General features: G+C 42.8%; 2 pseudogenes; one reads left to right on the forward strand and one right to left on the reverse strand.

The window, feature by feature from the left end:
- Positions 1–11,175: 11,175 nt before the first annotated feature.
- On the reverse strand, positions 11,176–14,012 carry LOC120059774 (annotated as a pseudogene).
- Positions 14,013–19,062: 5,050 nt separating this feature from the next.
- LOC120059775 lies at positions 19,063–27,527 on the forward strand (annotated as a pseudogene).
- Positions 27,528–72,089: the final 44,562 nt, after the last annotated feature.

Consider the following 72,089-nt stretch of genomic DNA (forward strand, 5'->3'; position numbering starts at 1 on the left):
AGAAGAATGGGTGAAACTCTCCAAATACAGGTGTGCCAAGCTTGTAGTGTCATACTCAAGAAGACTCAAAGCTGTAATTGCTGCTAAAGGTGCTTCAACAAAGTACTGAGTGAATGGTCTGAAAGCTTATATTTCATTTCTTTTTTTTTATATACATTTGCAAAAAAAAGTTTAAACCTGTTTTTGCTTTGTTGTTATGGGGTATTGTGTGTAGATTGATGAGGGGGAAAAAAACAATTTAATCCATTTTAGAATAAGGCTGTAATGTAACAAAATGTAGAAAAATACTTTCCGAATGCCCTTTAGGAGGACCTGTTTCTCTGTTAACCTCTCAACACAGATTAGCCGCAGGTGCGGACTTCCTTTTAAATAGTTTGGAGAAAATATCCTTTCTATTTTATTCAGCAATGTTCAATTGTATTCTTCATACTATAAAATATAAAAAAAACAATGCCACGGAATTCTAAGCAAATCTTGTCTGCTAAATTAATTAGTGTAGCCCACAGCCATATGGAATAGCCATATCAGGGCCTAACATATGGACATCTCAGAGTATGCTATTCTGTTCTTCTGAAATGTTCTCCTTATCATGTTTCTTTAGACCGGTCTAAAATAAATAAGTGATTCATTGTGATGGTATAAGCTATATTAAATGGATTTACTAGACTTTAAAAAATGTAGATGCGTGGAAGCCAGGAGATGCTAAATGTGTTAATTATCAAGGACATCTCCAGAGTGTGGTGTGGTCAGCCCAACGCATCCCCGGGGGCACACTGCCTGCCCTCCAGGAGATTTACAGCACTCAGTGTCAAAGGAAGGCCAAGAAGATCATTTAGGACCTCAGCCACAGTCTGTTCACTCTACTTCCATCTAGCAGACAGACGGTATAGGTGCATCAGAACCAGGACCGACTGAGAAACAGCTTCTATCACCAGGGCATCAGAATGTTGAACAGCCATCACTAGCCAGCTACCTTTACAGTACTCAGACCTGCACCGTGATACTAATGCCCCATGTACTGTATATAGAGTCATTGTCCACCTCATATTCTGTTTATATACTGTTGTTTACTCACTGTGTATACAGTGGGGCAAAAAAGTATTTAGTCAGCCACCAATTGTGCAAGTTCTCCCACTTAAAAAGATGAGAGAGGCCTGTAATTTTCATCATAGGTACACTTCAACTATGACAGACAAAATGAGGAAAAAAAATCCAGAAAATCACAATGTAGGATTTTTTATGAATTTATTTGCAAATTATGGTGGAAAATAAGTATTTGGTCACCTACAAACAAGCAAGATTTCTGGCTCTCACAGACCTGTAACTTCTTCTTTAAGAGGCTCCTCTGTCCTCCACTCGTTACCTGTATTAATGGCACCTGTTTGAACTTGTTATCAGTATAAAAGACACCTGTCCACAACCTCAAACAGTCACACTCCAAACTCCACTATGGCCAAGACCAAAGAGCTGTCAAAGGACACCAGAAACAAAATTGTAGACCTGCACCAGGCTGGGAAGACTGAATCTGCAATAGGTAAGCAGCTTGGTTTGAAGAAATCAACTGTGGGAGCAATTATTAGGAAATGGAAGACATACAAGACCATTGATAATCTCCCTCGATCTGGGGCTCCACGCAAGATCTCACCCCGTGGGGTCAAAATGATCACAAGAACGGTGAGCAAAAATCCCAGAACCACAATGGGGGACCTAGTGAATGACCTGCAGAGAGCTGGGACGAAAGTAACAACGTCTACCATCAGCAGGGGCATTGAAGATGATACGTGGCTGGGTCTTTCAGCATGACAATGATCCCAAACACTCCGCCCGGGCAACGAAGGAGTGGCTTCGTAAGAAGCATTTCAAGGTCCTGGAGTGGCCTAGCCAGTCTCCAGATCTCAACCCCATAGAAGATCTTTGGAGGGAGTTGAAAGTCCGTGTTGCCCAGCAACAGCCCCAAAACATCACTGCTCTAGAGGAGATCTGCATGGAGGAATGGGCCAAAATACCAGCAACAGTGTGTGAAAACCTTGTGAAGACTTACAGAAAACATTTGACCTCTGTCATTGCCAACAAAGGGTATATAACAAAGTATTGAGATAAACTTTTGTTATTGACCAAATACTTATTTTCCACCATAATTTGCAAATAAATTCATAAAAAATCCTACAATGTGATTTTCCGGATTTTTTTTCTCATTTTGTCTGTCATAGTTGAAGTGTACCTATGATGAAAATTACAGGCCTCTCTCATCTTTTTAAGTGGGAGAACTTGCACAATTGGTGGCTGACTAAATACTTTTTTGCCCCACTGTATATATTCTACCTTACCTGCCACCCTAGACTCACTTCAATTTGCTGACAGCCCCAATGATCCACACCCTCAGACAATGTGGTGAAGAAGTCACAACAGAGCCTCTTTAACCTCAGGAGGCTGAAGAATTTTGGCTTGTCACCTAAAACCCTCACAAACTTTGACATATGCACAATTGAAAGTATCCTGTCGGGCTGTATCACCGCCTGGTACAGCAACTGCACCGCCCGCAACCGCAAGGCTCTCCAGAGGGTGGTGCGGTCTGCCCAAAACATTACCGGGGGCAAGCTACCTGCCCTCCAGGACACCTACAGCACCCGGTATCACAGGAAGGCCAAAAAGATTATCAAGGACATCACTGCCTGTTCACCCCGCTATCATCCAGAAGGCGAGGTCAGTACAGGTGCATCAAAGCTGGGACTGAGAGACTGAAAAACAGCTTCTATCTCAAGGCCATCAGACTGTTAAACAGCCATCACTAGCACATTAGAGGCTGCTGCCTATAGGCATAGATTAGAAATCACTGGCCACTTTAAAGAATGGAACACTAGTCACTTTAATAATGTTTACATATCTGGTATTACTCATCTCATATGTATATACTGAATTCTATACTATTCTATGGTATCTTAGTCACTTAATAATGTTTACATATCTTTCATTACTAATTTCATATGTATATACTGTATTCTACACTATTCTACTGTATATTAGTCCGTTCTGCTCTGACATCGCTCGTTCATATGTACTATATAGTCTTAATTCATTCCTACTTAGATTTGTGTGTATTGGGTGTATGTTGTGTAATTTGTTAGATATTACTTGTTAGATATTACTGCACTGTCGGAGCTAAAAGCACAAGAATTTCGCTACACCCGCAATAACATCTGCTAATCACGTGTATGTGACCAATAAAAATTGATTTGATTTTGATTTGATATACTGTATTCTCGACATAGCTCATCGTAATATACAGTGGGGAGAACAAGTATTTGATACACTGCTGATTTTGCAGGTTTTCCTACTTACAAAGCATGTAGAAGTCTGTAATTTTTATCATAGGTACACTTCAACTGTGAGAGACGGAATCTAAAAGAAAAATCCAGAAAATCACATTGTATGATTTTTAAGTAATTAATTTGCATTTTATTGCATGACATAAGTATTTGATCACCTACCAACCAGTAAAAATTCCGGCTCTCACAGACCTGTTAGTTTTTCTTCAAGAAGCCCTCCTGTTCTCCACTCATTACCTGTATTAACTGCACCTGTTTGGTATACTCAGTGTATCTACTTTGGATTGTTATTTCTTGTTTACATTTAAAAAAAAATATTTGTGTATTTATATTGTATTTGCAAGACATTCTACTGCACCGCTGGAGTTAGTAAAATAAGCATTTCGCTGCACCTGTTGTAACACCTGCAAATCTGTGTACGTGACCAACAAACATTGATTTGGTTCGTACAGTACATTTAGTGGAAAAACAGTGGGCTTGCTTTGTAAGTCATACATAACCCAGCATAAAGGCTATTGAATTTCAAGGACCTTCCAAAAATCACAAACCGTATCCTTGGAAAAGGATTACGCTGACGTTATGTCACTATTCAATCAGGCTAAAAGCACTCTAGATCTTTTAAACACATACTTTAGGCACAATGTCAATGAGTTGCTGTGTAACAGTGACTGGTCAGAGCCAATATATCAGCAGTTTTCCCCTGATGCTCTCCTGTCCTCATTCAGTACAGCTTCTACGGAGACATCATTATGAAAAGTTTTTAACTGATTGCTGATTGTTCAGGCAAATAACATGAAATAGGGGTGTGGATATTCCCTTCTCAAGAACAGAACAATACAAAAACAGAACGATACACAGTAGGTCTCTAGTGTTCTGAATGAGATCTGTGCCTTATCTTCTCCCTGTGTTCAGGGAGTGTTTACTCATTAAACAGAGAGACAGCCAAAACTGAAATCAATCCTTCTAGAGACCACCTGCTGCTGGAAAGAGAGAGAGAGGGAGGGATGGACAGCAGAGGAGAGAAAGATGAAGGGAGATGGAGAGAGAGAGATCCAAGGTGAATATCCGAAGGGAGCCCCAGAACAATAGAGGCTTGTTATAGCTGAGTGGGTATTGACTATAGTCAGCATACCTGAGACACCTTGGTGATATACATGGGACCTCCTCACAGTCTCTGACTGAGAGAGGTACACTACATGACCAAAAGTATGTGGACACCTGGTTGTTGAACATCTCATTCCAAAATAATGTGCATTAATATGGAGTTGGTCCCCCCTTTGCTGTCCACTCTTCTGGGAAGGCTTTCCACTAGATTGGAACATTGCTGCGGGGAATTGCTTCAATTCAGCCACAACAGCATTAGTGAGGTCGGGCCCTGATGTTGAGTGATTAGCCCTTGCTGGCAGTCAGCATTCCAATTCATCCCAAAGGTGTTCGATGGAGTTGAGTTCAGGGCTCTGTGCAGGCCAGTCAAGTTCTTCCACCATTTCTGTATGGACCTCGCTTTGTGCACAGGGGCATTGTCATGCTGAAACAGGAAAGGGCTTTCCTCAAACTGTTGCCACAAAGTTGGAAGCACAGAATCGTCTAGAATGTCATTGCATTCTGTAGTGTTGAGATTTCACTTCACCAGAACTAAGGGGCCTAGCCCGAACCATGAAAAACAGCCCTAGAACATAATTTTTCCTCCACTAAACTTTACAGTTGGCACTGTGCATTGGGGCAGGTAGTGTTCTCCTGGCATCCGCCAAACCCAGATTCATCCATTGGACTGTCAGATGGTGAAGCGTGATTCATCACTCCAGAGTTCAATGGTGGTGAGCTTTACACCACTCCAGTCGACGCTTGGCATTGTGCATGGTGATCTTAGGCTTGTGTGCGGCTGCTCGGCCATGGCAATCAATTTCATGAAGCTCCAGACAGTTATTGTGCTGACATCGAGGCAAGTGGAAACATAACCAACCCTGTTACAATTCCAGAGTGCTGCTAGTGAGTGCTGCTACCGAGGACAGACGATTTTTACGTGCTACACGCTTCAGCACTCGGCGGTCCTGTTCTGTGAGCTTGTGCGACCTACCACTTCACAGTTGAGCCATTGTTGCTCCTAGATGTTTCCACTTCACAATAACAGCACTTACAGTTGACCGGGCCAGCTCTAGCGAGGCAGAAATTTGATTAACTGACTTGTTGGAAAGGTGGCATCCCATGATGATGCCACATTGAAAGTCACTGAGCTCTTCAGTAAGGCCATTTTACTGCAAATGTGTGTCTATGGAGATTGCATGGTTGTGTGCTCGATTTTATACACAGGTGTGGCTGAAATAGCCGATTCCACTAATTTGAAGGAGTGTCCACATACTTTGTTAAGAACATGTGGGCTATGTCATGCATGTGAGATTTCCTATTCTTCTTCTTCTTAACACAGTGGTGATTCTATTTAACACTCAGGACACAAAGTGCACCAGGGGTCTAATCAAGTCCTCCACTTTTGATTGGGTTCCCTGCTAGTAATGACAGGGCAATCATCCAATCATCTGTACCTACGCCAGATTGTCATCGGCAACCTTCTTGTCACCATTGTGATCTAATGACACCAGACATACGCACTAGCCCTTTCTGTAATCCATCTGACACCAGAGTGCTACAGTGGGCCTAATGTAACTCAGCATGAGGGTGGAAGGAGATAGGAGAATGTTATTGGAATATAATATGGAAATGTTACGTGTAGCATGACCATCAGGCACAGTTTTATAAGGGTGTGTGTGTGTGGCTTTGTCTTCCAAATCTGTATTGAAACCAATGGAAGGGATAGCACCCAAACTAAGCTTCTCGCCACGTCCTGTTCCCATTCTCAGACTCAATCAGTATCCATTTCTACATGGGAAACCAGACCAGCCCTAACCATACAATAGTAATGCAGATATACAGCAAATTCTTCAGGACAGTGGAGAGATCAAATCTCTGTACAGCTATTGGCTGTTTGCAGAAAGATAACCCAGCCTGCGCCTTTGCCATTTCCCTGTGACATTTTTCAATGTGCTACAGACTATCATGCTGCTGGCCTCCATTGCATGGCAGGGCTGTGACCTGTGGCGGAAGGGAGGAGAGCTTACCGCCACTGCCCAGTCCATGGAGGTTTGGAAATGAGATGGTGTTGACGTTTAAGTGGCTGATTGTGGATGGCAGCTCTCGTCACAAACAGTAGGTTTCTCTATCGTTTCATCACCACCACTATAATAGCACACAGTGTTGGTTTGTAGGCTGTATTCACATGGTTTAAAAATACAACTGACTTTATTGGTCTTTGGGGAATGTCAGTTGTTTTCTTTAGAGATAGGCCTGACTGTTTATCTTTGGAGTGAGGAGAGGACAACCACATTCAACATCCCATCACCTGGACGGTGCCCAGCGCACGCACGCGCACACACAGTCCCCAGCTCTAACAGGGCTTAGACACACGCAGATACATAAACACACCCACACAAACACGCGTACACACGCACGCACACACGCGCACACACACAGTCCCCAGCTCTAACAGGGCTTAGACACACGCAGATACATACACACACCCACACAAACACGCGTACACACACACGCACACACACACTCCCCAGTTCTAACAGGGCCTAAACACACTTCCCAAATTTGGTTATTATCCTCACCTGCTTTCCACTTGAATGAGCAGGATGAAGACATCCTGTTCATGGGTTATTTTTGTAATGCAAAGTCCCCAACTCTGTCCGTGCAGACAGAAATATGATTTAATATGGGCTCACGTGGTCATTGCTTTTCATCGCTTTCTTTTCTTCTTGCTGTAAAACTGGTGCTGGCATCCACCTCCGAGAACACTGAGATGATCATGTTTCTCATTTTCCCATGCAATCAGGAATGCTCAACTGTCAAGAATGTTTCCTGGATAATGTATATATTTTTTATTGTGGTGTGTGGTAAATGACTATAACGTTAACAGTCAAGCAACTAGCATGTGTGAGACTGAACAGGATTCGATTGTCTAACATGGGTGCTGGGAACCATGAGTGTCAGTGGTGGCATGACTGACCACACACTGTGGGCATCTGTCAATCAAAATACCACATAAGAGAAATGTGAATGCATGTCACATGTCCACCATGTGGATAGGAAGCATGGTAGAGATCATACTGTTTGGAATTCTGTGTTGAGCGCATGGACACCCACTCTAGTCTTTGGACAAGTGCACTCAGAGTGGAGACTGCTCAGTCGTAGCAGTTGTTGTAGGAGGCCCCTTGTTTGTTTTTCTCTCTCCCACAACCCCAATGATGTGTCAAGCTGGCAGACTTTTCACCAATTGTATCGGATTGTGTAAGTCTGCTCTTTTCCTTAAAATCCTCCCACCTTTTGGAAATGAACAAAACTGATCATCTACATGACATGTGAGAATTCAAGACTTGCTTTTGTTGCAGGCTATAAAGTGAAAGCAGTTTTGTGCCATATACTGTATGTTATAGTATGCAAATCACATGGGCAGATGACTATAACGTTAAATGTAGGTAGTTAATTTGCACTTGATCTTGATAAATCAATATAGTGTGGAAACAAGCCATAACACAGTATCTACTGTTACAGAACAAAGATTTTATTAACATGTCCCTCTCTCTCCCGTCCGTCACTGCGGCAGAGCGCGGGTTACATTTGCATAACGAGTGGTGATGGGGTCAGGACTAAATGGGGAGTGCTTGAAAGAGCACAGGGGGGTGGAGGAAGGGGTACGGAAGAAAGAGGGGAGAGGGGGATACAACACAAATCCACATGTCCGACAGAATGTCAAAGGTAACAAGAGGAAAGGCAGGGCTCTGAGTTATCCGCTGTGTCAGTGTATGTATGTATGTGCCTGTGTGTGTGTCCTTCAGTGCAAACATACTGCATTCATGTCGCTAGTGAGTTTTCACTACAGCTCTGTAACTGCAATGAAAATTACTGTTCATCTGATATGTAGGCTACTACAGTTTGGGTTGTGGTTGTGAATACGGGCCCAGATTATCCTACACCTAATCCTAAATGAAACCTTTACGGGGATGAAATTAGCCCCCCTATACGTGGGTTAAAATTAGACAATCTCTATATCAGACTCCGTGTTTATGTTGTGCCCTGTTACTCGACCATGCCTCAGGGTATGGTAACCTAGCTTAAAGCAAACAAATCTTCTCACAACTGTCTCCTGTGCACTGTTTGGAACTGCACACATGAACAACCCTTCTCAAAGTTACAAAAACATCTTCTGAAACATTTGTTACACTAATCTTATCAGGTCAAATGAGGTAGACATTAGTATATCAGATTAGGGTAGGTAACAACATCTCCACCCCGCTAATCCTCAACACTGGGGCCCCACAAGGGTGCGTTCTGAGCCCTCTCCTGTACTCCCTGTTCACCCACGACTGCGTGGCCATGCACGCCTCCAATCATCAAGTTTGCAGACGACACTACAGTGGTAGGCTTGATTACCAACAACGACGAGACGGCCTACAGGGAGGAGGTGAGGGCTCTCGGAGTGTGGTGTCAGGAAAATAACCTCACACTCAACGTCAACAAAACAAAGGAGATGATCGTGGACTTCACGAAACAGCAGAGGGAGCACCCCCCTATCCACATCGACGGGACAGTAGTGGAGAGGGTAGTAAGTTTTAAGTTCCTCGGTGTACACATCACTGACAAACTGAATTGGTCCACCCACACAGACGGCGTGGTGAAGAAGGCGCAGCAGCGCCTCTTCAACCTCAGGAGGCTGAAGAAATTCGGCTTGTCACCAAAAGCACTCACAAACTTTTACAGATGCACAATCGAGAGCATCCTGTCGGGCTGTACCAACCCCTGGTACGGCAACTGCTCCGCCCACAACCGTAAAGCTCTCCAGAGGGTAGTGAGGTCTGCACAACGCATCACCGGGGGCAAACTACCTGCCCTCCAGGACACCTACACCACCCGATGTCACAGGAAGGCCATAAAGATGATCAAGGACAACAACCACCCGAGCCACTGCCTGTTCACCCCGCTATCATCCAGAAGGCGAGGTCAGTACAGGTGCATCAAAGCAGGGACCGAGAGACTGAAAAACAGCTTCTATCTCAAGGCCATCAGACTGTTAAACAACATACTGACTCAACTCCAGCCACTTTAATAATGGAAAAATTGATGAAAAATGTTTCACTAGCCACTTTAAACAATGCCACTTCATATAATGTTTACATACCCTACATTACTCATCTCATATGTATATACTGTACTCTATACCATCTACTGCATCTTGCCATGTTGATGTAATACATGTATCACTAGCCACTTTAAACAATGCCACTTTATGTTTACATACCCTACATTACTCATCTCATATGTATATACTGTACTCGATACCATCTACTGCATCTTGCCTATGCCGTTCTGTACCATCACTCATTCATATATTTTTATGTACATATTCTTCATTCCTTTACACTTGAGTGTATAAGGTAGTTGTTGTGAAATTGTTAGGTTAGATTACTCGTTGGTTTTTACTGCATTGTCGGAACTAGAAGCACAAGCATTTCGCTACACTCGCATTAACATCTGCTAACCATGTGTATGTGACAAATAACATTTGATATGATTTAATATGGCCTGGGAAAGTTTACCTAGCGGAACTGTTTATGGAAAGTTAGGACCAAAAATCAGCTCCAGCATTTCTAACACACCGGCCCATTTTATGTTTTTTCCAAGGCACCCCCACTATTAACCAGATAATTGTAATTTTGCACAAAAAACCCGAGTTAAACAGCATAAGCTCATTTGTATTAATGGCCATTATGACCAGACAGATGTGTAAACATGTCCCTAATGCAACACATGAAAGGGTTCTCTCTGTACAAATCAAAAATTACTTGTGTTTATCTTCAGACATGGGAGCAGGTTTATTTGGACCAAACAACATCTCTTAGCCAAGGCCAACTTCCAAATTTCATGGTCACGTTACACCTGAAATATAGCAGATGTATTACTTTATGTAATGAATGGATTTCCCTCAGCTCAGAGGAGGCTGCATGTCCAATGTTATAGACTAATGGGATGTGAGATTTTCTCCACCCCGCAAGGTCTGATCAAGCCCCCCATTTTTTATGGGGCAGTGAAAAATGTGCAGTATTATAGCTAATCTCATGCTCTTTTACACATTTTGCCATGAGGCGGAGAGAAAATGTTGCCGTTTTAGAGCTCAGGGATTCGTGAAAGATGGGACAATCTCAACTTAACATTAACAAAATTTGAAATATATATTTTGAGACTAAAGTATCATAAATTGCAACTAACTGGATTTATGTCAACTCCATCAGACACCATAAAAGGCATTTAACAATTTATTGACCAACTGTTTAAAAGGCTTTGGCTTGTTTAATTTTAACATTATTCAAATATGTAGCACAAATCTCCAAACTTATTTTTGTTTTATAGCACTATATAATGCTCCAGGGCTAATTTAGTTAGCATTTTGGCATGTTTTTCTACATTTAGAACACAAAACATTTATAAAGCAAACATTATCCCTTAGGTTTAGCACAGCAAATACCTCAATAATTTAAGCATATGGTGCAGAACAGTGATTCAAATATTTTTTTCCTGAATATTTACCAAAGAATATTGACTCAATCAGTGACAGAGTTGACAAGCCACAGACAGAGTTTACAGATACTCAAAACAGACATATTTTTGCCTCTAAAAATAAAAGTTCAATACAAACATCTGTATATAAAATGCTTTATTTGAAAATCCCCAATAAAAACAACCATTCTATCAGCACTCTGACAGAGTTGACGTTAGACAAAGATCCGACAGAGTTTTTTTTACCTAGTTGACAAAAATGTAATTTTTCCACTGGGCTACTGTCAGCAGCTTCCTGCCCTGGAGGGCGGGGCCTATTAGCTGCAGGCCAATGGGAAGTTATGCTCGATAATGCTGTTGGCACAGAAACAGCAAGGAGTCCTGGAGCAGAAAATGAGAGTTGGAGGGGTAAATGTGAGAAAGTCAGAGAGAGGGGTTGGCAGGGTAAGGTTGTTTGAAGGCCAGTCTGTGGGGGGGATAAAAGATGGGTTAAACATTAACTGCCCGCAAAGTTATCGGCTTCCCTGTTGTGAGATTATCTGTTTCAGATAGACCTTCATCTGGATTTGTAATCAAAGGGTTGACCGAAATAGGAATTCCAACCAAATTCCTTTGAAAAGGGAGAGTTAAATGATGAACATATTATTTCCAATGAAGTATGAATGGAGTATCTGTGTGTGTCCTCAGTACCTGCCATGTTGACAGGCTGTGTGAAGATGTCCTCCTGGGCACTACGTGTGGGGTTGTCTTCCTGCATGAAGTCTGTGTTGCACATGGCGTCACTCAGTTTGGTGGGCGTGAGCAGCACGTCAACACACGACCTGAACACTGGCTTGAAGTCCTCGCACCTGCTGGGCCATCACAAAGTAGTGCTCATAATTCCTGTTAGAAGGGAGGCAACCATGAGGGTCTGTCTTAACTTTTGTCCAAATATTCAAATTCATGCTTCCATCCCCAACACGACCACCGATCTTACAGTAGTAGAAAAGTCTTGGTTTATACTGAAAAATGTGTTTGCTGTGTCTTACTGTCTGAGCAGGAAGTAGTTCCCCGAGAGAATTCTTCTTTGTACGACATTGTTAAATCCATGGTGGCGTACATGGCCACTACGGTGGCCTGTGGAGAACAATTCACAAATAATTCCATATCAATCTTGCTTTACAATAACAAAATCCCTTGTAAATGTAAACAAATACGAAGTACACATACAGCAACAATTAAAATAAACAAAGGTCGCCATCATGGGCTCTGCTAGTTATAATAGCAGCATAATATTTAGAATCCATTCATGGTCAATTTGACTTTATTTGGCTTTCATAGCAATGGACTTCTGTCTTTGTCTTTCATTAAATGAGCACTATTAATTCACATCATAGATCAACAATGAAACAGCAGCATAGCCAGACGACACACAGTCTGACAGATAGATGTGCGGCATGTTCAAAGTTTTACCAACAATCTCCATGTTAATGTTAAACCACTGGGATGAACTGAGATGCCTGATCCTACTGGGAGGATAGGGTGATCTCACCTTGGGAATGCCCACACAGATGTTCCTTACATCAAAGTCACCCGGTAGGTCTGTCAGTGTGGAGGGGCTATGGGTTATGGTAGTAGAGTCTGACATCATGGCCTTGGAGAATACCTGTGTGACACAACAACCCACACCCCAGGTCAACAAACCCCACATTGCAGTTTTACATGCTATAAAATGAACATTTCAGAGTAATACTTTTTACCTGGTCAGGAAAAAAATACAGGCCCCATGGGATGGCCATATAACATGCCTGACCCAGTACGGTGGCTGAGTCATGAACACTCTGGCCTAAAGGGAGTTTGAGTCATGATGCCTGGGATGTCCATCGAGTTGACCAGGCAGATGAGGCCGTGTCTGGACACCAGGCCGTAGGTTGGCTTCAGGGCCACTATGCCACACAGGGCCCCTGGGTTACGGGTGGAGCCACCTGTATCCGACCACAAAGAGCTGTCAGGGGCCAGAACCAGGAGATAAGACCTTTAGTGTTTCACAGAGTTCAATAAAGGTGTTGTTGAGTCTTTTTGCTCCACTACGAGCTAAAAGTAGAGTGCTTCATAAATACATTAACTACGGTATTAGTCAATGCTCAGGAAGTAGTACTGTTAGTCACAGTGGTTGAGTATGTTCCTATAATGCAACAGTATGGGAAACTTGAACTCAGCCCTGTGTCTGCAGACTCACAGGAAGCTGATGAGAGAGGCCACAGCTGCAGCACTTCCTCCAGAGCTGCCTCCTGTGATGACCTAGTCAGAGTCTGGGTCAGCCCCAGTCTGCTCTCTGTAAGGGGCGGCGTAGCTCCAGGTGTTCCGGACAGGTCCAAAGGCACTGTCAGTACTGCCTGCACTGGGAAATAATGGCGGGAGGGTACTATACACTGCCTGTGTACTATACACTATATTTCAGTCATGAATGCAGGTTGGGGTAGTTTACAGATATGATAATACTTTGGTAGTTCTGCAAATACATGTATTTCCTAAAGGGAGTTTGAGAGTCTTAGCCCATAGCAAACTCATCCAGGTTAGTTTCCCCAATGAGAACAGCACCCTGGTCGAGGAGCTTCTGAACCACTGTGGCATTGTATGGATGAGTGTATTCTACAAAACAGATACTATAATAATAAATGCATCCAACTGAAAAGAGTAGGAATTAATCAGTTTTTAGGCCTGTTAGCAGATATACCTTTCAGCATTTGAGGCACAAGTGTTCTTGATGTTCTCTGTGTAGAAGTTGTCCTTCACAGCGAAAGGGATCCCATCTAGTGGACCTTTGGGGGCACCTGCAAGGAAGATAAAAATGTGAGACCAGATCATAATGTGCACTGTGCAACACATGCACGTCCAGTACACACAGGCAGGCAGACAGACAGACAGAGACACAACAGGCACCTTTGAGGAGCCTGCTCTCAGCCTCCTCTGCCTGTTTCACTGCCAGCTCCTCTGTCACGTGATGTAAGCATTGAGATTGTGGGTTTTCTTGATAAGTTTCAGAGCCAAGGAGACCAATAAAATAATGTTGAATAGGTACTGTATAATTATTTCCATTTGTTATTACCAGTATGCTAGCTGAATCAACATGACTGAGTGGACTGCTGAAAGGGTGGGTATAATTTGTGTAACGTTCCAACCGGAATCTGTTCCAAAAAAGTCGTAAAGTACAATGTTGCCAACAAACAACGCATACAAAGTAGCACGATCAATTCACCTAGCTAACTAGCTGCCGAATAGGCATCAACTCATCACGTAGCTTATTCTTAACGCTTCGAACACACCGACTGCGTCATTGCGTTTCGATACACCAGAAGTACATTCATTTCCAATGGAACGCTGCATTTGCCTTGCAGCATTGCGTTGCAGAGGCAGTTGCAGTGCGTTCTGTGTGGTGCATACGTTCGATAAATCGAACGTATGCATCAAATTGTATGAGTGGACTTGACAGAAAGTAGCAAAATATGAATGTAGATTTTTTTTGTTGCACACATTCAGTAAAAATTTGGGATTACATAAAAATTGCATAATTAGTTTGATAGTTTGATTGCATAATTTCTTTACATTTTTTATTTATTTATTTGCCAAGTATATTATTTATTCGATGACATCCTCAAATTAATTGTGAGAGCCTATAATATAATTTCCCTCCAAAATGCAGTTTTGGAGCGAAATGCAATAATAAATAGTCAAGATAGGCAGAGTAGGCTCTTTCAACAATGAGACCAACGTTGAGGAAGGTGGTATGACTATTTCTTTCACACACACCTCATTGGCTAGGTTAGCAAGCTAGGTTAGCTAGCTAGCTAACGCTAACTAGCCACATCTAGCACAAGCTCACTACTAAACTGACCTGGCAATCCTACTATCGTGGACACTTGTCTCCAAGCAGCATTTTTTGTGTTTATGTCCCTGTAGCTGTCAGCAGTTGTGTCAAAAAGACACGGTTTTGAGGATACTGCGAAAATGATTCTCTCCTCCATGTGTCCAACCGCATGCGACCATTTGCAAAAGGTACCTGCATCAGTATAGTTGCCTAGCTGCGCAAAATGTTATGCAGCAGTGATGCAATGACGCAGTCGGTGTGTTCGAAGCGTTACGCTTGTCCAACTTTGTATGCGTTGTTTGTTGACAACCTTGTTATTTACTAAGTTTTTGGAACATATTCCTGTTGGAACGTTCCACAAATTATACCCACCCCAGCTGAAATGGTTGGAAATGTGTGCCATTCAACTTTGATCATGTTTTTGCTAGATGTGATAACGTTAATAGCTAGCTAGCTCCCACCAGAGTTTGATGTAATAATTGAGTTGTGTAATTGTTACATTGCAGCTAGCAGACTACACGCATTGTGACAAAAGTAATCAGAATACAAACTAGCTAATGCTATTGGTAACGAGTTGATTTAACTTACCTCTCTTATTGACAAGCTCAGCATGCTTTCTGTGTGTCAAATCAACCCAAATATACAGCAACCTTCAGTTTGCGGCGACAGGGGGTCTGCCATGTTTGTTTAGCTTCTGGAAGCGCAATGTAGGATGAGTAAACCGCACTCCAATGCTTGAGTATTAGCTGTCAAATGGTGTCTGCCAGATGAGGAAGCAGCATGAGTGCAAGAGCTAGCTACATTTTTGTACTTCCAGATTGTAAAAACGATAACACAGGTAGAACAATGAGACAGATATTTCAATGGATGTACAAATGTGAAGCATCCGTTTGGCGTTTCTACTCAGTACCAAATATGGCAGTGAGAGGAATCACAGTGGCCAGCAGTTGGAGAAGAAGGAAAGAGATGGATTTTGGCCGATATTCTGCAAAATCGATGAAACATTTGATATCAATACAGTTTTCTGTTCCCAAAACTAAAATATGTTATGAACATCGAGGACTAAGTTTTGTAGACTTTACCCTTTGCCAAAGAAGTGCAAATGCGAATTGAGTTATTGCACATGTGCACTTCACAGAGTAGTTATTCCTTTACTGAAATATGCAGATGTGTGCTAGAACGGACCAATTTGAATCTTGCTAGCTCGTGCTTGGCTCTGCCACCTTGCTTGTTCTGACCACTATGACTCATTTGTTCCCATTGGAAATCGCAGGTTGTGGTCTATCTATAAACATCTTTGGTAGTATCCAACTTCCTTGCTCATTTTTAGGTCAAATATACACTATGCAGACTACCATGAACATCTTGCAAACTAGTTTTGCAAATTAAGACTCGTCTCACATTATGGAAGCAACACTTCACTAAGGTCTAGTAAAAAAATATCGACCAAGACCACTGCTCCAGAGTCCAATGGCAGGCGAGCTTTACACCACTCCAGCCGACACTTGGCATTGTGCATGGTGAACTTAGGCTTGTGGAAACCCCTTTCATGAACCTCCTGACGAATAGTTATTGCGCTGACGTTGCTTCCAGAAGCACTTTGGCACTCGGTAGTGAGTGTTGCAACCGAGGGCAGACGATTTTTACAGGCTACGTGCTTCAGCACTCGGCGGTCCTGTTCAAGGTTCAGCCTTTACTGCCATTTTTTGTCTATGGAGATTGCATGGTTGTGTGCTCGATTTCAAACACCTGTCAGCAACAGGTGTGGCTGAAATAGCCGAATCCACTCATTTAAAGGGGTCTATAGTGTATCTGACCCTGCTCATTCATGTCACGTCCACTCCCGCTCCGGCGGGCCAGGACAGGTGGTTAGTAAACCCGTCCTGGCCCGCCGGAGCGGGAGACAAGATACGCGACCATTTGGATCCGGCACAGTTACCCACATCACTGCACCAATCACCCTCACCAATGGACCCATGCACCAGGAAAGTCTTCCCTTCATCACCACAGCACCCGTACACAAGGTAATCCTTGGCCTCCCATGGCGCCAACGTCACAACCCCACTATGTCAACTCATGTTCCATATCTCCCTGGCACACTCCAGCAGGGAAACTCCTTCCCGTTCCCATGTCTCATGGTCTCATGTCTCATGGTCTGACAAACATCGCTCTAACTCTGTCACTTTTCACAGCAGATGCGGAAGTGAGACATCGGTGGTTGTGGTGGATTGAGACAGGCGATTTCGTGAGAGGAGCGGGTTGGCCTACTATTATGACCCCTCTATGGAAAGATGAGACTTTTACAAACACTATGGTGTACTCCGTTTTGCTGTATGACCCCCCACAAGCATCTGAAGTCGGTATAGCCGATCTGCCAACTTCTATCTGTAGCGTCAGTACAGCTTGAACTACACACTAATATGACCCGTCTGTGGAAAGGTGAGACTCTCACGAACACGTACAGTGACAGTCAAACGTTTGGCGGAGGGCATACAGAAGATATCCCTATTTGGTAAAATACGAATTCCATGTTATGGCAAGAACAGCTCAAATAAGGAAAGAGAAACGACAGACCATCATTACTTTAAGACATGAAGGTCAGTCAATCTGGAAAATGTCAAGTTTCTTCAAGTACAGTCGCAAAAACCATCAAGCGCTATGATAAAACTGGCGCTCATGAGGACCACCTCAGGAAAGGAAGACCCAGAGTTACCTCTGCTGCAGAGGATAAATTCATTAGAGTTAACTGCACCTCAGATTTCATCCCAAATAAATGCTTCACAGAGTTCAAGTAACAGACACATCTCAACATCAACTGTTCAAATGAGACTGCGTGAATCAGGCCTTCATGGTCGAATTGCTGCAAAGAAACCACTACTAAAGGACACCAATAAGAAGAAGTGACTTGCTTAGGCCAGAAAACACCATCAATGGACATTTTACCAATGGAAATCTGTCCTTTGGTCTGATGAGTCCAAATTTGAGATTTTTGGTTCCAACCGCTGTGTCTTTGTGAGACGCAGAGTAGGTGAACATATGATCTCCGCGTGTGTGGTTCCCACCGTGAAGCATGGAAGAGGAGGTGTTATGGTGTGGGGGTGCTTTGCTCGTGACACTGTCAGTGATTTATTTAGAATTCAAGGCACACTTAACCAGCATGGCTACCACAGCATTCTGCAGTAATACGCCATCCCATTTGGTTTGCACTTAGTGGGACTGTCATTTGTTTTTCAACAGGACAATGACCCCAAAACACACCTCTAGGCTATGTAAGGGCTATTTGACCAATAAGAAGAGTGATGAGCGCTGCATCAGAGTGCTGCATCAGATGACCTGGCCTCCACAATTAGCCGACCTCAACCCAATTGAGATGGTTTGGGATGAGTTGGACTGCAGAGTGAAGGAAAAGCAGCCAACAAGTGCTCAGCATATCTGGGAACTTCTTCAAGACTGTTGGAAAAGCATTCCTCATGAAGCTTGTTGAGAGAATGCCAAGAGTGTGCAAAGCTGTCATCAAGGCAAAGGGTTGCTACTTTGAAGAATCTAAAAATATATTTAGATTTGTTTAACACTTTTTTGGTTATTACATGATTCCATATGTGTTATTTCATAGTTTTGATGTCTTTACTATTATTATACAATGTAGAAAATAGTACAAATAAAGAAAAACCCTTGAATGAGTAGGTGTTTCCAAACTTTTGACTGGTACTGTACATGTTGGTTGTATTTTTCTAGGACGCCCACAGGCCTCACAAGACTTGTCTGAAGGTCAAGTACAATATGGACACTGTTTAGTGCCAAAATAAGTTTTTAAATACATGTAAAAAATGTTTCTTGATCTTTCTTATGTCTCTCGGGTATAGGACAGACACTTCAGAACAAACTTACTTAGATTTTTGGGGGGACTATCTGTTGTTCCATGTAGTGAATCTGTTATTCATTGTATTTGTTTCTACAGGCTAATAGCAGTAAGGTCAAATACGGTTTTGAATCAAATCATTAAAAAAAATGTTTTCCTTGGTATGACCTTAAAACAATTCCCCCCTCACCCCCCCCGGGCTTTGACAGGGCTTAGACTGTAATGGGAATATACAAGACTGAAGAACAAGTGTATTGACAATTTATAGCTAGTTGATGAACATAATCATGCATCTTTTGAGACAGTTGTCATGCGTTCGGGGGTCTTGTCTCCTAATCAGGAGAGCACCCTGTGTGAAAACATTCCTCCATGGAGGTCAGAAGAGACTGTTCAACACCACCTCCAACAGCCGTATGACAATCATGCCTGCTTGGGAGATCAATAGATACGGCAGCAATGATGTCTTTCAGTTCACTAAAAACGCTGGGTTATGGACTGAGGAAGTCATCCTCAACGTCCATGCTGCAGGTCTCAACCACATTGACGTCAGCATGAGAGGTTGTTGTGATATTCTAGCTTGATAGATTCCTTCTTCTTTTTCTTCTTCTTCTTCTTCTATGAAGTTTAATGGCGGTTGACATCCAATAAATGTTGCATTACCGCCACCAACTAAACTGGAGTACAACTCCATTATACTTTGCTTTATAAAAGCTAAATTAATCAACAAATAATCTACCTTCTAACCCTACATTAATTAAAAACCAACCACCCTACTCCACTATTTAAATCTATCTAGTCCTACCTCAGGCCAACAGCCTGAAAGGACAGGACACCACCACTGAACACAACCTGTAACACAACCTGACGTCAAATCTCTTACAATCAAATACTTTTCTGCAGCTGCCACCACAACTTCTATTTTCTGCAACTTGCATTCCATCCCTGCATTACAGTTGATAACCATTGCTATGAACGCTAAAAAACCAATCTTACTGAAGCATATATCATTTATTGGCCTATCTCTCTGTACTGATACAGATCTACTACTCACACGAATACTTTCAGGATCCTTCCCTCTTGAACCATCTTCTTCAACGTTCTTCACAGCCTCAGTATCCGACACCCTCCGCTCTACTCTAACCCTGGTAACCTCAACCTGCCTCTCTCACACTGGACATTTCTGATCCCTAGCCCCATGGGCACCCTTACAATTAACACATACCGCTTATTTCCCCAATGCTACACATTCCTTTATCTCATGCCTGTCACGTTCTGACCTTAGTTCTTTTGTTATGTCTTTGTTTTAGTATGGTCAGGGCGTGAGTTGGGTGGGTTGTCAATGTTCGTTTTTCTATGTTGTGTTTTGCGTTTGGCTTGGTATGGTTCTCAATCAGAGGCAGGTGTCGTTAGTTGTCTCTGATTGAGAATCATACTTAGGTAGCCTTTTTCCACCTGTGTTTCGTGGGTGATTATTTTCTGTTCTGTGTTTTGTATTTTCACCGTTCAGGACTGTTTCGTTTCGTTCTCGTGTTTTGTTGTTTTTGTTCAAGTATTCGTTTTCATTAAAAGAGATAATGAATACTTACCACGCTGCACCTTGGTCCTCCTCTCTTTCTCCCAACGACGAACGTTACAATGCCCTTCTGCACTCTTCTCACACCTAGGAACCTCCCTCCTACACACTGCTGCCACATGCCCATAAGCTTGACACCTGTAACAACGTAATGAATTCAGCACATAAGCTCATACGGGATAACTGAAATAACCTAACAACACATTGTCGGCCAGAGATTCAACATCAAAACTCAAAAGAACAGACAATGACTCTTCTGCCACACCACTCACCCGATAGATTCCCTTGAAGTGACCTTATTTTTATAGGCTAACTCTTCATTTCAAGTCAGTGGTTTTCCTATGACCTTCTCAGAGTTCTTAAAGAAGATAGACTATCAGATCTTTTATAGATAGCTTATATGAAGACAGTTGTGAGACATCTTCACAATAGCCTTTTTGTGCACACACCACAGTCTATTGAAAAGGAAACTGCCCTCATTCAGAGCTGACTGAGCATCTGTTGTTTTGCTATGCACATTTGGTCTGTGTATGAGTGGGCATAATAGATCACCCCTGGAGACGAGGAGAGCTCTTCTGACACAAAGGGAAAGTTGACTGCTGTGGCACATTTGGTTTGGGTGTTAAATTGAAACTGTGAATGTTCGGCTAAACCTCACACTTAGGTCTAGATGTGCTCTTTGAAGAGGTGGGGACCTGCTGTTTCTTATGGTTACCTCTCAGTCTAATCAGTGATGATCTTCCCAGCTAGTTTCAGTGTTCTCGTCATCTTGTGGCCTCTTCGTATCTGAATTCACTTGTCTCAACATCTACTTTTTCTGATTGCGTTTTGCCTAATTTCTGTGTTGTTTCTGCCCTCTCAGGTGGGTATGGGGCTGCCACCATGGCCATGAAGAGAGACCTCCTAAACATCAACCAATCCGGCAGTTAGTTCCCCCTGATCCTGGGCCGTGACGTGTCCGGAGTCATCATCGAGTGTTTTCTGGATGTGGCACCAGACTACTTCAAATAGGTGGATGAGGTAACACACAAACAAACAGGCCCTAGGATGCAGTAGAATAGGGTGGTACTCTCTGTGGGAAGGATTGGGGTTGTGTGTTTTTGTGTTACTGCTTTGTTTACTTAATCCAAGCGCAGCTGAAATGTGAAGCACCTCATTGTATCATTGTTAATGTCAGGGGTTTTCCTATGATGTTTCTCATAGCTCTCAGAGAACGTAGACTATCAGATCTTTTACATAATAGCCTATAAGAAGTCAGATGCGAAACATGTTCACAATAGTATGTTCACAATAGCATGTTCACAATAGCCTGAATTTCCCTTTCACCTAGTGAAAAGGAAATTCAGCAACCCTTGGAGGACAGTGATAAAAGAGCTTCTTTATTGTCAAAAAGTAAAACCAACGCGTTTTGTACCTTGGCCTTCGGGAATTACAGATGGTGAGGAGCATTTTATAAATGTATGTATAATGTTACATCGTCACACCACCTTGGGGCCAACTGGTCAACTCGTCGTCAGTGTGTCAGTGAAACACTATCCCATCATATGGATGTGAAGATATACACAAACAGATCATTCAAATGTCACAATCTTGGTATCTGTGCCATCCATGCAGGGTGTTACCAGTGCTTGGTTGGTTAAGCCAGTGTTTTTTTCCTTCTCAGGTGTGGGCGGCCATTCCCCCTTGGAAACATGGAAGCCTGGCTGAGATTGTGGTGTTGAGTGCAAATGTGGTACTGTTTTGTTTATGATCCATTTATGTTTTGTGTTGTAGTTTGTTTTCCAAACTATTGTTTGCTTGTGGTTATTTCTACAATAAACATGCAAATATGTGTAGTTGAACATTACTACTGCCAGGGATACTCTGCTTTCTTTAGCATGTTCAAGAGAGAATGCATTTGGATACATTAGTATAGGCAATATTAGGTGTCTCCTGTGGGCTAAATGCTATTGCTAGGCTGGAGTGGAATTTTGGGATGGTTTCAGATTTGAGAATAAAAGCTACCGGCAGAGCTAGACTCCATGGTGCTGCTCAGTGAGGCATGGTCATTAAATAGGCTTTCTGTGTGATGAGGAGCCAAATGAGGAGCAATCAGGACTGCAGACAGACGAGCCAGCTCTGAGTTGGCATCGTTACGCAGGGCTTTTTAATGGATAATGATGACTCAACATTTTCAGATAGTGACAGGTTTGGTCGGAGGTTTGTGAGGCTCAAGGTAGAAGTTATCTAGGATCAGATTTCCCTTCCCACTTGTCCTACCTAACCTTTTGGAGGATGAACCGATATCTTTGACCTACTCTTGAGTCCTGAGTGTGACGGGGTCCGGTCTCCAAAAAGCCCACATTTCTGAGTCACACGGAGGTGGCGGCCGCTCCTTACATGTCTGCCACAACCTGGTCTGCCCTGGTCAACACAGGAGGCCTTAACAAGACAACTGTGCCAAGAAATGGCAAACACACACACGCACATGCACATGCAAACACACACACACACACACACACATACACATCTCCTGACAATTTGAGGTCAACTTGTCTCTTTCCCCCTCTAACCCCTGCTGTTGTCCCTATTCATCCCATATAATCCTCATGTCTTTGATCTTGTTGATTATTCCACTTGGTTATTTCATTAAAAGCCTGTCTGTATGAAACCAGTGGGTTATGAGCATAGGGAGGGAGTTGTACTGTGGCATAGTGGGCCCTTTGGAAATGGGCTTCAGCAGTGGCTGGCATGGCATGGGACTTGGCACTCTGAAGCCACTGCTTCACATGCAATAGATAGAAGAGTTTAACACGTTTTTGTTTTGGATTTGATATAAATGTATTTTATTTTCTCCATTTTCACTCTGTCTACTAATCTGTGTTTTTAATCTGGTGTTTATCCGTCCCCATACAGCACTCTGATCCTGGGAGGTTCAGGAGGAGTCTGAACATTTTCCATACAGATGTACATACTGATGTTGACGACGACCATACTGTTCTGGTACTGTAAATTCATGACTTCATTTTCACTGTGAAAATGTTTACCGGCAATCTTAGGTATTTGTAACGCTTGTCGTAAGGAAGAGTGGACCAAAGCGCAGCGTAGAAAGTGTTCATGATCTTTATTTGTCAAGAATCACTCAAACAAAAATAACGAATATAAAAACGAAAGCGAACAGTTCCGTCAGGCACAGATACTAAACGGAAAACAACACCCCACAAAACCCAAACGGAAAATGACAACTATTATATGATCCCCAATCAGAGACAACGATAGACAGCTGCCTCTGATTGGGAACCACACTAGGCAAAAACAACAAAGAAATAGACAACATAGAATGCCCACCCGAGTCACACCATGACCTAACCAAACATAGAGAATAAATAAGGATATCTAAGGTCAGGGCGTGACAGTATTCAAACCCCATCGCCATGACAATAGCTACATGGACATAATACAAAGCCTTAATAACAAATAACAAATAACAATGACATATCAATTCCATAAAAAGCTGTTTATATTTGTGTGAGTAACATTATACGTGTGTCTGCGCCCGGCTGTCCTATTGTGTCACCCTAACCCATTGCTGTGACCTCAATCAGCACATCTAGCAGTGGGGTAAAAATACTTTAAAGTACTACTTAAGTAGTTTTTGGGGGTATCTGTACTTTACTTTACTATTTAAAGTTTTGCCAACTTTTACTTTTACTTCACTACATTCCTGAAGAAAATAATGTACTTTTTATTCCATACATTTTCCTTGACACACAAAAGTCCTCATTAGATTTTAACACAAAAATTCCCACACTTATCAAGAGAACGTCCCTGGTCATCCCTACTGCCTCTGATCTGGCGGACTCACTAAACACAAATGCTTCGTTTGTAAATTATGTCTGAGTGTTGGAGTGTGCCACTGGCTATCCGTCAAAAAAAAATAAAAAATTATGCTGTCTGGTTTGCTTAATATAAGGAATTTTAAATGGTTTACACTGTTACTTTTACTTTTGATACTTAGGTACATTTTAGCAATTCCATTTACTTTTGATACTTAAGTATATTTAAAACCAAATACTTTTAGACTCTTACTCAAGTAGTATTTAACTGGGTGACTTTCACTTTTACTTGAGTCATTTTCTATTAAGGTGTGCTTCAATGTCTTTAGATATTCTTGTCAGATGTTACTATGGAATACTGAAGTATACTTACAAGCATTTCATAAGTGTCAAAGGCTTTTATTGACAATTAAATTAAATTGATGCAAACAGTCAATATTTGCAGTGTTGACCCTTCTTTTTCAAGACCTCTGCAATCCGTCCTGGCATGCTGTCAATTAACTTCTGGGCCACATCCTGACTGATGGCATCCCATTCTTGCATAATCAATGCTTGGAGTTTGTCAGATTTTGTGGGTTTTTGTTTGTCCACCCGCCTCTTGAGGATTGACCACAAGTTCTCAATGGGATTAAGGTCTGGGGAGTTTCTTGGCCATGGACCCAAAATATCGATGTTTTGTTCCCCGAGCCACTTAGTTTTCACTTTTGCCTTATGGCAAGGTGCTCCATCATGCTGGAAAAGGCATTGTTTGTCACCAAACTGTTCCTGGATGGTTGGGAGAAGTTGCTCTCGGAGGATGTGTTGGTACCATTCTCTATTCATGGCTGTGTTCTTAGGAAAAATTGTGAGTGAGCCCACTCCCTTGGCTGAGACCACCCCCACACATGAATGGTCTCAGGATGCTTTACTGTTGGCATGACACAGGACTGATGGTAGCGCTCACCTTGTCTTCTCCGGACAAGCTTTTTTCCGGATGCCCCAACAATCGGAAAGGGGATTCATCAGAGAAAATCCTTTACCCCAGTCCTCAGCAGTCCAATCCCTGTACCTTTTGCAGAATATCAGTCTGTCCCTGATGTTTATCCTGGAGAGAAGTGGCTTCTTTGATGCCCTTCTTGACACCAGGCCATCCTCCAAAAGTCTTCGCCTCACTGTGCGTGCAAATGCATTCACACCTGCCTGCTGCTATTCCCGAGCAAGCTCTCTACTGGTGGTGACCCAATCCCGTAGGAGATGGTCCTGGCGCTTGCTGGACTTTCTTGGGCAACCTGAAGCCTTCTTCACAACAAATGAACAATTCATCAAGTTCATCAAGTTCAAGTTCATCATCAAGTTCTTGATGATCCGATAAATGGTTGATTTAGGTGCAATCTTACTGGCAGCAATATCCTTGCCTGTGAAGCCCTTTTTGTGCAAAGCAATGATGACGGCACGTGTTTCCTTGCAGGTAACCATGGTTGAATGAGGAAGAACAATGATTCCAAGCACCAACCTCCTTTTGAAGCTTCCAGTCTGTTATTCAAACTCAATCAGCATGACAGAGTGATCTCCAGCCTTGTCCTCGTCAACACTCACACCTGTGTTAACGAGAGAATCACTGACATGATGTCAGCTGGTCCTTTTGTGGCAGAGCTGAAATGCAGTGGAATTTTTGGGGGGGGATTCAGTTTGCAATTAATTGCAATTCATCTGATAACTCTTCATAACATTCTGGAGTATATGCAAATTGCCATCATACAAACTGAGGCAGCAGACTTTGTGAAAATTAATAATTGTGTCATTCTCAAAACCTTTGGCCACGACTGTACATGTAGACTTCCAGTCATTGCGTTAATGCTAGTTAGCATTGGCTCGCAAAACAATCGCTAACTTCCTTCATACTGCACGCAGAGACATACAAATGGTATCCACAAGTTCATCTGACTCTGGGTAAGTAGAGCACAGAATCTCGCAGCATCCCTTAAAAACCTCCATGGTAACATTTATCTGAATAGGATGAGGACTGTTCCCCATGGGTCAGTTAACTGTAATCAAGGATTGGGCACCTCTCTCTCACTGCCACAGTAAACTCTCATTAGTGTGTGGGAAAATAAGTCTCTCCAGTTAATTAAATAATCTCTCTCTCTCTCTCTCTCTCTCTCTCTCTCTCTCTCTCTCTCTCTCTCTCTCTCTCTCTCTCTCTCTCTCTCGTTCTCTCTCTCTCTCGTTCTCTCTCTCTCTCGTTCTCTCTCTCTCTGTGTCCTAGTTTTGATCTGGTTCTGGATAATGTGGGCGCGGACACAGAGAGCTGGGCTCTGGGCCTTCTGAAGCCGTGGTGTGGCACCAAGCACGTAACCCTGGTAACGCCCTTCCTCCGGAACACCGACCTGCTGGACATCGCTGATGGAATGCTCCATACCGGGGTCTCCGTGTCATCCAAAGCACTCAAGGCAACCATGGCAGCATTTCTGTATTTAATATAATGCATCCTTTATTTACACAGGTTGACTGAAGATCCATATACAACGCCTACCATGAACCATGAACATGTACAGCAAAGCACTTACTAGACGTTTGAAATTTCCCCTTATAAGGCAACACCCAATCTCACTCCCCTTGCTTGTCATCCCGCCCTCACATAGTAACACCGACATCCTGTTGGCATTTGTGGTGTACAGACTGCAAAATGTGCAGTGCATTTGAGGTTTTGTGCGCGCCTTTTTTCTCTCCTTGTCATAGTCCCACCCACCACATCACCACACGATCCACAAGATGTACTGATAGCTGTATGTTTATGTGGGCCTCATCATGGAGAACCAGAGCAGTGCTGATTACATTTATCACTGCTCAAATACTGTAGCAGGAGTAGGTAGGACTTGAACACAACATTTGTTCCTCAACTGTAGTGTATGATATACCATTTTCTAGCTCTGAGTCTCTACTTTTATCCAATGTGAAAAACAACATTTAAAATTTTGCTACATAGTGCCATAAGGTAATCACTTTATCAGTAATGTAGTAGTTTCTAGTAACGGAAATGGAAAACCATTTACTCTGGGAAATAGAAACTTAAGACGAGGTGGATGTGTGTGTGAAGACATGGCTTGTCTTGGGGGAGCCCCATAGAAGCATGCACTGTCCCTGTCCCCCACTATAGGTGGAATGGCACGGTGGATCTGAACCATGGGGTTTGTCCCGTAGCAGTGTTGACAGTAGAAAGAGACAGACCTTGGTTAGAATATAGAAGAGGTGGGGGGAGTAAAGTGTAAACACACCTTATCTATTTCAGCCCCATACTGTCGATCACTTTTTGAACACCCACTTGTCTCCCCCTATTTCTCCCCTCTATCCCTCACCCTGTCTCTCTCCACTCACTCATATGATCTCTCATTTCCAAGACAAAGTGCAACCAGATCTGTAAACCATGTGTCTTTTGCGGCATCTCCTCCCCTCTCCCTAGCTTCTCCTTACCAGTAATGGAGCCTCCTCGGCCCTCTGTGCTGGGCCAACACTGCGATAAATGATAAAAGGTTCTGGATCTTCACCATTTAATGGCCTACATCCTGCTGTTGGTAAAAACATGCCCTCCAGGCTTTAGATAAACAAAGCTGGCTCCATCGGTGTGGGAGCTTCGAGCTGATCTCGCAACCCCAGCCCAGTATTAGTGGGCCTTGGGTAGTTTGGGTAGAGAGAAGGCCTCTGTACCCAGAGAGAGAGCATGTTACAACGGGGTACGGTTAACTTCTCAACCCCAACCCCTTTCCTAGCATATCCATGGAAACAGACCTCAGGCAGGACTGACAGAGGCAGACTTAGCAGATTTGGTTAATCTTTACATTTTTACCTTTGGTTTGGTGATTGGACACTTTGGAGGCATCTTTTATTTTAATATTACTAACAGTGGTGGAAAAAGTACCCAATTTCACACTTGAGTAAAAGTAAAGATACTGAAAGTCCTCCAGTAAAATACTACTTGAGTAAAAGTCTACAAATATTTGGTTTTAAATATACTTAACCTCTTGTGGCTGAAGGGGCAGTATTGAGTAGCTTGGATGAAAGGTGCACAGAGATGCCCAGAGTAAACGGCCTGCTTCTCAGTCATAGTTGCTAATATATGCATATTATTATTAGTATTGGATAGAAAACACTCTGACGTTTCTAAAACTGTTTGAATTATGTCTGTGAGTATAACAGAACTCATATGGCAGGCAAAAACCTGAGAAAAAATCCAAACAGGAAGTGGAAATTCTGAGAATGGTCGAGTTTCAACCAAGATCCCATTGAAATCACAGTGAGATATGAATGAGTATTCACTTCCTACGGCTTCCGCTAGATGTCAACAGTCTGTAGAACTTTGTCCGATGACTCTACTGTGAAGGGGGGCCGAATGAGAGGACAATTAGTCACCACTGCCATGAGGTGACCATTCTTTGACCATGCACGTTCACATGAGAGGGAGCTCCGTTTCATCGCTCATCTGAAGTCAATGTAATTCTCCGGTTGGAACGTTATTCAAGATTTATGTTAACAACATTCTAAAGATTGATTCAATACATCGTTTGACATGTTTCTACTGACTGTTACAGAACTTTTGGACATTTCGTCAGGTTTTAGTGAACGCGCTTCGTGACTTTGGAATTGTTTACCAAACGCGCTAACCAAAGTAGCTAATTGGACATAAATAACGGACATTATCGAACAAATCAAGCATTTATTGTGGACCTGGGATTCCTGGGAGTGCATTCTGACGAAGATCATCAAAGGTAAGGGAATATTTATCATGTAATTTCTGGTTTCTGTTGACTCCAACATGGCGGCTAATTTGACTATTGTTCTGAGAGCCGTCTCAGATTATTGCATGGTTTGCTTTTTCCGTAAAGTGTTTTTGAAATCTGACACAGTGGTTGCATTAAGGAGAGGTATATCTATAATTCCATGTATATAACTTGTATTATCATCTACATTTATGATGAGTATTTCTGTTGAAACGATGTGGCTATGCAAAATCACTGGATGTTTTTGGAACTAGTGAATGTAACGCGCCAATGTAAACTCAGATTTTTTTATATAAATATGAACTTTATCAAACAAAACATACATGTATTGTGTAACATGAAGTCCTATAAGTGTCATCTGATGAAGATCATCAAAGGTTAGTAATTCATTTTATCTCCTTTTGTGCTTTTTGTGACTCCTATCTTTGGCTGGAAAAATGGCTGTGCTTATTGTGGTTTGGTTTGACCTAACATAATCGTTTGTAGTGCTTTCACTGAAAATCATATTTGAAATCGGACACTTTGGTGGGATTAACAACAAGATGACCTTTAAAATGGTATAAGACACATGTATGTCTGAGGAATTTTAATTATGAGATTTCTGTTTTTTGAATTTTGCGCCCTGCACTTTCACTGGCTGTTGTCATATCGATCCCGTTACCTGGATTGCAGCCATAAGAAGTATCAAAAGTAAATGTAATTGCTAAAATATACTTAAGTATCAAAAGTAAAAGTATACCCATTTCAAATTCCTTATATTAAGCAAACCAGATGGCACCATTTTCTTGTTATCTGAATGTACAGATAGCCAGTGGCACACTCCAACACTCAGAAATTATTTACAAAATGTGTTTAGTGAGCCTGCCAGATCAGAGGCAGTAGGATGACCAGGGATGTTCTCTTGATAAGTGTGTGAATTGGACCATTTTCCTGTACTTCTAAGAATTCAAAATGTAACAAATTATTTTGGGTGTCAGGGAAAATGTATGGAGTAAAAAGTACATTATTTTCTTTAGGAACGTAATAAAGTAAAAGTTGTCAAAAATAGAAATAGTAAAGTAATGTACAGATAACCCGAAAAACTACTTAAGTAGTACTTTAAAGTATTTTTACTTAAGTAGTTTACACCACTGATTACTAATACAGCTACGGTATGTTGACCCTGTGTGACAGGTGTCAAAATGAGTTCCAAAGGAACAGAGGCAATCCTATTCACACACAGTGGCTCTCAACAAGATATCTTTCTCCTTCCAACCATTGAAACGCTGTTAACTGTGTGCATCATAGGTGTGTATGTATCATTGAGCAGCAGTGAAAGCAGGAGCTCAAACTGGAAAAGAATGGATGGCGGATGTATTGTGTGGGTACAGACAGGAAATGACCCACCCTATCAGTTCCAACCTTTGTTTATTCGCAAACTCTTAGTGTTCATAGTGCACACAGTGTACACAGATGTCGGAAAGTTAGAAAATTACATAATAATAACGAGGCTATATACAGGGGGTACAGGTATCTCCCCCAAGGCTTTATGTTGAGTAACGTTCCCCTGGACCACACCCTCCAGGGACACAACACACAAACCTTAGCAATCAGCCGTCTCCTTTTTCCTTTTGGAATGGAGCTGGGAATCTCATCTTGATGCTGGGAAACAAAATAAATAGGGATTGGCTTCCTGAAAGAGGGATGCTTCACTTTGGCGCTTAGACTTAGGCAGTCCTCTTTGGGTTAGAATGTCACCTCATTAAAAATAAAAATGTGTGTGTCTGTGTGTGTGCATGCTTGTTTGTGTGTATGGTGTCTGTGAAAGAAGGTAGGAGGTACAGCCACGGAGGTCATTGTGTCTGTGACAGAAGGTAGGAGGTACAGCCACGGAGGCCATTGTGTCTGTGACAGAAGGTAGGAGGTACAGCCACGGAGGCCATTGTGTCTGTGACAGAAGTTAGGAGGTACAGCCACAGAGGCCATTGTGTCTGTGACAGAAAGTTGGAGGTACAGCCAGGGAGGCCATTGTGTCTGTGTGGGTCTTGACTTGTGTGTGCCAACACTGGCTCACAATGGTATAGTGAGTGACCAACTGCAAAAATAAAACCAATGCATTTGTAATGACATGAATTATTAAACACGTATACCACATGCAACGAAGGAAAATGTAATCAGAGATTCAGACTGAGGTGGCCATCTACATATGAATGTTTCTATCTTACAGACCCATAGTTTGGAGTGAGTTATAAACTGGTAATAAACTCTGATTATGGACAGTTTGAATGAGATATGGTATACAGTACATCTTAGACACAGATCTTTACTTAATTAAGCGTCTGTACTTTAGTCTGTGTAAGGGCGGACAACAACACCAACATAAATGTCTTTATTTTATTTGAGTGTAACCAAACACCAAATGAATCATGAGTCTGGCACGTATACTGCATGTGGTTTCCTGTTTAACCTTGTTCCTATCTCTTGCCTTGTGCACTATCGCTGGGGGAAGTTTGCACCCAATGGACCCACACTTGATGACATCAGCGAGATGGTGGTTAACATGCACATGCATCTCTGTTGAACCACCAGCTGTATTCCCTTTTATAACAGTAACCAAGCTGAATAACAGGAGCTTAAAGCTTCCTGACTGAATGGTTAGTGGTACAATATTAAAATATACAACTATCCAAGAAATTATGAATACTTACTAGCAATGGCTAACAGAGCCACAAGCATGAAGATAATCAGACAATGACGGTTCAAGGTTCTGTTCGACTCGACTTGTAACCTAACTTTTTTAATCTGAATCGAACAAAGAAACATTTTAGTGTTTCTCTCCTGTCTAATTGTTTGTGTATTTTATAGACTTGTTTTAGTACTGGTGAATCATGATTCAGGATTTGACGATATGCCTCTTCCCGGCACCAGCAAATTAACAGAATTTAACCATGTTCCTTGCCAAAACACTTTCTGCCAAATAAGGTCTTTCACAGCAACAAGGAAGTTAACTTGTAAAAATGCTAATTCACTAAACACAAGTCAAATGTTGAAACTGTATTCACAAAATTATTTATAGTTCATTAAATCAGGGGTTCCCAAACTTTTCACTCAGGCCCCCCTTCCAGTATTGGTTAACACCCCCCGAACTCTGGTCCTGTATGTACCTAACTGAACAGCTCTGCCCATTCATTGCCATTTATCCGTTGCTGTCTTAGCTCTCTTGATCAGCACCTGTGATTGCTTTATGCCTCTCTCTAATGTCAATATGCCTTGTTTACTGCTGTCTTGGCTAGTTTTTACTGTTTTATTTTAATGTAGAGCCTTCAGTCCCGCTCAAAATGCCTTAGATAGCTCTTTCGTCCCACCCCACACACATGCGGAGACCTCACCTGGCTTAACTTGTCCCTCCAGAGACGAAACCACTCTCATCGTCACTCAACGCCTAGGTTTACCTCCACTGAACTCACATCCTACCATACCCTTGTCTGTACATTATGCCTTGAATCTATTCTACCACGCCCAGAAATCTGCTCCTTTTATTCTCTGTCCCCAATGCACTAGACGACCAGTTCTTATAGCTTTTAGCCGTACACTTATCCTACTCCTCCTCTGTTCCTCTGGTGATGTAGAGGTTAACCCAGGCCCTGTAGCCTCTAGTTCCACTCCTATTCCCCAGGCGTAATCATTTGTTGACTTCTGTAACCGCAAAAGCCTTGGTTTCATGCATGTTAACATCAGAAGCCTCCTCCCTAAGTTTGTTTTATTCACTGCTTTTGCACACTCTGCTAACCCTGATGTCCTAGCCGTGTCTGAATCCTGGCTTTAGAAGGCCACCAACATTTTTGAAATTTCCACTACAACATTTTCCGCCAAGATAGAACTGCCAAAGGGGGTGGAGTTGAAATCTACTGCAGAGACAGCCTGCAGAGTTCTGTCATGCTATCCAGGTCTGTGCCCAAACAATTCGAGCTTCTACTTTTAAAAATCCACCTTTCCATAAATACGTCTCTCACTGTTGTCGCTTGTTATAGACCCCCCTCAGCCCCCAGCTGTGCCCTGGACACCATATGTGAATTAATTGCACCCCATTTATCTTCAGAGTTTGTACTGTTAGGTGACCTAAACTGGGATATGCCTAACGCTGTCCTACAATCTAAGCTAGATGCCCTCAATCTCACACAAATGATCATGGAACCTACCAAGTACAACCCTACATCCGTAAATACGGGCACCCTCATAGATATCATCCTGACCAACCTGCCCTCTAAATACACCGCTGCTGGCTTCAACCAGGATCTCAGCGATCACTGCCTCATTGCCTGCGTCCGGAATGGGTCCGCGGTCAAACGACCACTGTCAAACGCTCCCTAAAACACTTCAGCGAGCAGGCCTTTCTAATCAACCTGGCCCGGGTATCCTGGAAGGATATTGACCTCATTCTGTCAGTAGAAGATGGCTGGTTATTCTTTAAAAGTGCTTTCCTCACCATCTTAAATAAGCATGCCCCATTCAAAAAATGTAGAACTAAGAACAGATGTAGTCCTTGGTTCACTCCAGACCTGACTATCCCTTGACCAGCACAAAAACATCCTGTGGCGTACTGCATTAGCATCGAATAGCCCCCGTGATATGCAACTTTTCAGGGAAGTTAGGAACCAATATACACAGGCAGTCAGGAAAGAAAAGGCTAGCTTTTTCAAACAGAAATGTTCATCCTGTAGCACAAACTCCAAAAAGCTCTGGAACACTGTAATGTCCATGGAGAATAAGAGCACCTCCTCCCAGCTGCCCACTGCACTGAGGCTAAGAAAACACTGTCACCACCAATAAATCTACGATAATCGAGAATTTCAATATGCATTTTTCAAGGGCTGGCCATGCTTTCCACCTGGCTACCTCTACCCCGGTCAACAGCTCTGCACCCCCCACAGCAACTTGCCCAAGCCTCCCCATTTCTCCTACACCCAAATCCATATAGCTGATGTTCTGAAAGAGCTGCAAAATCTGGACCCCTACAAATCAGCTGGGCTAGACAATCTGGACCCTCTCTTTCTAAAATTATCCACTGCAATTGCTGCAACCCCTATTACAAGCCTGTTCAACCTCTCTTTCGTATCGTCTGAGATCCCCAAAGATTGGAAAGCTGCCGCGGTCATCCCACTCATCAAAGGGGGAGACACTTTTGACCCAAACTGTTATAGACCTACAGTTGAAGTCGGAAGTTTACATAAACTTAGGTTGGAGTCATTAAAACTAGTTTTTCAAACACTCCACAAATTTCTTGTTAACAAACTATAGTTTTGGCTAGTCGGTTAGAACATCTACTTTGAAAATGACACAAGTCATTTTTCCAACAATTGTTTACAGACAGATTATTTAACTTATAATTCACTGTATCACATTTCCAGTGGGTCAGACGTTTAAAATACTCTAAGTTGACTGTGCCTTTAAACAGCTTGGAGAATTCCAGAAAATTATGTCATGGCTTTAGAAGCTTCTGATAGGCTAATTGACATCATTTGAGTCAATTGGAGGTGTACCTGTGGATGTATTTCAAGGCTGCCACGTTCTGACCTTAGTTCCTTTTTTATGTCTTTATTTTAGTTGGTCAGGGTGTGAGTTGGGGTGGGCATTCTATGTTGTTTTTCTATGTTTTGTTCTAGTCGTTATATTTCTATGTGTTTAGCCTAGTATGGTTCTCAATCAGAGGCAGGTGTCGATCATTGTCTCTGATTGAGAATCATACTTAGGTAGCCTGTTTTCCCACTATGGGTGGTGGGTAGTTATTTTCTGTTTAGTGTTTTTCGTTTGCACCTTACAGAACTGTTCGTTTGTCGGTTTGTTGTTTTTGTTCAGTATTCATTCTTAATTTAATTATTATGAATACGTACCACGCTGCACTTTGGTCCTCTTCTCCTTCCACCAACGACAACCGTTACAAAGGCCTACAAAAATAGAACTGTTTGGCCTTAATGACCATAGTTATGTTTGGAGGAAAAAGGGGAGGCTTGCAAGCCGAAGAACACCATCCCAACCGTGAAGCACAGGGGTGGCAGCATCATGATGTGGGGGTGCTTTGCTGCAGGAGGGACTGGTGCACTTCACAAAATAGATGACATCATGAAGTAGGAAAATTATGTGGATATATTGAAGCAACATCTCAAGACATCAGTCAGGAAGTTAAAGCTTGGTCGCAAATGGGTCTTCCAAATGAACAATGACACCAAGCATACTTCCAAAGTTGTGGCAAAATGGCTCAGGGACAACAAAGTCAAGCTATTGGTGTGGCCATCACAAAGCCCTGACCTCAATCCCATAGAAAATTTGTGGGCAGAACTGAAAAAGCGTGTGCGAGCAAGGAGGCCTGCAAACCTGACTCAGTTACCCCAACTCTGTCAGGAGGAATGGGCCAAAATCCACCCAACTTATTAAAGTTAGTGAGGGAGATATGAGTCTCCAGCTTCAATGATTTGTGCAATTAGTTCCAGTCATTGGCAGCAGAGAACTGGAAGGAGTTAGCTTTGGGGGTGACCAGTGAAATATACCTGCCTTCCACAACCTTCCCATACGCATCAGCTGTCAGAGCAGCTTACAGATCATTCCACCTGTACATAGCCTATCTGTAAATAGCCCACCCAACTACCTCATGCCCATATATATATATATATATATTTTTTTTTTCTTCTCTTTTGCATCCCAGTATCTCTAATTGCACATTCATCTTCTGCACATCTATCACTCCAGTGTTTAATTGCTAAATTGTAATTATTTCGCCACTATGGCCTATTTATTGCCTTACCTCCCTAATCTTACTTCATTTGCATACACTGTATATAGACTTTTCTATTGCGTTATTGACTGTATGTTTGTTTATTCCATGTGTAACTCTGTGTTGTTTGTGTCGCACTGCTTTGCTTTATCTTGGCCAGGTCACAGTTGTAAAAGAGAACTTGTTCTCAACTGGCCTACCTGGTTAAATAAAGGTGAAATAAATAAAAATTCAGGGCAGGTAGAAACTCTCCTGTCTGTCTCATCATCACAATCCTCTCATCATCCTTTGAGCTGATCACCTGGACCACAACTCTCCACTCTTTCAGATTCTGCTCTGAATACGCAGGGTCAATGCCACAGATTCCAAATCAAGCCACCTACTTCTCCAACCAGTATCGGAGGGCATACTGTATTGAGCCGGAGAGGCCAGAGGGAAAATCTGTGTCGTTGCGTTTGAGCAGGTCTAGGTAACAAAGGACCAACACGACTATGAGGCCTGCTGCCTAGATCTCCATGTGAAGCCGTTGGATCTGAGCCGCTGTCACCACCCCCTCGTCCATCTCTGTGTCCCGACGCCCCTCCAGTATCAGAGCCCCACCCCGAGGGACTTCAGGTAGGGCATGCTGATACCCCCTGGTCCCTAGTTCTCTGTGTCCATGAACAAGGCTAGCTGCAGGCGGTAGAACAGTGTCCTCTTCCACCAGAGAAGAAGTGGTAGATCAGTGTCCTTTGCTGCCAGAGAAGAAGTGGTTGAACAGTGTCCTCTGCCACCAGAGAAAAAGTGGTGGAACTGGCCGAGGGCTCTGTGCCTGTCTTATGATGACAATAATCAGCATGGCCAGCCACCCCAGTCAGAAGAGCAGCACCAGGCTGGAATACAACTTCCTCCACCCTAGTCCCCCAGCTACAAGCCTCTGTTCCTCTTCGGACATGGGTTGCAATTTGGACTGCTCTGGTTCAGTCTTCAACATCAACAGAGGGAGGGAACCACCCAGACTGGCCAATGTCCTGGCACCTGCGCTGGTCGCTATGCTGCCATAACCAGGGTCTCGATACAGATTCAAAGGCATTCTGAAAGGCGGTTAGGTGAAGGCTGTTGGCTTGGTGAGGAGTGCAATTAGTGCAACTCCCAATATAGAAGTTCTCTCAAAGGGGGAAGTAAGTTAATCAGCTAAATTTGACCAGTTTCACAATCCCTATGGGTGTTGCGGCTCGGAAAAGGCTTACTTACTACTTATTCTACTTCACAATCTCTTAAACCCAACTCGTTCGCTTTTTGGCTTCGATTTTACTGTTACTTTAAAGCTGAACAAATACTGTTTTCTCACTGCCATTTTATTCTGCAACATGGAAGCACACATCAAGACTAGAGGTTCAAACAGAGATAGTAGAATCAAATGAGGTTGACAAGTTTTATTTATCCTATGATTCTGACTTGGTGTACAGGGAGAACACTGTAAGAACGGTCCATGTTTTGAATTCTGTCGCTGTATATTTCAAGAGTGCTAAACAAAGAGTTATATTGACTACGTCCGTCCTAGCTTGCTCATTAATGTTCTAATCGAAATTACGGATTGACTCTTATCCGCTTGTTCCCTTATGCCATAGTTTGTACATCTCAATTGTCATTAGAAACCACATTTGTTTAAGCAAGTCAGCCGTCTCAGCGATGTTTTTTTTAAAGGCAATAAATGAGGCTGAATGAACTGGTTCGCTGTCAGACAAGGCTCCGCTGATAGCCAGGTGTAGCAGTGATAAAATGTTGCTCTTTTAACCAATCAGATTAGCTCTGAAAAAGATCTGATGTGATTTGTCAAAAGACCAACTGGAAAAAATATCAGAATTGGCCTGCATGTCTAATCAAAGCCTAAGAGATGCCGGTTGGGCATCTGGCAAAGACACAGGGGTTAACACCTCCTACTAGCCCCTAGTCCCTAATCTTGCTGAATGTTCCATGGGATCCTCAGTGGCCATTGTCAAAACTCTGGCCAGTATCATTTTACCATTTACAGCATCTGAAAGAGAAAGCAACCATTTATGGCTCTATGTACATTGCATATTACTGCCCCTACCGTATTTACAGGAATACAGTATTTGGAATGTGTTAGAAATTAAAAATGGGACACTGCATTTCTGTTTAATCAAGTCAGTTTTGGTCATTGATAGACTTAAACACACCCTCTGCACATCCCATTTTTGCAATGTCAGTACCAACAGAACCAAGGAACAACATCAGTACCACCAGAACCAATGAACAACGTCAGTACCAACAGAACCAATGAACAATGTCATTACCACCAGAACCAATGAACAATGTCATTACCACCAGAACCAAGGAACAATGTCATTACCACCAGAACCAATGAACAATGTCATTACCACCAGAACCAAGGAACAATGTCAGTACCACCAGAACCAAGGAACAATGTCAGTACCACCAGAACCAAGGAACAATGTCAGTACCACCAGAACCAAGGAACAATGTCAGTACCAACAGAACCAATGAACAACATCAGTACCACCAGAACCAATGAACAATGTCAGTACCACCAGAACCAAGGAACAATGTCATTACCACCAGAACCAAGGAACAATGTCAGTACCAACAGAACCAATGAACAACATCAGTACCACCAGAACCAAGGAACAATGTCAGTACCACCAGAACCAAGGAACAATGTCAGTACCACCAGAACCAAGGAACAATGTCAGTACCACCAGAACCAAGGCATAAAGGAAGGTTTCTGCACCCTCTCCCCACTAATGACGCATAAATATAGAGATGCAGATCTCAAATCAAATCAAATGTATTTATATAGCCCTTCTTACATCAGCTGATTTCTCAACGTGCTGTATAGAAACCCAGCCTAAAACCCCAAACAGCAAGCAATGCAGGTGTAGAAGCACGGTGGCTAGGAAAAACTCCCTAGAAAGGCCAAAACCTAGGAAGAAACCTAGAGAGGAACCAGGCTATGAGGGGTGGCCAGTCCTCTTCTAGCTGTGCCGGGTGGAGATTATAACAGAACATGGCCAAGATGTTCAAATGTTCATAAATGACCAGCATGGTCAAATAATAATAATCACAGTAGTTGTCGAGGGTGCAACAAGTCAGCACCTCAGGAGTAAATGTCAGTTGGCTTTTCACAGCCGATCATTGAGAGTATCTCTACCGCTCCTGCTGTCTCTAGAGAGTTGAAAACAGCAGGTCTGGGACAGGTAGCACGTCCGGTGAACAGGTCAGGGTTCCATAGCCGCAGGCAGAACAGTTGAAACTGGAGCAGCAGCACGGCCAGGTGGACTGGGGACAGCAAGGAGTCATCATGTCAGGTAGTCCTGAGGCATGGTCCTAGGGCTCAGGTCCTTCGGGAGAGAGAAAGAAAGAAAGAAAGAGAGAATTAGAGAGAGCATACTTAAATTCACACTGGACACCGGATAAGACAGGAGAAATACTCCAGATATAACAGACTGACCCTAGCCCCCCGACATAAACTACTGCAGCATAAATACTGGAGGCTGAGACAGGAGGGGTCAGGAGACACTGTGGCCCAATCTGATGATACCCCCGGACAGGGCCAAACAGGCAGGATATAACCCCACCCACTTTGCCAAAGCACAGCCCCCACACCACTAGAGGGATATCTTCAACCACCAACTTACCATCCTGAGACAAGGCAGAGTATAGCCCACAAAGATCTCCGCCACGGCACAACCCAAGGGGGGGCGCCAACCCAGACAGGAAGACCACGTCAGTGACTCAACCCACTCAAGTGACGCACCCCTCCTAGGGACGGCATGGAAGAGCTCTCTCTTGTATTCCATCTGGAATTACCAGAAAAATCTAAATCTCAATATTTCTTTGTATATAGCACAGTTCTCAAGTTTTTACAGTTTACAAAAACATTTTAATTTACACATATACTGCCTTTTAGGAATTCATTTTATTTGAAGACTTACAAGCAATGCCTAAAATAGCCACTAGCATGAAGATCATTAGGATGTTCAAGGTCTTTGATTTGATGAATATTACTCCCGTTCTCTGTTTAGAAGAATGAAACAAAGCTGAATTGCAAATGTCTTTTCCTATCTTTATGTGTTGTCCATTATAACCTCATTTGAGTACCATCCCTATTCAACGGTGGAGATGATTACGATCCAAATGAACAAAAGAGGCTTAACTGATCAGTATATTAACAGTATTGAACCACATTCCTAAAATGGCAGTTTTGGCATTCCCCACCACCTTCTGCCAAAAGTGTCTCACACTGGCAAGGAAGTTGATCAGTACATTTTCTTTTGAGTGAAAAATTATTATTTTATAAAGTTGAGAGACCACCTATTATGGAAGTTCTTCATGGAAATTAATATGCACCATGTGTGCAGACAGAGAATGGCAACAACAATAGATTTGGTGGTACACAAAAATAAAGTCAGAACATGTTCTCCTCTAAGGATTGTGGTTGTGGCATTAAAATGGGATAGTAACAGAAGGGAATGGATAGTGAACAACATGCCATATTAGTGTGAGAGTCAATTAATATGATTACGTCAATTAGTCAGTCGGACACACACACAAAGACGCGTGTACAGTGACACACACACAAATGCACACGCACACGCACACACACACACACACACACACACACACACACACACACACACACACACACACACATAGAGTCGTGCACACACGCACAGAGACACACAGACACACGCACACAGAGACACACTCACACAGACACATACACAAATGCACACGCACACGCACACACACACACACACACACACACACACACACACACACACACACACACATAGAGTCGTGCACACACGCACAGAGACACACAGACACACGCACACAGAGACACACTCACACAGACACACACACAGATTTGCACACGAACACACACACACACACACACACACACACACACACACACACACACACACACACACACACACACACACACACACACAGAGACCGACACAGAGACACACACAGACACAGAGACATAAACACAGAGACAGACAGACACACACCACACACACAGACAGTAGGTAACTAGGCCATATCTAATCTAGCACCTACTACAGAGGAGCAGCTTGGTGCAGCTCAGCATTTAACACCATAGTACCCTCCAAACTCGTCATCAAGCTCGACACCCTAGGTCTCGACCCCGCCCTGTGCAACTGGGTACTGGACTTCCTGACGGGCCGCCCCCAGGTGGTGAGGGTAGGTAACAACATCTCCACCCCGCTGATCCTCAACACTGGGGCCCCACAAGGGTGCGTTCTGAGCCCTCTCCTGTACTCCCTGTTCACCCACGACTGCGTGGCCATGCACGCCTCCAACTCAATCATCAAGTTTGCGGACGACACTACAGTGGTAGGCTTGATTACCAACAACGACGAGACGGCCTACAGGGAGGAGGTGAGGGCCCTCGGAGTGTGGTGTCAGGAAAATAACCTCACACTCAACGTCAACAAAACAAAGGAGATGATTGTGGACTTCAGGAAACAGCAGAGGGAGCACCCCCCTATCCACATCGACGGGACAGTAGTGGAGAGGGTAGTAAGTTTTAAGTTCCTCGGCGTACACATCACGGACAAACTGAATTGGTCCACCCACACAGACAGCGTTGTGAAGAAGGCGCAGCAGCACCGCCTGGTACGGCAACTGCTCCGCCCACAACCGTAAGGCTCTCCAGAGGGTAGTGAGGTCTGCACAACGCATCACCGGGGGCAAACTACCTGCCCTCCAGGACACCTACACCACCCGATGTCACAGGAAGGCCATAAAGATGATCAAGGACAACAACCACCCGAGCCACTGCCTGTTCACCCCGCTATCATCCAGAAAGCGAGGTCAGTACAGGTGCATCAAAGCAGGGACTGAAAAACAGCTTCTATCTCAAGGCCATCAGACTGTTAAACAGCCACCACTAACAGTGAGTGGCTGCTGCCAACATACTGACTCAACTCCAGCCACTTTAATAATGGGAATTGATGGAAATTTATGTAAAAATGTATCACTAGCCACTTTAAACAATACCACTTAATATAATGTTTACATACCCTACATTACTCATTTCATATGTATATGTATATACTGTACTCTATATCATCTACTGCATCTTGCCATCTTTATGTAATACATGTATCACTAGCCACTTTAAACTATGCCACTTTATGTTTATATACCCTACATTACTCATCTCATATGTATATACTGTACTCTATGCCATCTACTGCATCTTGCCTATGCCGTTCTGTACCATCACTCATTCATATATCTTTATGTACATATTCTTTATCCCTTTCAACTTGTGTGTGTATAAGGTAGTAGTTGTGGAATTGTTAGGTTAGATTACTCGTTGGTTATTACTGCATTGTCGGGACTAGAAGCACAAGCATTTCGCTACACTCGCATTAACATCTGCTAACCATGTGTATGTGACAAATACAATTTGATTTGATTTGATACTTGATCATCTCTGGGAGTGTTGACACAAAAGTGTGAGACGTCCAAAGATCTGGATGGGTTTTGCCCAAGGAGGGATGTGACACACTGTGCCAGCGGGTCAATGGGCACCCACTGTATTTGTAAAGCTGAAGAGAGACATGATATTATTACAGTTCATATGGTTGGCAAAATATGTCATATTGCGGCATATTGCAGCTAGGATGGAATAAAATTGTTCAATAGTGGCACATTATATTGGTCAATAGTGGGATTTTTATGACCCCCTTGTCCAAGTGGAGAAAGTTAATCAGTAAACTTCAGCCATTTAAATTGTCTGAAGCCACACACACACACACCACACACACACCTATTCTGCTCTCTCTGTCAGACAGACAGTGAGGCAGGCTAGGTTTGATTTGGTATGGTCAGTCGGTGACGGTCAGACCAGATGATGAACCGCTGTCTAGGGCTGTGCTGACCAGCCAGGCTGCAATGCTAGTGTAATCCTGGTGCTAGGCCCCTAATCCAGTCCCTTTATTCAGGCTCTTTGTCTGTGGCCCTGTCGGGGCTCCCGGGTCCGCTCCCCAGCTTGGAAGCAGAACAGATTCCTGTCTGCCTGGGCATTATGGAAGCGTTCCACCATGACATCATGGCTCCATTTTGTTCTGATGAAACAGCAACAGCTAGCCTGGTCACCAGATTCTCTGTTGGTTGCAATACCATACTGTCTGTAAGTTTGCCATGATAACAAACACAACAGGATGCAAATGTATATGTTGAGTGGGAGGACATAGGCCTTACTTCATTACAATGTTAGGTTAGAGAAAGACTAAGCAGTATACTGTATAAATTATGCAATTTTCTCTTTAGTGATCTCTTTCCTTTCCACGTTTTCTACTCTTTCAAATATCCGATACTACGTACGATGAGAGCAGCTTTGTACAGGTCAGGTGAGGCTGAACAGGGTGTTGTTGTGTATGGCGTTGGTGTGCATCATAGGTTGCGGTCTGATAAGGATGTCAGAGCATCCTCACCAGTTCAATACAGTTTCTTCAATCCACACCGACGTACACATCGGGTCATTCTGTGTAGAAGAGGAACTAGATACCCATGTGCTGGTCTAATCATCACCACAGCCATCCTCTCCATTTGTCAATGTAGGCTACTGTGTTGACAGATAAACATATCTGACCTCATCTATTTCTATGATCTATTATTCATTTATCTTTTGGAAGATGGCCGGTATTCATTCAACAGCGTGTTGCAGCGCTGCACACTGCACTACCGACAATTTTGCATTTACAAGGCAATTTCCCCGACATTTGCACCCTGCGGATGTCAGCTCAAGCATAAATGATCTTTAAATGTCAAGTGCAATGCACTTATTGAGAACAAGCCTTTTATTGAATCGCGACCGTTGCCCCTTCACACAGCTCTAAAGTCAGTTCTTTTTTTTTTACTCCTTGTGACCTCACTTCCTGTTCCTGGTGGAGGAGGAGCTTACCATCTCCCAGGTGCCTCAGGCCATGCTGAATGTAGAGAAGGATCACGCTCAGGGAAAGACTTGTCAAAATCAGCAGCGGAGAGGACTCATCCAACAAACCACTGGACGACTCCACTGCCGCCTAGGGGCGCTAAGTGTTTCCTAAATAGCAGGGGAACAACACCTACCACTGCCACTCCTAAAAACTATAAGGTTTTCCTTAAGCCTACATCGTGAGGCATTTCTGAGCGACAAACGGACTTGTGGGCATAGAGCGTGGCCTGATATGGAAATGCTGGGTGGATTTCAGTCAGAGAATTTTTATGACTGCCTTTAGGATTGTCTGTGCTAAGCTTGTGAGTGTGTGTCTGTTTGAGTAGAGCTGTTGTAGTGGATGTGTTAAGGAAGTTGACGATAAGTCCTTGACTTTGGAAGTGTTATTGAGATGCCTCAACATAACACACATCAAGAAAAGGATTAATTTTTTTATTTGTTTGTAGATCGTAACAGCATTTTGATGACATTACATTTAAGGCACAGTGGTTAGCATGATATTGTAGCACAGTGTTGAAACGGATCTTTAATCATTTGACATATGAAATACATGCACCTGTTGCAGCTAATGTTCTGTGAAGTGATGTGTGTCGTAAAGTATAAATCCAGACAAGAAAAGTACTTATGAAACATGAAAAAACATCAGTAACACTTTACCTGACGGTCATAACCATGTCATAATATATCATAACTGACATAACTTGTCATAACCTGTCATAATATGGTCCTAACACTGTCATGGCCCATATAGTTACACCTATTGTGACATATTGCATTATTTTTTGGCTGGTTATGACACTTACAAAAGAGTGTCAAAACCCACATGTATTTAAATATGTTTTTTCCCTGCCAAGAAGTTTCCTTTCGTTTGAAAGTTTGTTTCTTAAGTCCTTTGTTGTTGTTATGAATTCTTTACAGTAATTATTTTTCATAATATTTGAAATAACTTGTCATAAAGCATTATGACCATCCTATGTTACTTTACTTGGACTAAGAAAATACACTTTATGACACTGTTAAGAAGCATTATTACCATCATAATCATCTAAGCCATATAGGCCTATCACGCACATGCCCTTATGTCAGTCATCAGTCACAAAGAGGGTGTCTTGTCCTGCTCCTGAAATCTGCTCCTGCATTTATCCCAGTCATCAGAAACAGAGTATTGGGGTAGGTGCATGTCTGACATCAATGTGTGCACAATTACAATGATAATTGTATATGGTCAATTGAAAAATGAATAACAAACATACTGTTGACAAGTAGGCTATGGCGTAATGGAATGTTTTGCCTTGTGTGGTAGTTTTTGTGTTATTTGACACTCTTATATACATGTCATAATCTTCCATAAAATAACTATCATGGTATGTTTTATGGGTTTGACACTCTTATGTAGGTGTCATAACCAGCCATAAAATAACTATCATGGTAGGTTTTATGGGGTTGACACTCTTATGTAGGTGTCATAACCAGCCATAAAATAACTACCATGGTAGGTTTTATGGGGTTGACACTCTTATGTAGGTGTCATAACCAGCCATAAAATAACTACCATGGTAGGTTTTATGGGGTTGACACCATGTCATAATGTGTTATGACGCTGGGTGTCAAGTGTTATCAACATATCTACACAAAACTTATACTTTGGAGAAATCAAGGAGTGTTCATCTATGCCATTAAGAATGTGTGGCTTCATAGACTAACCCTTGTGTGAAAACATATACATTTCAGTAATTGACTGATGAAACACACTTAACTCATTGTAAATGCTATGAATATAGTAGACACACACACATATTCCATTACCGTTATTCTTTGGTACGGTCAATTAAATAATGAATTGAGAAATTTGTAAAGCATCATTCAAGTCCAGTGCTCCTTAAATGTACTTTTAAGTTATTTATCAGATGCTCTTATCCAGAGCAATTAGGGTTAAGTGCCTTGCTCAAGGGCACCTCAACATTTTTCACCTAGTCGGCTCGGGGATTCGAACCAGCGACCTTTCAGTTACAGGCCCAATGCTCTTAACCGCTAGGCTACCTGCTGCCCTTGTTCTATAGATAGTTCTGTAGCCACATGTTGTTTGGTTTCTTTCTCGTTGCAGTGACTTGGAAATGTGTAGTTTACTAGTTTATAGTTGTGTTTCACAAAGACAGTCTAGTATGGATGCGCACAAGCTCAACAAATGTTTCAGAATATCTCGAGTATGGGTCCCACGGTGGAACTGCATCACAGAGCTCTGAGTCCCATGGCCTTCTGATGCAAGAAAGCTCTTAAACCCTTGGCTTCGCTGCACCAGAGAGCTCTGAGGCCCACGGCAGAGCTGCACCAGAGAGTTCTGAAGCCCACGGCAGAGCTGCTGTAGAAGGGCCAGGCCTATTGATACTATATTACAGGATCTCCAAAGACCATCTTTGGTTGTGTTTTCTCTCATCAAATGTGTTGAGAATCACTTGAGTTTTGTCATAACTTTGTCCACCTGTGAGTAGAAGATATTATACAGTTTAGTGTAGGCTACATATTCAATGGCATTGCAACAGATGGGTCATGAAAATAACTAACTAAACACTTCCTAAACTTACCACCAGATAGAGCCAGATAACTGGGGACTGAGCTGAACGCCAGAGCTCCTATACTCTTTGTATGCTGAACGAAAATATAAATTCAACATGTAGTGTTGGTCCCATGTTTCATGAGCTGAAATAAAATCCCAGAAAATGTTCCATATGCAGAAAAAGCTTATTTCTCTCAAATTTTGTGCACAAATTTGTTTACATCCCTGTTAGTGAGTATTTCTCCTTTGCCAAGATAATTGATCCACCTGACAGGTATGGCATATCAATAAGCTGATTAAACAGCATGATCATTACACAGGTGCACCTTGTGCTGGGGACAATAAAAGGCCACTCTAAAATGTGCAGTTTTGAGGGAGCATGCAATTGGCACCTTGACTGCAGAAATGTCCACCAGAGCTGTTGCCAGATAATTGAATGTTAATTTCTCTACCATAAGCCACCTCCAATGTCTTTTTGGAGAATTTGGCAGTACATCCAACCAGCCTCACAACCGCAGACCACGTGTAACCACCCCAGCCCAGGACCTCCACATGCGGCTTCTTTACCTGTGGGATCGTGAAAGACCAGCCACACGGACAGCTGATGAATGTGAGGAGTATTTCTGTCTGTAATAAAGCCCTTTTGTAGGGGCTCATTCAGATATGCTGGGCCTGGCTCTCAAGTGGGTGAGCCTATGTCATCCCAGGCCCACTCATGGCTGCGCCCCTGCCCAGTCATGTGAAATCCATAGATTAGGGCCTAATGAATTTGACTTATTGCCTTACATGATCTGTAACTCAGTAAAATCATTGAAATTGTTGCATGTTGCGTTTATATTTTTGTTCAGTATAGATGCTACTGTAGCTGAGAGAGTGAGAGCAGGAGAACGGATCTGACCTTTAACCTCAAGCACCAGATCAGGTTTGAGGTGGCATCGGACCAGGCCGTCTGGGGTAATGTTCCACAGCTGGTTGTCTTTCCCTGGCTCCGGAGGAGACACACTCAGCCTGCTGCCCGCCATGACAACGCTCCCCGTGATCTGCAGGCAACAGTCCTCCACCAGCTGTAGAGACAGGGAATAGGGGTTCAGATGTGGGTGGATTCTGTATTGAATACATACTTATAAGCATGATACAGATAAAGTTTTGCAATGTTATATGAGAGACAAATGACATTTGTACTGGGATATGCTCAACACGTGAAATAATGAGGAAGCCAGTTCTAACACTTGAAGGTGGTGATGATGGAATGAATAAGGATGTCTGTGGAGTTAATGAGTGGAAAAGATGATCCATTGCAAAATCTTGAGCCCATGCAGTACCTTGCAGCGTAGGACTCCGTCATGGAAGAGCCAGACCTGGTCCACTCCCCCAGTCTCCTCCAGGGCCTGAATCCGCAGCAGCTTGATGTCATCCAGAGGCCCTGACAGGGACATCACGTAGCCCGTCTCCCTGCTTCGCAGACGGAAGTACACCTGCTTCTGTAGGGGGCAACAACACAGATAATATGATCTTGTCTAGACTAGGCTAGATAAGTTCTTCTCACCGAAAGTGGTCATTATGAGTTAGAGGGCTTGCTGTGGCTCCGTATAATTTCCATTGTGTAATCATTTGCATTGATTACTGAATGAGATTAGTGCAGGAGTTGAGTTGTAGTCAGTAAGTTTGAACATTAGTCATGAAGATTAGGCTATTTTGTATGTGGCCGATATGGGCCGATTCCAACCCGAGTTAAGCGAGCGTAAGTGGAATGCTTTTCCGTTTTTATGCACTTTTCCCTATATGCGTATTCTATATATATATATATATATTTACTTTTTACCTCTTTTTCTCCCCAATTTTGGGATATCCAACTGGTAGTTACAATCTTGTCCCATTGCTGCATCTTCGCACTTGCTTCTTGACACACTGCTTTACCCGGAAGCCAGTTGCACCAATACGTCAGAGGAAACACTGTACAACTGGCAACTGAAGTCAGCGTGCATGGGACAAAGACATCCCGGCCGGCCAAACCCTCCCTTAAACCGGACGATGCTGGGCCAATTGAGCGCAGCCTCATGGGTCTCCCAGTCGCAGCCCGCTGCGACTCAGCCTGGTATGGGACCCCGGTCTGTAGTGATGCCTCTAGCACTGTGATGTAGTGCCTTAGACCGCTGCGCCACACGGGAGGCCCCTATATGCGTATTCTGACCTTGAACTTAAGCATGAGAATAGCATGCTATTCGTCCAGGGTGGAGATCAAATAAATGAAGGTGTGGCGGAGGTGTGTCTACAGATACTGCATATTCTGACCTTGACTTAATTCCCCAACAAATCCAACACCTTTATGTATGAATGAAACCTTGAATAAGGTCAAGCGAACCTACCGGTTCCAAGTGGAAAAAGCATCCATTAGATTTTTTCCAATAGAAATAACACCATTCTCTATGCACTGTAATTTACAACTTGATAAGAGCTATTGATAAGAGCTAGGTATATGATTAATCTGTTTGGATAAGGGAATTGTAAATATAAATTACACTTGTTTTAGATATATATAGTCATATGGCAGCAATCTGAAGCATATCAACTTTCCCACAGTAAAGCTTATGAAATGCTGTGCCATTATGCAGAATTTTAATTGTATGGCCTTTTAACTTAAAGGGATGAACACTCTCTAATGTCGACTTTCTCTCTTTCCTATTTCTAGCATGTTAAATATTAGCCACTATCAGGATCGACCGTCAGTAGGCCTAATAACCACACAGATTCAACTGCCAATTTACCTTTAGTTCCCTTCAGTTGGTATACATTATCATTACATTTAATTACATTATTTTGATTACCTTCATTTGCTTGCTCTGAAAATGTTGTCACAGCCGTGTGGTTGTTGCTGTCGATCATTAGTGAGAGTTGATAATATAAAAAAAAAGGCTAAATAAATCATTATGGAGCGGAGCGCAGACCAAGCGGTAACAGTTTGAACTCGACGTGTTGCGCAATACTTGGCACAGTTTCATGGTATATCCTACTATTGTACACTATTCTCCCTATTATAATTATATGTACACGAGTCTTCGTACATTACCATGGGTTGAAGAACAATGCTTTCTTTCTTTCGTGCATAAAGGCTCCCCAAATCAGTTTTTTTTATAATGAATAAATACTTTCCTAACCACAGGAGGTTGGTGGCACTTTAATGAGGGAGGATGGGCTCGTGGTAATGGCTGGAGCAAAAATAATGGAATGGTATCAAATACAGCAAACACTTGGTTTCCATGTGTTTGATGCCATTCCATTCACTCTGTTCCAGCCATTATTATGAACCGTCCTCCCCTCAGCAGTCTCCACTGTTCCTCACCCTAAATAATCTACAAGATCAGAACATTTTAAATCTAACAATTGGTGCTGAAATTGAGACGAACATGCATATATTTAGATGTATTTCTTTCATTGACCCTAATATTCGTTCTCTTGATATATTGTAGTGAGCCTGTTGACAAAATTCTAACTAAAAGATACACCATATTTAAAGGGATGTCTTTAGATAAATGTACTGAAAACTCTACTGAATGAAAACTCCCAGAGAAAATCTGTTGGCCCGAATGCCCCGCCTCCATACCTGCAATAGTGGTCGCAGGGATCCGATTCGCGGCCAGCTGCTGAACTTGCACCAATCACCCAGTTTGCTGGGCGGTAGCAGGATCTGACGGCCGCGGTGATGACACCCCTCATACAGCACCCACCTGTAGAGCAGGAATTATCAATCACACACAGTCAGTTGCTCTACTTACACAAACCTCAAACACACCTTAAATGTAAACAATCCACATTCCTACAGCATTCCTGTTTACAATAAGCCAGGAAATCTAGTTGATGGATTAATAGGTGCTTAGATAGTGCTTCATCAACCAATTTGAATAGTAGGTGCCACTCTCGCTTTACAATGTTCTGTTTTGTTTTATTGCCTAATAAAAACTGTCAAATCTATTCAGGTGTGACTTACATTCCTCCGTCGATAACCAGGGAGCGTATGCGTCCGTCCATCCCAGCCAGCTGCAGGTTCACCACCCCTCCCGTCAGCACCACCCTACGGCCTCTACAGCCAACCTTACTGAACAACGTTATGGACGGGAGGGAGAACTCCTGGAAAGATAAGGGGGAAGGGATGCGTGAAGCGTGAGATTATACATCATTATGGTATTGTAGGTACAGGACATATCCAAGATATGCAGTCACTTCACACAGACATGACTTAGGTTTACAAGTACGGTACACATGCATGCCGTGCCAACAGGGTTGGGTAGGTTACCTGTCCCAACTTTTGGATTACCCAAACTTAGTAACGTAATCTGATTACATTCCGTTACTTTTAGATTACTTTCCCCTTAAGAGACATTAGAAGAAAGCAAAAATGTGTTTAACCAATTGAATGACATCTATTGCAGGAAAAATCTATGTTAAAGTTTACATAGCTGGCCATATATGGATGTTAAATTTTACTTTATGGGTTGGTTATGTAGGCTTTTTCTACTACTTTCTACTACATATAATAATACGATTCAATTATTTCTTGACATTAAAAACCAAAGTCTATCAGAATTCCAGTCATTCTAATAAATGTTACACCCTTTGATCTTCAAGAATAGGAGTTGGAAGTAAGGAAGTATAGATTAGCCACATTGTTTTACCTGAGGATGACCCCAAAACTAAGGACTTGCCAGCCCTACTCTGCTGTTTATGATTTTGTTGTCATGGAGGACTGATTGGGCTCATTCATTTGAGTTGAAAAATAAATGCTACGCTCATGGAATGGTGTGCTTTGAGCACTACTGAAAGTGCTATTTACAGGTGAAAAATGAATGCCATATGCTGCATTTGCTATAGGCCTATATATATATAGAGAGAGAGTTGAAGTCGGAAGTTTACATACACCTTAGCCAAATACATTTAAACTCAGTTTTTTCACAATTCCTGACATTTAATCCTAGTAAAAATTCCCTGTCTTAGGTCAGTTAGGATCACCACTTTATTTTAAGAACTTGAAATGTCAGCATAATAGTAGAGAGAATGATTTATTTCAGCTTTTACTTCTTTCATTTCATTCCCAGTGGGTCAGAAGTTTACATACACTCAATTAATATTTGATCAAATACTTATGTCATGCAATAAAATGCAAATGAATTACTTAAAAATCATACAATGTGATTTTCTGGATTTTTGTTTTAGATTCCGTCTCTCACAGTTGAGTGTACCTATGATAAAAATAACAGACCTCTACATGCTTTGTAAGTAGGAAAACCTGCAAAATCGGCAGTGTATCAAATACTTGTTCTCCCCACTGTATATATATAATTTATAAGTCCAATAATGGATGTAGCAACTACAGATTGCCCCTTTAAGTCAATCAAAAGTGTGCAAGATTGAGCATATGTTCATTAGGCCTATGGATAAAACATTTTTATCAGCATGAAGTAGATTGAGCAATAAAAGCCCCACTTTTATTCCATAGGCTTAGATTCGCACTATGCAGCTTTTGCAACAGCGCATTTTTCACTGGCTGTCCACTGGTTTCAAAAACAATGAATGATAGGCAGCTTAAACTTTTTAAACCGCGATCCATGAAACCCATTTGGTGTGTCATCATAGTGGTCTCTGACTTGTGGTCAGACTCTCTCAGGTGGAACAAATGTAAACTTGTGCCTTTTTTCAATGCTGATTTGAATGTCATTGAGAAAACAGAGAAGTGTCAAAGATAATTTTTTCGCAAACATCCTTTCTGAATTTAAAAGTAATCCTCGAAGTAATCATCTAGTTTTTCAAAAGTATCTGTAATCTGATTACAATATTTTAGCTGGTAATGTAAGGGATTATAATTACTGTTTTTTGTAATCCCTTACATGTAACATATGATATGTAATCTGTTACATGTAAGGGATTACAAAAAAAACTGCATGTCAACACACATAACTCCAGGATCTCCTCTGTACTCACATGGCTGATGGTCTGTATGGAGCGGATGGTAGAGTCAGGACCCAGACAGCCCATGGACTCGGTGTTGGGGTAGTCTCCCTCCTCCAGGACATACATGTGCTCTGTGAACTGGGATCCCTCATACGCCACCCAGCTGGAACACAGAACAGAGGCACACAGTCAACTACAGCTCTCTCCAGTACTAAGTCCTCTTTGAGTGTAATATACATACCACTAACATTTCCGTATACTAAATGTCACTCTATAACAAGTAGAATGAACATGCTGTGTTTAAAGTTGATGTTCTGCTCACCTCCCAGCCAGTACTCTACAGGAGCCAGGGAAGAAATCTTCCTCCAGGGCAACCACACTGTCCTCCAGTACCACCACTCTGCCCTGGAACCCAGGCTTTGAGAACAGCTGGAGCTAAGGTGCATACACAGGAGAGAAACATGACCTACAACTACAGTGGATTACAGGTAGGCTACCTCATGCAAAATGATGGTATAATCACATCCATTGACTATTGACTATGTTAAGATAGTTAATGTTATTTGTTTATCACAATCAGAACTTACCCTGAACTTGCTTGATCCACCCAGGTTATCCTGAAAGTAATAAAGGAATTATGGGTAAACCAGTTCAAAGTTTCCTCACCAACCTCATAGTTTATCAGAGTCATGAAAGTACACTGTAAGTATGATCAAGTATGATACTACAAAGGTGGTACTACTGTGATTATTATTGTATCATAGTCTTGCCCTAGTCCACCCATTGACTGTGCTTAAATATGTTCTGTTTACCTGGAAGACTGGCTGCAGTGAGGATATCTTGAGGTTTGGTCCTCCCCAGTCCTCTGGGCTTCCATAGAGGCCTTTCTCTAGAATGTAAAGTTCTCCGGAGAACCCAGGGTTCTCAAAGGCAACCCACCTGTTTAGAACACACACAACAGGTAAACTGGTACATTTATACTTAGGACACTCCATAATAACATTTTACATTCCCATCGGTATGTCATAAACTTTAAACAGGAGGTCTGAATATGATTATTATAATTTTACTGTAGATTCTAATCCTGTAATATTAGATGTTTATAACTTGAAATCGCTAGCTCAAACTCCATTTTATCACTAACCAAGCACGGTGCTACGGCATTTTAAAAGGCCATAAAACAATCAGCCAGGTAAACTACACAGGAAACAGTAGAAGGTTATAAAGAGATTATGTAAAGGCTATCCCTATTCAGTGGAGTTCATTTTGAACTACATAAGCTTTAGGTGCATGCTCTACATAACCAGTTTGGAAAGATATATTAAAATGAAAGCTGTTCATTCTAACAGAGAGACTTTTGTGAGCTTATGAACCACTGAGACAACTGACTTTATCTATAAAAGAGATAGCCAATGAACTAATAGCCAATGAACTTCTAAGTGATTCAATTCAGGTATGTCTGGAACATGGCCACTCTCTTTCTTTACTGAAATATGTACAAAGCTTATACAGCTTGAATTGTGACTCCAGGACTGTGCCTTTACAATCTATTCTCCTCTCTAAGAATATAAAGCCCCAGAGATTGATCTCATTTTCCCACCTATTGTCTAACCTTCAGTATCACTTTACTAAGCGTGACATTCACACCAGTCTTTCACGTTTGTGCCTGTGTGCGCATGTGTGTGTGTGTGTTAATTAAAAGCTTGCAATCAGAGGAAAGAGAATAGGAGTGACCCACCTATATTTCTCTAGCACAGCAAGCCAAAGCCCTGGTGCAGTTGTAACACACCGAGTTATTTTAATAGATGCAGGAGACTGCTACATAGGACTGTCAGAGAAGTTGACTTACACTCCACCCTGGACGTTGATGGACTGTGTCTTCGAGCCGAAACCGGTGTCCTCCATGTTAATGACAGGCCCTAGCAGGTCCATGTTGACCCCTCTCTCCCCAAAGTCCCTCTCACTGAACAACTTCACATGGGGAGACAGGACATCCTACAACCCAGGGAATGTAAACATAAACACCCAAACGATCTCTATTTACAAAGACCAAACTGACTTTATTTTGGCTAGGTACTTTCAATCATCACAAACATTCTATATATTCTTTGTAGAAGCAAACAGATTTAAACCATGGCTCTGAATAGATGATAGTTCCAGTACTTACAGTGCGTACAGGGCGCAGTGACAGGAGCTGGTCTCCGCAGCCTCCCCACTCCCTCCAGTCAGGATACTGCCCCTCCTCCAGGAGATACTGGTGACCTTCAAACTCTGGCTCATCATAGCCAACCCAGCTACAGGGACAATCAGGAACACACAGGGTGATAGAGTAGATCTGACCCAGCTACAGGGACAATCAGGAACACACAGGGTGATAGAGTAGATCTGACCCAGCTACAGGGACAATCAGGAACACACAGGGTGATAGAGTAGATCTGACCCAGCTACAGGGACAATCAGGAACACACAGGGTGATAGAGTAGATCTGACCCAGCTACAGGGACAATCAGGAGCACAGATGGCTCTATTTGCGCTAGTGTCAAACGCACGGTAGTTTGCAATTTCGTTATATAAAAAGCGTCACACTGGCATGTTCCAGCCCTAATGCCAGGTTCGGCAATTGACCCGTCTTATATCAGCTCGCTTGCGCTCAGATGGACGGGGTGGAAATATTTAAGGTGTGTAATTAAAAACATAATCCAAAGTGCTAATTTCAGGCAGCACTGATAGGGATATGTAAAACCAGCCAGAAGCTGATTTTAGCGGTAACGCAGTTGGTTATGGCATGAATTCTGACAGCGGAAAGGCAGCCTATCCAGACATGACACATATTGCCCAGATGGGCATGGAACAAGAGTAGCCTAATGTGCTTTTGGTGACTGTATACTTCGTATTTAGAAAAAACATTAAAAAGGTTTTTTCCCATTTAGTTTTATTTGATTAAAAACCAAGCATAGCCCTCCTCTCAATTAAGCCTTTTTTTGTCTGCCCAATGCAACTGCAAATATCAAGTTTGAGAGGAGTAAAACAGTGAGCTAATATTCCCTTTTTGTATATGCATTGTAAGCATTTTTGCCATGCAGGCCCCATTTTGGACATCGGTAAAACCCCCTCCATGATGTAGGCTACGTGTCCATGCCCATCATGAAACTAGAGATGAGAACTTCGGTGAATACCGGTGAACCTCGTATTTAGAAGTTATCTGTAACCTGTGAAAATGGCTTGTTTTCCGTTTCATATGTTCAAAACCCAAGCCCTCCCTTAAGCCTACTATATCGAAGGCTCAAAATCAAAATCAAATCACATTTTATTGGTCACATACACGTGTTCAGCAGATGTTATTGCGGGTGTAGCTAAATGCTTGTGCTTCTAGCTCCGACAGTGCAGTAATATCTAACAAATAATATCTAACAGTTTCACAACAGCAATGTGTGTCTTTTTTATCCTGGGGATGATGTCATTATATTTGACATTTATTTATTATTGTTGTTGTCTAACAAAATAGGATTGCTTGTTTTTCGTTTACATTTATTACAGCCAAACTTATTTGAATGATTCACCTTTCCGGTTTCATGGTGACAACGTCTTTGGCGCGCTTGGAATGCAACTTGTGGAGATGTGTGAATGCGATCTGATCTGTAAAATGGTTCCGAATAAGTTCATAAAACATAGGCCTATTTGGGGGCACTATAACGGTGAGTGGACGTTCTCCATTTCTATTTATTTAGGATCTTTGTCCAGCTACTGTGAAAAGTTTGGATGAGCCATAAAATCCTCCATTGTTTTATATGCTCACGGGGAGAAATGATGTTGCCTGTAAGTGTGACATAGCCTATTTAAAACAAGTTGTTGTTTCGTTTATAATTTTATTCATTCTCTTTTTAGGCCTTATCAATCATTTATTTAATCTTGTTTATTGACAATGTTTAGCATGTCCATGGCTCAGCCATAATGCAATTTACAGTAGGCCTAGCCCATATATCAGTGTGAATGCTATTGATGCCATGCAATTACTTAGAACAATGTGAACTGCAAATGGGTTCAAGTTAACGTATTTAGCAAAGATAGGTTTACATTTTGTTATTTCGTTTCTGTAAGCCATTTAACAAACTATAACAGACTAACATTGGAATTGATTCCAAGGCAAACCATAAAAGACTGTAAATACACAACTTGACGCAACCACATATTTCGTAATTTCGTCTGATTGGCCAGTGAGGGGCCAAGCCTCGACATACCCACAACTTGTTCATTCATTAAAACCCAGGCCTTTCGCGCACTCACTGATAATTGTGAAAGTGAAAATAGCAAAAATATTTCTGACAAACACCTGAACCCTATAGCTCTACCGCCTGCGCTTAGATTTACCATTGCTTTAGGTTTGTTAAAATAAAGCCCAGAGGGTGATGTTAGAACAGATCTGACCTAATACAGTATAAAATGAATAGACCATTAATTTGTGTTATGTCAGGTCAATATGGGCAGAGGGGTCATTTCATTACAATACTATTCCCTACTGTATGTCAGCTGAGATCAACCACAAGTACTTACAGTCCACGAATGATCTTGATGGATCCCACAGAACACAACGTCTTCCTTCTGACTGGGTTACCTTCTGCCTCCTCCTCCACCACCTCCTCCGCCCCCCCCTCTTTCTCCTCTCCTCCCTCTCTGAAGTCGTACACATCATCGTCAATCTCCACACACTCGCCCTCGAAGCACGGCCTCTCGTACACCAGAGCCTGAAGGAGAAAGAAGGGGTTAAAGTTGAGGCTGATGTGCTGAGGTGGGCAAAGTGCTCTTGTCCATACCTGTCCACATCCCAGGGATGCATGCTCCTCATACCACAGATTCCACCCCCCTAGGCCCTGTACCTCTGGACAGAACATTTCACAACTGCCTGTCTGACAGTGCAATATTGAGCCCAGAGGGCTAGGTGGTACTTTTCCTAAACCATCAATCAATGGTTTATTTTAATGGTTAAACAAATGTTCAGCAGATATTGAGCCAAACCGCTACATTATTAGCCCCTTGAAACCTATGAAATGCACTTGCACATTTCTACATTTTAGACCTCATCTGGTCTGCCAGAATGTCCTAAACAAACAGCTCTACTGGCAACCACAGCCCAGCATGCAGAGACAACACACTTCTGTGCTATGTGCCCATAGAGCTGCCGGGGCACGCATAGTTCTCTCACTAGTCAATCCACCTGAAACAACAGTCCTGTTGGTCTGTTTCACAATTAACACATTTTATAAGGCAGAGGACTTAGGATGACAGCTGTGCTATAATAATATGTCATCCCATCATATCACAGCTAGTCTTCAGCCATGTCACCAGAAAAAAGCCAAGCATTTGGATATTATGAGGTTTTGTGGTAAGAGGCGATTGCAGTTGTTAAAAGTTCCCACTGTCATTCACAGACTGTTTTTTATTTTTTTAAATCCTTAAACATTGATGTAAATATGAATGGTCATGGGAATAGCTATAAAAACTGAATAATTCAAAGAGGGGAAGCATACCTTTACTTCATTAGGATGCTCCACCTTTATCCCACCCTGTAAGAGATGGAAAACCATACAGGCCTTTAGCATCATGGAGATAAAACAGTAGAATATACAGTAAGTGGACAGTGTTTTTAAAAAGATAATTAAGAATGACATAATGATCCAGTACCATTTTGAGTGTTTTCAGCGATCCGATGAAGGGCTGAGGGAATGCCCAGGCCTCTGGACAGGGGTACTCGCCCGCCTCCAACACCGATAAGAGACCCCCAAACCCTGGGTCACCATACACCAGCCAGCTATGGGATAGCAACAAGGGCCACACACACACAAACAAAGATTAGACACTTGTACAAGACACTAAATCACACCCTTGTTCTTCAGCTGTCATGTAAATATTTAACTTTAAAACACATCCAAATACGATTTCAGGGCATTAGCACTATGATTCGACAACACACCTAAGACAGACAGACATGAGCAGATTCACTAAACTATGTTAAAAATAATCAACTTACACCGTTAGCAACTTTTTTTCTATCTAGAACCTAAAAGAGTTATTCAGCTGTTCCCATTTGATAAACCTTTGAAGAACCCTTTTCGGTTCCAGGTAGAACCCCTTTGGGTAGAACCCCTCCAGGTAGAACCCCTTCCACAGAGGGTTCTAGATGGAACTCAAAAATGTTCTACCTGGAACCAAAAAGGGTTCTCCTATGGGGACAGTCGAAGACCCTTTTGGAACCCTTTTTTGGAACCCTTTTTTTCTAAGAGTGTAGCAGCACCAATGTACTGTCTACAAAAAACAACAACATGTTTGTGACTGAGATAACATCTCCTAACAGCAAATTATGTCATTCCAACAAGCACATGCAGGCCAGCCTGAATTCCAATGAGAAAAGTGAAGAAAGATCAGCCTCCATGACAAGAGTTGCAAAAAATAACACATACACACTATAGTGAGTGAAAATGCAAAATTATAGTTTGCACACTGTATCATCCATTTCAACACGCTTTTGAACAATAGCAAGCCTGCTGGGGCAAGTATAGTATATTGAATTTAATTTAATAATGAAGCAAATTCTTTACTAAGATTTGAACCTACAGCCTTGTTAGAATGAAGGTAGAACTTACACTCCAGAGTGGACCTTGATGGAGCCGGTGTTCTGTATGTTCCCGTAAGAGCAGATCTCAATAGTGTCGTCGCAGAAGGATGTCATTCTCCCCAGACCATTCACTTCAGTGAACAGGTCAATCCGAGGTAGACTGTAGTCCCTCACTGCCAGGCGGATAGATCCGATGACCATGGGTGAGGTTGGCACAGGCAGACCCATGTGATCCAGTGCCCCTGGCGTCACCTCCTCTGCCCACACGTTGACCAGCTCCATGGGCCCCTCCTCCAGGGCGATGGTCCGCCCCTGGAACCCTGTCTTCTCATACAGCAGCCAGCTACAGGGACAGGATGTGATGACACACTGAGAGGCATGTTCCTAACAGTCACAAAATATTGAGTTGCTGTCATGCGTCTTTAACATGAGACATGAATCAATTAATAATGTAATACAGGATTGTGACAAGTTAAAAATTGAAGATATGTATGAAATAAAGCATTCATTTATGGAATACAGAGTGAGGGAATGAGGAATGAAGTTTGTCCCCGACAAACGATTGTTATTAGTTACCACAGCCACAAAGTCATAGCCTATTTCTACAATTGACCTTCTTAAAATGTGATTTTAAACCTAACCTTAACCACATTACTAACCTTATGCCTAACCTTAAATTAAGACCAAAAAGCAACAACCAAAAACATACGATATAGGCAATTCTTACTTTGTGGCTGTGGTAACCAGTGACAATCACAACAAATAGTCTTACCATCCCCTGATGACCCTGACTGAGATGACAGGGGACAGCTTCATCACGGAGGCATCCTCCACGTCCCCAAACACCTCGTAGGCCTCTCCTTCAAACTGAGCCTGCTCATGGAGCACTATCTACAACAGGATGTAGAGATTTACAGTAAGTACATCTCATGGTCATTACAACATGTGACACTTGGTGATTGTATCATTGTCACTTGCAATTTCTGATACAATAGACTGAGTTGAATACTGCAGATGTTGTTTTATGAAATATCTTTCCAGATAATCACCATAAAATATCAAAAGTATATGAGAATAAATCATGTAGAACTCCCCAACACACAACTAGTTGTAGACCTTGCATCATATCGTGTTACTATAAAACACTGGACGGTGGATACAGAATTTTGTTTTGAATGTAAAGTCAATCGTACCTTCCCGGGCCGTTTGTGGAACCCTCTCACTTCTGGAATCTGAAAAGGAAAAGACAGCATGCTGACTTTCATTTTCCTCTGAGGGACTGGGGGGTGGAAAAGCACAAGTATCCTGTGTATTTCCTGTACTCCTGGCAGAACACTGGACTGCCTCCAGATAGAAATAACTCAACAAAAGACTACCAGTTATACATTTGCCAGCTTAAGAACATCAATAGTTAGCAGCCTACATGCCATGTACTGTACATTAGTGTGTAAGAGCAAACCAACATTGGTCTACACACGTTGGGCAGAAAGTAAGATTGCAGTCATGTAAGCAAAACAACATGAGAGAAGTAGGCTTATTTGCATGTTTATGTGTCTGGTCTGAGCATTAAAATGTATGTACAAAATGGAGTGGTTGTGGCGAAGAAGTAAAGAAACGTTTATTGAAGAATGCCTCTTCTTGTCTTTACTTGCAAACAATTCATGACTTGTTTCTAAGAGCCATAACTTGTAAACGTCTAGAACTTGTTATTGTATTTCAACATTCCAAAAGACAAAGCTGGACCTGATTTGATTTAGTGGCATGTTGCCATGGAGATACTTTAGATGCCTGTACAAAGTGAACAGGTTCTGAAGTATCTGCTCAGCCCATTAAAAAATGCCCTGCAGGTCAGAACTCATTTAGTTGTAAAACGGAATCCTCTGTTTCCAGGAGTAAAGCAGTACTGAGAGAATATGAGAGACTCGGGCAGGTAGAGACAACCATAGTTATGTCTCAATCATGCAATTTTAGTCTCTATGGAAAAAAAACGTTTTTCTCAATCTAGTACAAAGTACCTGTCTATAGAGATTTTAGATGGATAAATAGAATAACATAGATACATACAGTACAGTAATGATGCAAAACCCCAAACTGTCAGTTGGCTTCATGCAGTCTTGTCTGAGACTCTTACCTTGGGGTTGGCTGCAGGAAGACCATTCAGAGGGGCCTGTGGGATGTGGTTGGTGGCTGGATGAAGTCCTAAGGTAAGTCCCTTTAGTCCAGTACCGTGACCTAAGCCCATTACAGGGCTAGCCATTGTACTCTGTGTAGCACTACTCTGTGAAGATCCTTTGTCTGTCCTGAGATACTGCTCCAGGGGATCTGGCAGCTTTAGCTGAGTGAACAAGGGGAGAGGAGGAGGTGAGGAGGGACTGATTATTGACTCACCAGTTGCAACCACACCCATACTCAGGCCCGGATTCATACTTCTCCAACCCGCCCTTTCTGGCATTGTGCCCTGGGTGGTAGAAGAGGGAGGAGCACCATTTGAGACTGAGGAGGAAGGATCCCCTTTGTTCCTTCTGGAAGTCCTGGGGGAGCTCAATAGGTTGGAGAGTAGGGACGTCCTTCCTAGCCGTGACGTGAGCTGTCCAGTTTCTTCCCCTTGCTCCTCTTTCTTCTCTACTTTCCTCTTCACCTCTACCTTCATTTCCACCTCTCCATCTTTCCCATCTGTTTGACACCCTGGTTTTCTCCGGGCTACAGATGGAGACTGGATGGCTTTGAAGAGAAGGCTGTCCTCTGCATTAGCTCTTCTTGTCTGTGTCTTCTCCTCCTTGGCCTGTTTCTTTATCAACATGGCCGGGGTTTCTTTATCCTTTGTCCTCTTTTTCAGGCCAAACTGGAAGCCATCAGCGTCAAAAGGGTTCTCGAAGCGGTCCTCCTTGATGGCGGGCAGGGCAAAGGGGGGCGAGGAGGTCTTGGCATGGTCGTGGTGCCTCTTGGGGGGCAGGGGAAAGGGGGTGCCCAGTTCCTTAATGCTCCTGATGAAGTCATCCACATTGTCAGTCTCAGCCAGACTCTCATCCTCACTGGCTGAACAGTCCAGCCTTCTCTTGGTCTCCCTCTTCTGCTCCTGTTTGGAGCCGCGCTCCACGTTCAGCCAGCTGGACGGAGATTCCTGTTTCAGAGGGAGAGGTTTAGGGGGAGAGGGGAGCTTCAGAGAAGTTGGCAGCTGAAGAGGCAGCTCAGCCTTGGGGTTTGCTTTTGTCGTTTTAGGGGGTTCTTTGAGGAGCAAGACCTTCTTCTCCTCAGCTTTTGTTCTTATGGATTTTGAGTCCTGTTTTGTGGCTAATATCTTAGTCGCTCCTTCGCTGGGTCTTTCTTCTTGTTTTATCACTTTCTCCTTCTGATCTTTTGTAGTTATGGTCTTTGATTCCTGTTTTGCATCCATCTTAGTAACTGTGCTCTTAGTTGCCGCCTCACCTAGTTTGTCCTCTTTGTTTTCTTTGTGTGGCCCGCTATGTGCATCTGCCAAATTCTGTGTCAGTGAAGGAAGCTCTTTGTTCAGTTGGACATCACCATTTTTAATTGGTTTCAGAACAATCGCAGCCTCTGTTATGATGTCGGAGATCTTCACTGGCTCTCCCCCCTTCTGTACTTCAGTCTCATTCCCAGACACTATGGATATATCAGAAACTATGCCATTACGAATAGGTACTATATCGGGGGTTTGAGCATTAGCTAGTATCTTAGATTTTTCCTCTGAGCCAAAGAAAGTTGACTGTGTTGCCGTATCTTGACTCTCTCTTCTTTCAACCACAGTGGAGGCGTTTTGGGGTGAGCTATCCTTTGCTACATCCAGGCCATGTTCCACAGGCTGATTCATATTGGATATCCCTTCTCCAGCACTAAGTATGAGCTTCTCTGAAGCTGTAGAAGCATTTTTATTATACTCATCACTTTTCTGATTAGCTTGGGTCTCAGTGTCAGTATGAATGTGGTCAGTCAACTCAGGCTTGGTGGATGTATATATTACTTCCTCATGGGTAGGTGTGCTTGAGGCAGACACAATGAGGCTTGGTTCAGTTGGACGTTTCTCCAGGACTACACCTGGGCTTACAGGACCCATCTGCTGCAGTGGTGTATTGGTTAAGGCTTCCACATAGTTGTGGTCACTCTCTGTCTCGGATGAGAGATCTGGGTATGGTTTGGTTTGTTGTTCCTTTGTAATACAGGTAGTTTTGACTGATATAGATTTTTTTTGTGCATTTTCAGATATTTTATCCAGTTTTGTTTCAGGTGTACTACTACTGCTCCTGTCCTCCAGTGATTTCTTTGTTCCAGTGACTGCTGGTTCATCTGTTTGATCATTTACACACAGTTGCTGGTGTGTTGCTGGTGTGGTTTGTTGATCATCTATTTGAGAGTTATCTGTGACCAGTGACACATGATCTTGTATGGATTTAGATTGTGTTTCAGAGAGGATAGTTTGCTCAGATTTCTTGAGGGGCTTGCTGGGCTTGCCTTTAGGGGCGGTTATCTGACGGAACATTGCACGCTTGCTAGCCACAGTCACAGAATCACTTGGATCTTTCACTGGACTTTTCAAACTCAGTGGTGAAGCCTTCCCAGAATCATCAGCAGGCATGTCCATGGTGGGAGATGTGATGTTACTCTTCTTCTTAAGTCCAAGGGAGGCGGGTTTCTCTGGCTTGGTTGGTAACAGTGAGGGAGGGGTGGGTGTGTCCCCGTCGTCATGGGGGATGCTCTTATTGGAGGCCTGTTGGGGCAGGTTTGTTTGCAAAGGGCAGGGCAGCTTGTTTCCTGTTGGTGATACAATAGTTAGTCAGACAGTTAGTATAGCCGTTTGTTGGTTCGTTTCCATAATGCATTGCAAAATGAGAGCTATTCCTCTCTCTTAAATATGTGACATTTACAATTTCTCTTGTCCGTCAAAGAAATTAAACCATTGGATAATTCTAAAACATTACCACTACTAAACACATATCTAAAACGTGTTAGCTAGACAGGGGCTATGAATAAGCAGACAGAATCTTAGCAATATCCCATGTTCAAAATCCATGACATGTTTGTCTTACCCTTCTCAGGTTCAGTGGTCATTGTCTCATCTGGGGGCCTTTTCTCTGGGCTGGGAAGCTCCTGCTGCTTTGGGCTGGTTGGTGTGGAAGGCCTACTATTGACAACTGATGCTCTCTCAGTGGTTTTGATAGTTTTACTCCCTGTGTCGATGGTTTGGAGTTTGCCGTCTTTCATCTTTCTGACCAGAGACAAAGAGTTGTCAGGGGCTTTGGGTAACCGGCTCTTTGGTATCATGCTGCTGTTGGTGCTGTCTGGGCGTGTGGGAGCCTGCTTTTTGACATCTTTGGGTTCACTTGTTTTGGCTATGTCAGTGTTGTTGTCCTCAAGGTCTTTCTCCATCCCATTGAACAGGTTTACCATATCTGAGTTCACAGGTGACATGACTGGTACTTTAGTAGGTGATGCCTCTTCTGACGTAACAGGCCCTTTTGTTGGTTTCCCCCCTGAACCCACTTCATTCATCTCCTTGGTGATAGGCTTTTTGTCTGTTTTAATCATTAAATGTTTAGGTTTAGGGATCTTCTGGGGTTTGGAACCAAGCACAGGTAGAGACACAGCCACTGAAACATCAACCACTGAGGTTGTGCCTGGTGACAGTGGAGGTTTTGATATAGCTTCTGTCTGTGACTTTTTAGGAATTTTCAACTTGGGGCTGTCGGTGACCTCTGTTTTTCCTGCGGTGGGTTGATCCTTTAATGTAGGTGACATAACCTCTGTTTTCTCACCGCCATCTTTAGGTGTCCTTTGTGATGGAGCCCCACTAGAAATCTCTGCCTTTCCACCATATTTGAGACCCTTTCCCTTAGCCATGCCCAGGACAGCTTTGGACTTGGGTCCAACCGGAGGAGGTGGGCACTTTGACCGACTGGCTACATTGCCTACTTTGTCACCTGGTTTAGACGGGGTGACCTGGGTCGTCCCCTGACATCTAACCCTTGAACCTTCTGTGTTGGGCTGTGTTTTACGTCCTGGCATAGTTGTGGTTGGAGAGGCCTCATCCAGCTCTGGGGTTGGGGACGTTGGGGAACTGTCTACAGCCTTGGGGTCATGGTGTCTTCGATCAGAGTCTGTACCCGTGGTTATTTCTCCAGCAGTGATGATACAGTCATTGTTTGGTTCCTTGAGGTCTACATTAACTTTTTTGGGGCTTGGGAAGCTGTTTAGAGAAGAGAGAAAATGTGTGATTAACTTTGTGGACAGGAGGGTAAAATAATTTAGTGTGCAGAACAAACTTGTCACCACAAACAGGTGTTGTTGTTTAACTACATTGATATGGTACTTCATTTACACCACCCATTATAAAACCAAATAAACATGTTATTCAGATAAGGAAGAACAGCCTTTAGCAATACGTGCAAAGTGAAACTGAAATAAATCTTTCTGCACTGAGTAGCTTGACCAAACAGATTGTGAAAAACTGCTCTCACTTAAAACTTCCAGCAATGCAGAACATCCCCTCAGGTATCAGTAGAACAATAAATCCATGAAGAGTCTTGGATGAATTCCAAGCATTTTCAAATTGATCCCATAAAGATATACATTTTAATCTAAGAAACAGGCTACATCACATTAATATGATACAACAAAAAACATGCCTTGTGGCATTACTATGTCTGAAAGATATGTGGATATCAGAATGGTGTGCCTTACTTTTGTCAGCCTTGTACTGAGTCTACTCATTAAACCCTTTAGTCAAACAAAGTGACTAGTTGCTTCTGCCATTAGTCATCATTCAAGATGGAAATAATGTCTGGAGTAAAGACCATTTCATTTGAACAACTGACTTAACAATTTAATGTAGTCTACTGACTGGGTTGTAAAAACTAACTATGCACACAGTATTTTGTGACAATCACATAGGAAGATACAGTATTGTTGCATAGTCGATGACCTATAGTAGTACTATCAGTAATCATGTAGTCCAAGTAAAGTATACGGTAAGTAATGTAAGTGACATTTTAATGACGCAGGACTTTTTCAGCTGTACTAAGAACTGCTGTTATTGTTCTCCTCTGGTACAAATAGGCACAGCTCAGGTGTTATTTTTCTTTCTCTCTCTCAATCTCTCTCTCTCACTTTAGGATCAAAGCACTCTTTAAAAAGACCAAAGAAAATGTAAAATAAAGAGACTTACAGTTTCACCTCTGACTTCTGAGGAATCTTTGAAGCCAAGTCTGTGATGTCATTCTTTTCTAGCTCTGTATTTGTCTGCTTGTCCCCGTCAAAACTGGGCTCAGGGCTCACATACACCTTCTTAGGGAAAATCTTCTCACTGCGGGACAGTTTCACACTCCTGCGCTTTTCCTCTTTGCTCAGGGCCATCTGGTACTCTAGAGGGGTGCTGCTCTCTGAGTCTGTGCCTGGACTGTTCGCCTCTGGCTGGGCTTTGTTTGTTGTTTTGGACTCCTTGGAGGCTGGTGCTGTAGATACAGCCAGCTTTGGCTTTGGCTCTCTGCCACTGGCCTCTGCTGCTGATATTGCTGAAGGAGTTAGAGTGGCCAGGACACCTGCAGTATCAGGGTACTCTACAGGGGCCACAGTCATAGGTACGGCCAGGACTGAATGCGAGTGTACACTCTTCCTCTTCCCTTTCCTCTCCCCCTCCTCTTCTCCCACGTGTGTTTCCACCCACAAGGCTTTGTGTAGCTTCACTGGTGAGTCCTGCGTCGTCCCCTCCTCTCCCCCATGTAACGTGGTCTGTGTGGGGGGAGCTGTTTCAGGCGAGCTGCTGCTGGTGGATTTCAGAGCCCTCCTCCTGTTTTTCTTCCCCATGGCTGGGCTGTCCTCCCCCTCCTCCCCCTCTGGCTGGGTATCTGAGGAGGACGGGGTGTGTGACTGAGAGCCTACAGTCACTCCCACCAGGTAACTCCCCTTCCCTCCAACAGATGTTTTCAGCAAGGTCTTTTTAGACTCTGTGACCAGAGAGGTGAAGTCAGTCTTAAGGTGAGATTGGGAGAGTTCAAACGACCTGAGGGTGTTTTGGACCACTGGGCTGCCCCCTCCCGACCCCTCTCTGTCTTTCACAGTGGTTTGTTCCAGATGTACCTGCAGCCTCCTGCTCGCCTCTCCCACTACGTCCTCAGTGGGGCTGAGCCCTGGGACTTGGTCTGCTCCGGTGGAGGACGAGTTCGTGGGAGTCAGATTCCAAGAATTCCTGTCTGCCTCTCCGTCTGACTCTGCCTCGGCCCGGCTCGCCCTGCACACCTGCATCTCCCTCACGCTGCCATGACCGCTGCTGTCGCTGCCTGCAAACAAAAGGTCCCCTCTGTCCACCACCACCAGAGAGGCTAGGCTGGAGGTACCAGGGCTGGAGCTGGTACTGAACACCGATCCCTCCTCCTGGAGCTCTGACAAACTTCCCTGCACTGGCCCAGCTCCGGCTTCCACTACCTCCCCCTCTCTCCGGGTGGTGGTGGGGGTCCTTTGCCAGTCTTCCTGTGGAGGTTGGTGAGGGGAGAGAGGAGAACCAGGGGACTGGGGGGAGACGGGAGAACCAGGGGACTGGGGGGAGACGGGAGAGCCAGGACCAAGCCAGGATCCATCCTCTGAGTCTGCTGAGAGTGAACCGCTCCGGCTCTTCTTCTTCTTCTTTATGGAAAACAAACTGCCGATGCGGTTCAGCACTCTGTCTGAGCTCTTGGAGGAGACAGAGAAACAAAACAGAAAGATAAATACCCAGATGGAGAACAGACACACCTGGTGTTTTTGGCACAGCTATACAAATAACCACAGACGTTCGTTCCCATCTCACTTTTTTTCAGTCCTTGATATAAAGCAGGGTTCTCCAACCCTATTCCTGGAGAGCCACCGCCCAGTAGGCTTTCGCTCCAACCCTTATCTAGCACTTCAAAAAGAAAAGAAAAGAAAGGAGGACCAAGGCACTCTTCATATAATTAATTAAAATGCCTTTATTAGTATGGCATGTTCAATAGAAACAAAGTTGTTTAAAAACCGACGCGTTTCGGCTGCATGGCCTTCGTCAGGGAGTACAGAAAAAGGAGAATACAAAAAAAGGACAGACAAGTAGTCCAAACAGAAATTGAAGAAGTAAAAAGGAAAATTTCAGAACACAGTGACATTTCTAACAAAGCACAATGTGATGAGATCTTGAAAGAGAAAGTAGACACATTCACTCTGACATTGAAGCAAGACAAGCTAAGAAAATTTAGAAGAGATGAAGTAGATTATAGAGATGGCAAGGTCTTTGCCTGGAGAAGACCAACACGCAAGAATTCAGAATCACATCTGCAGAGAAGGAAGCCTAGATCTGTTTCTTTCAACTTTACAAGCAGTGACGATGAGGATCACCCCAGACGCTCAGAGGCCAGCTCCTCCCAAGATTTTTTAGATCAGGAAGAGGAGTCACGCAGGTTCCTCAACAAGAGAGGGAGAGGACGCGGAAGAGGCCAACACGGAGGGGGAGGAAGAATTCAAGACTATCCAACCACACGGAGCAGGACCAGAACAAGGCTGTGATCAACATTTCTGGAGAACCCCTTTCTGATGATTGCATAAGGGTCTTGTCTAAAGGACTGTCCTTTGCCCCCACATATTCAACTAATGAATTTAATACAAAGATTGACCTATTTCGTTTCTACAGGAATCTACATCTGAAGGCCTGGTACAAGCAAAACATCTCTCCAACTACAAACGCCAGTGTCTCAGGTCAGGCAGTTTCTGTTCCCTCAAAAACACCTTTTAAGCCCAAGTCCACTTTTTGTCCCATAGTCCAGAATGCCACACTAAATACATTTGCCAAGAAAGTTAATTTTGATGTGGAGAATCTGTTTACGGGTAAAATTGATTCCAACAAAACACGACGTAATCTTTCTAAGACAGAGAGGGATGCAGTTGAATCATTGTCCAAAAATGAACGGATTGTAATTAAAAAAGCAGACAAAGGTGGTGCTACAGTAGTGTGGTGTAAAGACAAATATGTGACAGAAGCCTACCGTCAATTAGACAATGACGAATTCTACCAATCTCTTACCTTCAACCCTACAGAGGACCTAAAAACTGAATTGAAAGGGATCCTCACAGAAGCTAAGGAAAATGGTTACATTTCAGACAATGAGTTCAAATTTCTTTTCAATGGCAGTCCGCGTATGGCTTCTTTTTACCTTCTTCCAAAAATCCACAAAAATCTTGAAAACCCCCCAGGCAGACCAGTCATTAGTGGTAATGAAAGTCTGACAGAACCCATCTCTAAGTACATTGATTACTTTATTAAGCCTTTTCTGATGTCACTTCCAGCCTATCTTCAAGATACCACAGATGTGTTGAACAAAATTAAGGAATTAAAGAATATAGGTACAGCTTCCTTTTTAGTCACCATGGATGTGGAGTCTCTATACACCACCATTGAGCATCAACAAGGTTTGGCAGCGATGCACCATTTCTTGAGTACCCGGCCTGAAACTGAGATGCCTCCTACAGAATTCACTGACTGAATGGACTCTTAATCATAACATCTTTATCTTCCAGGACCGTATTTTTAAACAGGTCAAAGGATGTGCCATGGGAGCTTGCTACAGCCCTTCCTACGCTGGTTTGTACTTGGGTAAATGACTTCATTTTGGATCCTTCTAATAACCATTTCTTTGACCGGATTATATGGTGGGGACGCTATATTGATGATGTTTGCCTGTTTTGGTCCGGCTCAGAAGATGAACTTATTTCCTCCACCAATACCTTAACAGCATTAACCCTAACATCAAACTAACTATGGAGTACAGCAAGGATAACATTCATTTTTTGGACCTCGACATTAGTAAAAATGACAAAGGTTGTTTGCACACATCAATCTTTAGGAAGCCTACAGATGGGAATACCATTCTGAGGGCAGACAGCTTTCACCCCAAAAGGCTAAAAGAGAATATTCCATATGGCCAATTCCAAAGAGTCCGCAGAATTTGCGATCAGGAAACAGACTACAGTGTCAAATCTGCTGAATTGGAGAATCACTTTTTGGATCGGGGCTACAGCGTTCAGGTCCTTAAAGATGCAGGTATAAGGGCTGGATTACTTGACAGAGAGAACTTGTTACGAAGAGGAGTGCCTCGTGATACATCAGAGAGAGTGTATTTTGTTACAAAATACAGCACTGAAGCAGACAACATTAAAAGAATCATTAAAAATAATTGGGGAATCATCCAAAGTGATACGCTACTACGCCAAGTCTTTCCTGAACCACCAGTCATAAGCTTTAAGAGATGTCCTACCCTAAATGACAAATTAGTCCACAGTTATCTTCCGGGTGACTCTCAAAAAACTTGGCTTGACCACAAACCCAAGGGCTCTTTTAAATGTAACCAGTGCAACCATTGCAGTAATATTGCACAGAAAAAGTATTTTGTTGACACAGCTTCTAAAATGGAGTATTACATCAAGCATTTTATTAACTGCAAAACCACTCATGTCATCTATAGATTAGAATGTCCACAGTGCAAGGTGTTCTACATTGGACGGACAAAGAGACGCCTTCAAGATCGCTTGGCGGAACACAAGTACGCCATACGGGTAGGCAATGAAGACTACCCCATGGCAAGGCACTACAAGTCCTTACACCATGGCAACCCTGCCTCCCTACAAGCTATGGGTATTGATCATGTTCCGGCCTCTATTAGAAAAGGGGACCGTCTTAAACAGTTAAACCAAAGGGAAAGTTTTTGGATTTACAAACTACAGGCCACTAAGTACCCTGGTTTAAATGAAGATATGGATTTCTCACCCTTCCTGTAGGGTCGTGATGGGTCCATTTGCTGTCATCTAGTGGACATTTTGCTCAATTGCCCTCAGCTATGTTTGGACTGTTGTTCATGTTTTGCTGTGGTCTAGTGTACTGTGGAATATATTGCTTTCTTGTTCTGGACACTTCTCCCAGTCATGGTTAGGGTTGGAACTGCCTCTCTGGGTGTTCTGATGCTTCTAGCTTGGAGTTGTATGCTCATGATAACATAGCTACAGTATTTCACCTTTTCATGTGTATATTATTGCTTACTAGGTGTGTCCAATTTGGTAACCACTCCCTCTTCTAATTAGGGCTAATTGGAAAAGCCTTTCAAAAGAGGACATTGTATTCTCCTTTTTCTGTACTCCCTGACGAAGGCCATGCAGCCGAAACGCGTCGGTTTTTAAACAACTTTGTTTCTATTGAACATGCCATACTAATAAAGGCATTTTAATTAATTATATGAAGAGTGCCTTGGTCCTCCTTTCTTTTTGATGACCAATTTACACCTTTTACCAAAGAGCACCTTCTATCTAGCAAAATATACTATAGTGTACCTTAGTAGCGCTTCCCTTCCTCCTCTTCCTTATCTAGCACACCTGATTGTAATAATTAGCTGGTTGATAAGCTGAATCAGGTTAGTTACAACTGGGTTTTGAATGAAAACGTACAGGGGGGTAGCGCTCCAGGAACAGGGTTTAGAGAGCCCTGATACGAGGTGTGCTCAATGATGTAGTACATTTACATAGAATAGATTGATTCTCTGATTAATGCATTAACCTTAAATCCTTAACATCTTCAACTATTACCTCTAAGATTAGGTAAATATTCGGTCACACTTTATTTGGATAGTTCTTCTGTAGATGCTTTACAGATGGTCATACTATCAACAAATTATCTGATAATCAACTGACTGTCGATTGATAAGCAACTGTCTGCTAAGTTTACGGTTAAGGCAAGGTTTAGAATAAAGGTAAGGGTTAAGGTTAGGGCTAGGGTAAGGGTTAAGTTTAGGGTTAGGATAAGGGTTAGTGTTAGGGTTAAATTTGTAGGTAGTAAGTTGAAATGTTACTGATAGTCTATAGTATATAGCATTCTTGTCAAAACCAAACAGGCCAAGCTGAATGGTATAGATCAGTGTTTCCCAACTATGGTCCTCAAGTACCCCCCAACAGCACACATTTTTGTTGTAGCCCCGGACAAAACCACCTGATTCAACTTGTCAAGTACTTGATGATTAGTTGACAAGTAGAATCAAGTGTGCTTGTCCAGAGTTGGGAAACACTGGTGTAGATGTCTCTCTGGTAACAGCCAGGTAGGAACATGATCAGGCTGCTACAGCACCATGACCATAGACCATGACCATGACCATAGAGATCCTATTAAAGTCATTTTCTAATGGCTAGTTCTATGGTATTGACAACATTAGGCAGACCTCGGGAGACTGAAAGGATTTGCCGTGGGTCCTCAGATCCTCAAAAGGATCTACAGCTGCACCATCAAGAGCATCCTGACTGGTTGTATCACTGCCTGGTGTGGCAACTGCTCGGTCTCCGACCGCAAGGCACTACAGAGGGTAGTGCGACACGGCCCAGTACATCACTGGGGACAAGCTTCCTGCCATCCAGGACCTCTATACCAGGTGGTGTCAGAGGGAGAACCTAAACATTTTCAAAGACT

The sequence above is a fragment of the Salvelinus namaycush genome, chromosome 15, assembly GCF_016432855.1.
Source record: "Salvelinus namaycush isolate Seneca chromosome 15, SaNama_1.0, whole genome shotgun sequence".
Taxonomy (NCBI): Eukaryota; Metazoa; Chordata; class Actinopteri; order Salmoniformes; family Salmonidae; genus Salvelinus; species Salvelinus namaycush.